The following is a 72,089-nucleotide window of genomic DNA, read 5'->3' as shown; positions in this document are numbered from 1 at the left end:
ATCCTGACCATCCCACTTTCCAGCTCTGCAATCACTGGTAAATAGTTCGACCTCTCCAAGATTTTCTGCACATGAAAGGAGGAGAATGATATTGTAAGCTGGTATGTCTGTAGTAAAGGTAAAAGCAGATATTCCGGTAAAGCATTTGGCAGAGTACCTGAAACATAGTACATACTCAATAAATGCTTTCAGAACCATGATTAGATCACAGAGTGAGTATTATCAATTAGATTGAGGAAACACAGGCAAAAGAATGTGAAGATTTCTTAAGAGGAAAGGGAAACATCTGATCTTAGTACACAGTGGCTGCATTAACAAATTTGCACAAAGTGGCTTAAAAACAACAACAACAAAAAAACCCAGAGACTTATTCTCTCAGTTCTGAAGCTCAGAAGTCCAAAATCAAGATGCCAGCAGGTCCAAGCTCCCCAAAAGGGCTCTCAGGGAGAATACTTCCCCACCTCTTCCAGCCTCTGGAGGCTCCAGGTGTCCCTTAGCTGGTGGCCACATCATGCCAAGTTCTGCCTCTCTGTTCACACAGCACCTTCCACTCTGCATCCATGTCTCCTCTTCTGCCTCCTATAGACACTTGCCTTTGCCAATAATCCAGGTGACCTCACCTCAAATCCTCAAATGAATTACAGCAGCAAAGGCTCTTTTTGCAAATAAGTTCACACTCACACATTTTAAATAAGTGTTAAAATGTCGACATACCTTATTTGGGGTGGGGGGATCACCATTCAACCCATTGCAGGTATGAATGAAGCAATGATTGCTCCATTTAAATTAAATCATAAAATTTAGTTAAGATCTTTTTTAAAAAATATATTTCCAGTAGTATTAATTAAAGTGAGTCAGTCAATCATGGTAGAAAATACCTATCTTAATAGGAACATATTTTCAGAGGATAATAATTATTTAATATAAAACTATGTGCTGCCTCTCTTTTTTTTTTTTTTGCCTTTTAGGGCTGCACCCATGGCATATGGAGTTTCCCAGGCTAGGGCTCCAATTGGAGCTACAGCTGCTGGCCTACGCCACAGGCACAGCAACGCCAGATCCAAGCCGCATCTTCGACCTATACCACAGCTCCTCAACCCACTGAGCAAGGCCAGGGATCAAACCCACAACCTCATGGTTCCTACTTGGATTTGTTTCTGCTGCGCCACGACAGGAACTCTGATGTACTGCCTCTCTTCTTCAGCTGCACACACACGCGTGCCTGTATGACACATAAGAGGTTAATTTAAACATAATGCAGGGAGTTCCCATTGCAGTGCAGCAGAAATGAATCCGACTAGTATCCATGAGGATGTGGGTTTGATCCCCAGCCTCGGGGTCAGTAGGTTGGGGATCCGGCATTGCCATGAACTGTGGTGTGCTGTGGCTGTGGCGTAGGCCAGCAGCTGTAGCTCCAATTCGATCCCTAGGCTTCAAACTTCCATATGTCACAGGTGCTGCCCTAAAAAAATAATAGTAATAATAAATAAACATAATGCAGGATGCTGTTTACTGGTCCCAAAGTAAAATATACTTTTTCTGTAGGGTTCTCCTTATAAATGTTATTCTATTGGCTCTATCAGAGTCCTGGGTCCCTATCAGCTTTGGTCTAACAACTGAGGGTTAGGCCACTGTGATGGAATGAAGGTCCCTGGACTGGTTTGGAATCTGTCTCCCACTAACCTCCATTCATATGTCTAACGATATAACCCCAGTTTCCCCCCCTTTTAAAATGGGAAAAACCCTCTTTATCTTTTGTACTTTCACCATGTCATTTAATTTCCTGATTTGTTCTCCAGAACTGGCCTGAGCAGGGGAGCGGAGCACAACACCAGGAATGTGGAGACAGGAAACCACAGGGACAAACTTTTCCTTTGAACTGCTTTCATTTAAGGACCAGCGACCTCCTGGAGCTGCCTTGTATCAAAGAGTGTACTCACACGTTACAGCGAGCCTGAGACTGAAGCTGGAACTCCAGGAGGACTCCAGGAAGCCCACTGGGTCAGCTCACAGTCCTTCTCCCGGGGGTCACATCTCCCAGCATCACCCCTGACCCCCATCACAGCCATCAGTTTCTGCCTGCATTTCAGCTCCAGTCTTAAACCTCTGAGCATTTCCTTTGCTGACATATGGCTTCCGATTCCTCATAAATTCAAGTCCCACGTGGCTTTGACCAGCCTCTTGAGCCCAAATCTACGTTGTGCTATCTCCCAATATAGCCTTTCCGCTTCTGTTCACATGCTAACTCCTTCCATCTCCACGTTCACCAGCTCCAAGTGTCCCAGAAAATAATCTACCCAGGCTCACCATTTCCTTCCAGGCTAGTGCCTGCCTTATGGAGCACGTGGATGTGCTGCCCTCCAGCAGAGGCACAATCATCTGTAGGTGGCAGATGTGACCACATGGAAAGAGCACAGCCACTGTCCTCAAGGATGATATAGGGATGGGCTTCACCCAGAAGCTGTCTGCTCAGTGGTGTCCAGCCCTTCTTTAAGAAACATCTTCTGGAGTTCTTGTTGTGACTCAGCGATAACAAACCTGACCAGTATCCAAGAGGATGCAGGTTGGATCCCTGGCCTCGCTCAGTGGGTTAAGGATCCGATGTTGCCATCAGCTGTGGTATAGGTCACAGACATGGCTCGGATCCTGTGTTGCTGTGGCTGTGGTGTAGACCTGAAGCTACAGCTTCGATTAGACCTCTACCCTTCTGTATGCCACAGATGCATCCCTAAAAGACCAGAAAAAGAAAGAAAGGAACCATCTTCTTATCCCCATGAGTCTTAGAGTCCATTTGACCTACTGTGTTCTTACCCAACTCCATCTTTTGACTTCTGACCACAGTTGATGTGTTCAGAATGCCAGGTCCGTCAAACCCAGTTGGACCAATGGTTCCCTTCTCTTCAGTCTAGGAGAAAATCCTAGGAGCTTCCCTCTTTCAGAAAAGCCATAAAGCCAGAAGGTTGTAGGTGGACACGTCTTTGGCCACATTTGGAAAACTGATGTCCGGCATGAGAGAAAGATGCCGACGAGCAGCGGGAAAAACTGCAAGCAGGGTGAGGAGGGTCCTGCCAGCATTTCATGCACCAGCTCTGCTTCCCCTGAGGCCCAGATGCCTCCTTAGCCCTCCCACCCTGCCTTGCTATCCACAAGATATCTGGGTCCTTCCATCAGGGAGGCCCACATTGCTTTAGCTAGTTCCTGCTGGGTCTCTGCTGTTTCCACGGAAGCAGCCTTAAGCCTTAGAGGGTCACAGGCAGGAGGAGCCGGGAGACCTGTCCAGAGCATCCCTTTATACCTGGCCTCTAGCTGTAGCCCTGTACTTGTTACTCAGAGTTGGCCAAGGTTTTCATCAGTAGCACCAAGTCACATTTGAATCCAACAAACATACATAATCCCTAAGAGAATTCATTATTTTACTAATATTTATTGAGTGCCTATTATGTGATCAGCCCTGGACTCTGTGCTGGGATTTTTTTTTTTTTAACCTTGCCCACAGCATGTGGAAATTGCAGGGCCAGGGATCAAACCCACGCCAGAGCAGCCAACCAAGCCACTACAGTGACAATGCCAGATCCTAAACCCACCATGCCACAAGGGAATTCCTGTGCTGGGAATTTAACAAAGAATAAAACAAGCTGTGGCCGAACCATGGTATCCTAAACTCATTTTCCTCCTAGAATTCTCTGGAAAAAGCACTCACTTGGAGTGAACTTTCCACCCCTGCCCACATAGCACCCCTGCAGGACAAGAGCATCTGTAAACTCAGAGCGCTCCACCCCACCCCACGTACGCTTCAGTTATACCCACATAGTGAAGCCAAACAGAAAGCACTGGAGGCTGCCAGCTTCGGCGACTGGAAGGAAGGTCCCAGGAACCTCTTTTCTGTTACTACCTTCGGGACTTTCCTTGCCTTTGATTCCCACATGCAATTATAGGAAATAAAATCAAGTCAGGTCAAGTCAAATCATTTCGAACAAGGCACCTGGGAGGACAAGAGTAACTGTATTGCTCTCTGGTCTCCCTGTATCACTGCCCAGCTTCTTGAAGATGGAGGAGTTAACTTGATTTCCTCTACTTTTCACAAACATTTTCTGAGTGGCTTCTAAAGACCCATCACTCTTCTAGGGGCTGGAGATTCAGTGGTGGCAAAACTGGAAACACCCCATTCCAGGGGGAAAACAAGGAGTAAGCAAAGCATAGGGAAGACAAGTCCAGACAATGACCAGGACAAAGAAGGGCCACTGCATGGGTCACAGGAAGAGAGCGGCCAGGCCAGTTGAGAGAAGGCCTCTCTGAGCTGTAGGCTTTGAGCAGGTGCCTGAATAGAGATGGGGAGATGGACATGAAGGTTTGGGAGATTATCCTGCAAGTGCAAATGTCTTGAATCAGAAAAATATTCCATAAGCAATGAGATTTCGCTGTATAGCACAGGGAACTCTATCTAGTCACTTGTGATGGAACATGATGGAGGATAATGTGAGAAAAAGAATATATATATATATGTAGGTATGACTGGGTCAATTTGATGTATGGTAGAAACTTAACAGAACACTGTAAACCAACTAAAATGGAAAAAATAAAAATCATTTTAAAAAGAAGGAAAAGAAAAATATTCTAGGAATAGCAAGGAAGCTGCATTGGCTGTGATAAAATGAGCAGAGAGAATGAAGCTAGAATGGAAGCCAGAGACAGATCACGTAGGTCAATGTCCTCTGCACCTCAGAATCCTAATTGAATTTCTGGCATGATGGACTCAAAGTGGCCACAGATGCTTTGTTCCCTGTCCCAGAAAGAGGAGAGGTGTGTGTCTCTTCCCCTTGGCCCTGAGTTGGCCTGTGACAGCTTTGCCCCATGGACTATGGCACAAGTGACCCTGGGCCAGCTCTGGTCCTGGGCTTAGGAGAATTCCCTTCTCTTATTCTGGTCTCTGGAAGCTACCAGGTAGAGGTCCTGTAGAGCAATGATGTGGAGAGGCCCTGGTGGCCCAGTGGAACCCAGCCTTTTTGTCCTCCTTGCCAAGGTACCAGGCATGACAGTAAAGCCATTCTGGACCCTCTAGTCCAGACCAGCTCAAGCTGAATCCTACTTAGGAACCTCAGCACATGCTATGTAGAAAGGAAGCATTACCTACCTCAGCCTTGCCTGGATTCCTGACCCACAGGATCATGAGACATAAGAAAAATAGGTGCTGCTTGTCTTACCAGATCAGGCTGGGTGGCTTATAAATAATAGAAATGTATTCTTCATAGTCCTGGAGGCTAGAAGTCCAAGATCAAGGTGCTATGTGTTCTGGTTCTGGGGAGAGCCTCCTCTGGACTGCAGGATGAAGACTTTCTCCAGTACCTTCCCACGATGGAGAGCAGGAAGAGGAAGCCAGCACTCTGGTGACTCTTAGAAGGGCACTAATCCCACTGTGACGCCCCATCCTTATGGCCTTATCTAGTCCTCATTGCCAAAGGCCCCTTCCTAATACCAATACATTACAGGGTAGGGTTTTAATACACAAATTTGTATTTGTATATGGAACAAATTATGGGCTGAACAAACATTCAGCCCATAATTCTGCTTTAAGTCACTAGGTTTAGGGATAGTTTGAAGCTTGATCACATAGTGTGATGGAAGCTGTGGGAGGTTTGTTTGCCAAGAATGGGCTGACCACCCACTGAGTAGAGACCAGAGCCCAGGGCAGCGAGTGGCACAGGAGGTTAGATAGGAGGTCGTCACTGTTGGGCAGTGAGGGGTGCTATGGGCTGGGACAGAGGCCAGAGATGGAGAAATGAAAAGTAACCACATCCACGATGTGTTTCAAAGGTGCAGCCTGGATAGTTTGTTGATCATTTGGATGTGGGTTGTGAAAGAGGAATCAAGGATGACGGTATGTTTTGCATTTGAATTCTTGGTTAAATGGGAGAGAAGGAGGTTTAACGAAGGGGCAGGAATCAAGATTTCTGTTTTGTACTTGTTGATTCTCCAATATCTATTCAATATCCAAGTGGAGATGGTTGGACACACCAGTCTGGAGGAAAAGCAAAGAGGACAGGGCTGGAGATGGAAGATGTCTGGGAACAGCTGTTGTTCAAAGCCATGAAGTAGAAGACACAGCTCAGGGAGTACTTTTAGACAGGACGGAGGTGTGGAAACTGAGCCCTGCAGCCTTCCAGTTAAAGAGACGGTGGAAAGCAGGAGAAGCTAGGGAAGGAGTGACTGCTGAGGAGGAGGCAACCAAGAGCACAGTGTCTCTGAAAACAAGTACGAAAGGCTCTCCCAGAAGGACGAGCCAGAGAGCTGGAAGGTGGGGATGAGAAGATGCAATGCGAGACTCCCTTGCCTGAACCATGGTGCTAATGTGTGGAGAGCACAGAATCCTCATCAGGTAGAAATCAGAAGAATTTAGCGGTGAGAAATGGAAGCGTAGAGCACAGATGACCATCTCCAAGAGTGCTGCTCGGAGGAGTGTGGGAGTAAGATGCCAACTGATGGCTGTCGGTTGAGGTGGAGAAGCAGGGGTCCTGAGCAGCCCAGCCGAGGGGATGCTGCACACAGGTGGAGGTGTTGGCTGTAGAAGGGACAGGCACAGCCCCACCACTTGAAGGGGCCAGAAATCAGAGCGTGGGGACAGATGCGGGAACTGTGATGGGCTCAGGGTGCTGGGTTGTTTCGGATGGGCCCTGCTGTCTCAGTGAAATAAAATATAAGTTCTATAACTTTGAGGATGGTGATAAAGATGTGAAGTGGTCATCTAAGTGGGGGAGAGTGGGGTGACTAAGGGAATAGATTGAGTTGGCCAGCAGCGCTTAAGACCCATTGGATATTTCTGGTCTTAGTTTACAGGACCCTCTGTGCAGGAGCCAGGGAGGGGTGTCACTCAGACTCCCTTTTGAGAGAGAACCTCCTGAATGTCAGCTAGAGGAGGGCAGCTACCTGACAGGCTCCCTAATGCCATGCTTCTGGGATCTGACAAAACATCCGAGCCAAAGCCATGCTCTCCCTGGCATGGGGTCTGAACGTGGGGTCTGAACGTTGAATGGTCCCTAATGGGACCGCTGGGCCAGTGCCTTAGCCCCAGGGCTCCTCATTGGGTTGGCCAAGAGGGAACTGAGACATTATCTCAGGCTCTCCTTACTCATCACAGGAAGAAGACACCTTACATTCTGGAAGTATTCCTTGCCTATCCCTGATCCCTCCCCAGCTGCATCCTTGAGAGGGGTCAGCCCTCCTGACCCACCTCAAGCTCCATCCCATCCGGGAATCTGCTTCTAAGTGACTTGAGCTAACATGACGGGATGGGGTTGTGAGTCTTTTTCTCCAGCCACCTGCCCTTGTTCCCACTGTGGTCCACACACACATAAACAGAGGACTGGACTTCTCCGGGTGAGCATGACGAGGGGACACTGGGACCAAGGAATGGCATTCCGACACTCGACACTCACAGACTCAACTCTGCACGTGGAATTATCCTGTTAAGAAGAGCAATTAAGGATGTCTCTGGTGGTCTGGTGGTTAGGGCTCAGCGCATTCACAGTTACAGCCCGGCTTTGGTCCCCCGTCTGGGAACTGAGATCCCACATTAAGCCACTGCACTCCAGGGCCAACAAAACAAAACAAAACACAATGAGACTTGGGAACCAGGCTGGCCTCTAGACATTGGGAGAGTCAGCCATATACCTGGGTCAGCTTGTTTTCGTCTCACAACTGTCCAGCGGATCACCCTCTCTTTCTTTAGAGAACCACACCTGCCAACCACAGAGGCACCTGCCAAACTGCTCTTCATAAGCTTCTCATTTGGGGCCATACTCCTGAGTTGTCAAAAGAACAAACCTATACTGCACAGCTTCCTTATACCAGGCATTGTGCTCAGTACTTTGTATCCACTATTCAACTACCTGGGCCTTAAACAACATAGATGAGGTTAACTCTGTTTTCTCTATTTCTTTCTATTTTTTAGGACTGCACTTGCCACATACGGAGGTTCCCAGGCTAAGGGTAGAATCAGAGCTGCAGTTGCCAGCCTATGCTAGATCTGAGCTTCATCTTGAACCTACACAACAGCTCACGGCAACACCGGATCCTTAACCCACTGGGTGAGGCCAGGGATCGAACCTGTGTTCTCATGGATACTAGTCAGATTTGTTTCTGCTGAGTCACGACAGGAACTCCATTTTCTCTATTTCTACACATGAAGAGATGAGACTCGAGGAAAAGGGGTACAGCTCTTAGGTGGTGGATGTAGGATTTGAACCCGATTCTGCCTCAAAGTCTTCAGAGCCTCACTCAGAGCCTGAGCTCCTTCCCCAAGATCACACTGATGGTGCTTTGAGATACAACTTCCATATCAGAGCGATTAATTAATTTAATCTTATGTACACAGAGTTCCTACAGTATGCAAATGTGTATGTAAATGATTATTTTAATTTGTACAAACAAAGATGCAAATGCATTCTTAGGTTTACAGAAAACTAGTAAGATAATGTTACCTCGGTTGACCCATCCCAAGGGCTCTAGCAAATCAGAATCTTTCTAACATAAATAAAACTCCAGCTTTCCATGTGAGAGCACTCTCTTCAGAATTTAAAACATGGAGTCTCTGGCCCCCCATCAAGGATATATTTTAGACTCCTCATGTTCTTCATAGCTAAGATAAACGTAAAAAAAAAAAAAAAAAACTCCCTGGAATTTTATATCTCCAGATAAGAAAAACAGAATCTATGCATCTATGCCTGAGTTCTATCCTTCGGTTTTCAGGCCTGGACACAGCTCCAGCCTTAAACAGTCTGATTAAAGAAATCACATACTTACCTGAATTCAGAGCACCCAGATTTCATTGTCTCCATTCTCCCCTCCCTGAAGCAGGTGAGTTTGAGGAGCAGGTAGGGTAATCTGAGAGGTGCTGGGAAATTTGACTGCCTCTTTCTGTATCCCACCCAGGCCCCTGAGTTCTGAGGACTGAAATCCAAAGTTTAGGACCGTCCATTGAAATGTAAGTCCCCTTGGGCTCATCAGCTATTGTCACCTAAAACTCAGATGAAGCTGATGCTGGAAATGTGAAGATATGGTGGAGCAGGAATAGGGTAGAGATGGGAGAAAAAGCCCTAAACGGGAAAATGGACCCAGCTGAGAGGCAAATGCACCTGGAGTAGTGACCTCCTCAGGGACATAAGCCTCCTCTGATGGCACCTGGAGGGGTAGGGTTGGCGGCACACCCTCCCCTCGCAGACCCCTATGCTCCAGGGTTCAGCAGTCACTGAAGCATCTCGACCACACACTCTCTTCCTTGCTCTGAGCCTTTGTACACGCAGGTCCCTCACCTGGAACCCATGTCACCCCACATCTGCCTGGCTGCTAGCTACCAGCCACCCTCCATCTAGCACCCTGCCTCCCTTCACCCCCCAGATGATTCTATGCTACACCCTCCCTGCTCTGTGCTCCCCAGGACGCTGTGAAGTCCCAGAGGATACAGATTCTGTTTTATTTCTCTTCATATTTCCAGCATCCGTTTGAGTGTCTTAAATAAATAGCTCTCATTAATATCTGAGTGACCTGATGAAGCTCCACGACTGAATTTAGCACATCGTCCAACAGCTGCCTGTCCCCCAGCCCCCACCAGATTGCTATATGCTGGAGAATTGTGTCTGTCTGTTCCTCAATCCCTAGAAGCTTCGCACAGTGCCTGGTCCCCTAGGGGATGCTCAATAAACAGTTCTGGAGCTAATTCATTAACTTCGGCAAAATGCTGGATTGTTTTAATGGTGGGAATAGCTTTCTCCGGCTCCCTGCCCTGTGGTCTGCAGCCTTTCCTGGAAGATGAAACCAAGCCTCAGGCTGGCTACCTACACCCACACACCCACATGGAGCCACCCCTTGGCTGCCCCTGACCCCAGGGAGCCGCCCAGCCCGGCTCCTGGCTTCATTATCCAAAGGCAGGCTCCGGTCCCCCCAGAGCCTCGTCCCTCCTTTTCCTGCTGCTTTTGGAATTAAGGTGCTGCTGATCTGGCCTCACTCTGACACTCATTACTCTGGTATTGATGGCCTTCCACCTCCCTGTTATTCTGTGAAGATTAGAAAGCAGAGACCTTTCTTGGGCAAGGGAATGGGTTTTGTCAGTATTCCGGGTGTAACAGCAGAAAGTATAATAAATTCTGGCAGTCAATCGAATATGACATGATAATGAATGTTAACATCATGTGCCCCCCCTTTGCCAACAGAGGGGAAAGTCATGTTAGATTACAGCTAAACACGGGCACTGGGTGATTTCTATCCACCTCCCTTTCCCTCTCCTCCTTTTGCAGGTTTGACCTCAGGGCCTGCTCCACCCCCACACCCGGCTTCCCTGGTCCACGTTGCTCAGAAACACCGCTTCAGTCCCCAGAGCTCGGCATCCTGTCCGTGGGAAGCCTGACCTCGGATGGAACGTCCCTCCCCGGAACTTAACAGAATCCTTTGCTTGCCGGCAGCTAGGGCAGCCCCACATCTGAGTCAGACCCAGTAAGATAACAAACCAGGAGGCTGCTGTGAGGGGAATCCCAAGTTCAGAGGCAGCTTCATGCAAGTTAAGAGGTAAGACTCGGCTCCCTCCCAAGACAAAACCACAGCCACACACCTGTTCCTTGCCTGAGTTTTCCCTCAAACTACTTGGTTTCTGATACTTTGCCTGCTATTTAGAAAATTGATAAAAACTCAGAATATAATTTCTGATTCAGCATATGCTCTGTTGCATTATTATGAATAAAGGTAATAGTATCCATTAGGGTTAAAAAAAAATGGAACTTAGTATCCTTGGAGCTGTAGGGCTTTTTAGAGAAACATTCTGCGGCAGCCTCAGGTCCCTCAACTGGCCAGTCTGAACCTGTTCTCCTTGTTTGGCCAAAACATGTTATAATTGGCCTTTTATCATGGAGCTAAGGGGAACTTTCAACCTTCTCTGAGCCTTCTTTCTAGCTCTCCCTCAAGGGAGGAGGAACTGCTCATTCGATGGCTGAAGACTAAGTTCCAAATGGGTAAAACTGTTGCTTTGAAAAGTAATGTGCGTCTATGAAAACACTTCCACTTCCCAGTTCTCCACCTGCCCCTGTGGGACTCATCCAGGAGAGGGGAGTAGAAAAATGCTGATGTTCTAACGTGCTGTGGGAGAAAAAGCAGGACTCAAAGTTATAGACACACAGCAGGGCCTTAATTGTGAGGGTTTTTTAGGTTTTTTTTTGGAGGGGGGTTGTCTTTTTAGAGCCACACCCACGGTATTTGGAGATTCCCAGGCTGGTGGGCCAATAAGAGCTGTAGCTGCTGGCCTACACCACAGCCACAGCAATGCTGGATTCAAGCAGTGTCTGCGACCTACACCACAGCTCACAGCAATGCCAGATCCTTAACCCACTGAGTGAGGCCAGGGATTGAACCCTTGTCCTGATGGATACTAGTTGGGTTCGTTAACTGCTGAGCCACGATGGGAACTCCCGTGTTTTTTTTTTTTTTTTTTTTGGAAACATTTCAATGGCTAGGAGGCTATTTACACTCATGTTACTGCTTGCTAATATCTTCATAGTGATTATGTGTTATTTGCATAATCAGATTAAAGTAATCAATAGGACAGGTAAGCCCAGGCTGACAATGGATTGTATAAACCCAGGGGTGTAGCGGACCGAACCTCAACACAAGGCTTCTAAAGTCACCTGAGTGGTAAGCTGAACAGGTCCAAGTCTATTTGACCTAGGAATCTGCGAGAAAAACCTTCCTACTGAACATGACCATCCTCTAGGGAAAACAGCTCTGTGGACATTATGCCAGGAACACTCTGCCGGGCACATGGTAAGGCTTTAAATGCCAGAATGTATAAGTAATTCATGAAGATGTACTCCAAGATCCTTTGGATAATTGCCTCAAGGTGCAGGAAGAAGAAGCCCCGTTTCCCCAGTTCCTGGCTGCCCTCACCTGCTCTGCTGAAACCCTAAACCCCAGTCATCCCAGTGGTGAGACCTCAGTGCCAGGGGCTGTGGCCAAGGGTTATCATCATGTGGCTGGCATCATCAAGCCGTATGGCTTCCGGCCTCAATGTGCAAACCATGTGGTTTGTACGACTTTCTATGAGTTGAAAGATTCTCTTCCTCCTTGTCCCCATGGTGCTCCTGACCCCATTAGAATTCTCTTTTCCTTAGGCCTCTGCACCCCTGTTAGCCTCCCTCTGTCATCCTCCTCTGAGCCACTTAGTTAGAGCTGGAAGGATGTCGGAGAGCACCCAGCTCTGCCCCTCGTGTTCCAGACCAGAAACTGGTGGCACAGGAAGTGAGGTCACTTGCCCAACGCCAGCCGGGTCTTTGGCAGCAGGGCTCAGCCTTGAGGGCAGACAAGCACTGTGTTCACTGCACCTGGGCACCGGATAACTTACTCTTCCATTCAAAGACGGGGCCAGTACAGAGGACCGTGCCATCGGTCATCGGTTCTAATGTCCCTGTGACCCTGGCCTTGGGCAAATTGCTCTGCACTCTGAGCCCAAGGTTCTGCTTCCATAAAAACCACCCTGGAGTTCCCACGGTGGCTCAGTGGTTAACGAACCTGACTTGTATCCATGAGGATGTAGGTTCAATCCCTGGCCTCGCTCAGGGGCTTAAGGATCCAGGGCTGCTGTGAGCTGTGGTGTAGGTCGCAGACACGGCTTGGATCCCATGTTGCTGTGGCTGTGGTGTAGGCCGGAAGCTATAACTCCAATAAGACCCCTAGCCTGGGAACCTCCATAAGCCATGGGTGCAGCCCTAAAAAAAAAAAAAAAAAAACCCACCCAAGAGGACTTGTGTGTGTGTGTGTGTGTGCGTGTGTGTGGCAGGGGTGTGAGATAAGACAAGTGATAAAAAGCACTTTCTAAACTGCAAAAAATATATACACATTCTAGGCATTGCTGTTTTCACCTGCCCCTTAAACCCCTTTCCAGAAGTATTTGCATTTCAAAAGAGATTTTAACCTGCTAAGAATCCTGGAGGTAAGACCCTCTCAAACACTGCTGGAAGGAGTAGGAATAGCTCCAGTAATCAGGTGAGATGGATTAAAATTCCAAATAAGGACCAACTTTGCCCCATAAATGGCACTTAATGAGCACCTACCCCTAGAAATGGGAGCGTCAAAGAGTGTGTGTACGTGACGGTTACCGCAGCAGAGTTTGTAGTGGCTACAAGTGGCAACAAACTCAATAGGGGAAATGGTTAAATACCCCAGGGAACACTCACACCATAAAATATTCTTCAACTAATAAAAAGAATGTGGTCTGATTCGATCTGTATCTATGGACCCAGAGGGATTTCTGTGAGATATTGTTTAAGCAGAAACAAGTTACAGAGAAATGCTTACGTGATTTCAGTTTTGTACAACTAGGACTAAAACAACCCCTACATTTGTATTGAGAAAGAGCAAGAGGGTGGAGGAGGGAGGGAAGGAGCATGAGCAGAGAGAGAGAAGGAAAAAAGTGAATGGATAAGAGGGAGCTCTCGTGAGCCCAAAGCAATGGGTGTCTGGCGGCAGAATCTCAGGATGTTTAGCCAATGGGAAAATAAATTCAAAATGAAGTCAGGGAAACATCAGATAGGATGAAGGGCAGGAGTTCCTGCTGGGGCAGGTGGCTGCCTCTCCAGGCACTGACTTCTCCATTCAGAGCCCCATGGGACATGGTTCTCACCCTCCAGCCAAGGTGTCTTTAAGTAAGTCATCCCACTGCCCACCTCTGCAGGGACCAGGAGGCAGTGGGTAAAGCTCATCCAATGGTTTTGGATTTACCACTGTCTTGCTCTTAGGTTCTCCACGAATATTTAGGATGGAGCCTAAGGTGCAAGCCAAGGTCGTAAAACCAGAGGCAAGCCATCAAGTGTTCTTGACAATAATGTTGCACCCTTCAGAGCACAGAGCTGATGGCCCTCAGCACATAATTACCAATATAGATTGTTGTTGTAAGGAAAAGTGTTTTGTAATCATAATAAAACACTCCTCTACTGGCAGAGAGCTGCTTTCAGGCACGCCTTGTTGCTTCACTCTTGCCAAACATCCAGACTCAGGTGCAGAAGGAAACACAGACAGAGCAGAGTTGAGCCTACAGCAGAAAAAGCAAATTTCAGGTTTTTTTGTTTTCGTTTTTGTTTTGCTTTTTAGGGCCGCACCCGTGGCATATGCAAGTTCCCAGGCTAGGGGTTCTAACTGGAGCTACAGCTGCCAGCCTACACCACAGCCACAGCAACGCCAGATCCGAGCCGCATCTGAGACCTACACCACAGCTCACGGCGATGCCAGATCCTTAACCCACAAGTGGGGCCAGGGATCAAACCCACAACCTCACGGTTTCTAGTTGGATTCGTTTCTATTGCGCCGTGACGGGAACTCCACAAATTTCAGTTTTAATCAGTCAGGAAGCCCCAATGTCAAGAAAGTGGGCAGCTGGGTAACAAAACTGGAGCAATGCTGAATTATAGAATCTTAGAATTCGGTGTGACCTCTAGGCAACAGTGAGCTGAGCTAAGCATGTTCCAGCAAAGATAGCTGGTTTGGCTTTTTTTTTAAACTACTTTTTAAAAATTGTTTGCTTTTTAGGGCCGCACCTGCAGCATATGGAAGTTTCCAGGCTAAGGGTCAAATCGGAGCTGTGGCTGCCAGCCTACACCACAGCCACTCAGGATCCAAACCTCATCTGTGACCTATACCACAGCCCATGGCAACGCCAGATCCTTAACCCACTGAAGGAGGCCAGGCATTGCACCTGCAACCTCATGGATGCTAGTCGGGTTTGTTTCCTCTGAGCCACGACTGGAACTCCAAGATAGCTGTTCTTAACTCCTCAAATGCCGACTTGTCTGGGAAGCCTTCTCCCCACCCACAAAGTGGACTGTTCTCCCTCTGTGCCTCCCTTGCTTGACCTCTTCTCACTGCTATTAGTTATCTTCATGTCTCACTTTGAGGTCATTTCCATCTTTATGTCACCCCCTTCCCCACTGTGGCTTAGCAGGGGAGCATCTTGATGCAGGCCATGTGTGCTGAATGAATCTGCTCCTTCTGGGTTAGGCTCCTCATAGGCACAGCAAAGGGGAAAAAGCCTGGGCTGGGAATCAGGACAAGTGAATCCCAGTTCTGGCTCTATCTCCAACCTCTCGATGATTTCAGACAAATCACTTCGCTTCCTTTGGATTCATTTACCCACCTGTAAAATGAGCACAGCACGAAATACGGAGACTCGAGAGGGAAAAGGAAGGAACTGTTCAGGAAAATCAGGACCAAGGAGCAATAAGACACAAGCCCTTTTCCTCAAGCCTCCCTACCTTGGGAAACAGCAAACACCTGCCCCTGCAGTGAGAATGGGCTGGGGAACTGCCTCCTCCTGGAAGCCTTCCATGCCCATCCCAGGATACTTAGTACTCACTTACCACTCTGTGGTGACCTACTTAGGACTTTTTTCTATACTATACTGCAAGATCTTTGAGAGAGGATTGAGAGGGTGAAACGGTGAGTTTTTAACTGTGTATCCCCAGGGACACCTGGTCCATAGTCAGCACCCAATAAAAATAGATGAAAAGTAAATGGACGGATGAATGAGGGAGGGAGAGAGAGAGGGAAGAAGAGAGAGAGGGAGGGAGAGAGGACAGAGGGAGATCTTTGTATCTTGGGCTCTGGTTTGGTTAAAATGCCTCTGAACTGATCTTAGGATCGAAATCTCCAGTCTATGTGCTGAGTAACATGGACATTCTGTAAGATTTGGGGACTTGAAATTTAAGTACGATTTCTCTCTTAATCTGCCCTTATTTAAATTAGGCTCACCCACCAGCAATATCAGGATGAAGCCACTATCTACGGGTGGGAAGGGAAATGATTGCCCGCTGTGTGCATTATACACCATCTTCCATTTAATCCCTTACAACAAGCCTCTAAGGTCAATGTTATTAAGCACATTTTACAGGTAAGAGAACTCAGATCTAAGTAGTGAAAGCGTCACCTACGGCCATCCTGCAGGAAGTGACAGAGCCAAGATTTGCCCAGTGGCTTACAAAATATCTAGAAGGAAATTATGTCCTGTCCATTTCCATAGAAAATGACGGAGACGCAATGTACATTGGAAAAGTATAGGAAGGGGGCGTGGCAACGGCTCGCTGGCCACAGCATCTCTGGGCCACCCACCAGATCTGCCCTGCTTGCCGGGCCTAAGTGGGCAGCCATGGACATACCCTCACCCAAGAGCCCACCTGCCCACCTCCCGAGGGAGGGAGCAGCTCTTGTCATTTGGAAACCCACCTGTGGTGGCCTGCTCGGGAGGCGTGAAGGGGCTATGCTGCATAAATGGACTCTTTCACTTAGCAGGAGGCAGGTAATTTCTTTTGTCCCTGCTGATGCATTATTGATTGTGATGAATGTCAGAGTGGGAGCCCATTCCAGGAGCCATTAAACAATAATTTCATCTCCGGTGGGTAATTGATTGTCAGGGGCCCGGAGTGGCCAGTCGTGAAGTGGTGGTAACGTGAATGTTTTTATTTGGGCCAGGGTGTGAAGGGAAGGTGGCATGATTTATTTATCAAATATCAAGCCCAGTTTGCAGGAACAGGAAGCTTAGATGGGAAGCTGACCTTCTCTGAGATGCAGGCTGCCTGCCTGCAGAGGTCAGAGTCCTGCTGATTGGAATCAGGAACAAATCAGGGACGCGCTCCTCTATCTACTTCCAACCACCACCTCTCCCTCACACCAGACTGAAAATCCAAGGCACTGACTTTCAAGAATCAGCACCTCCTCCTCCCCACCCCACCACTGGGCTTCCTAAGCCCTAGGAGCTTGAATACCCACTACCAATCCAGGTGTGCCTTCTCTTCCTACAGGACAGTTTAGATTAGCTGGGCCCCTGGGTTCACACCATGTAGCCCTTCCCCCTGCCTTCCCACCTATCCAGATGTTCCTACTTCTTCCATGAGCCCCGGATGGCTCACCTGCTGAGGGAGCCCAGATCCACCTCCATCCCCAGATAAGAGTGTGAGTGGTTCTGCCTCCGGATTCTATGGTGATTCATTCGCATCTCTACACAGAACCATGACACTATGTTCTGAATATGTGTTTAGATTTCTGTCTTGACTGCAAGGTCAGTGATTCATAACATTTTGGGGATTATAAACTTCTTACAGAATGTGATGAAAACTATGAAATGCCTCCCTAGGGAAAAGTGTGAGCATCTTAAGAGATATACCAGATGTTGGCGACGTGTTTAGAGGGTTTACAGATCCCCCCAAAAATCATTCATGGGCCTCAGGTGAAAAATGTCTACCCTGGAGTTCCTGCTGTGGCTCAGTGGGTTTAGGACTTGACATCTCTGTGACGATTCAGGTCCACTCTCTGGCTCTGCTCAGTGGGTTAAGGATGTGGCGTTGCCATAGCTGTGGTGTAGGCCTGCAGCTGCAGCTCCAACTCAATCCCTGGGCCTGGCCCAGGAGCTTCCATATGCCACAGGTGCAGCCGTAAAAAGAAAAAGAAAACAAAATCTCTACCCTGACTGAGCGGAGGCCAGGGTCTTAGTCACTTTTGCATTTCCAGGCACAATACAATGTGTGGCACATAGTACGAGCTTAGTGTTTGGTGAACGGATGGGGACTGTCTGCCCGGGGCTCATGAAACGGGGCAGGGGTGGGTTTCACAGGAAGCTGCAGGCCTCAAGCACTACTGATCGAAGAGCTTGGAGCCATGCAGGATGGAGCTGTTGTTGCCCTCCTGCACGGGTCCTAGGTCTATGTTTTCATTTCATAACTGGGAAGACAGAACTGGAAAGGGCATGAGTGCCAGCAGAGCTGAACCGGAAACTGTGCAGAGCACCCAACACAGAGACCAAGGCCAAGGAAGCCCAAAGACCTACCCGAATCTCTGGGCCTCACTCTTCTCAGCTTTTTTTTTTAGAATCAGAAGTATTATTGGAGCTCCCTGGTGGATCAGCAAGTAAAGGATCCAGTGTCATCACTGCTGTGGTGCTTTCCATCCCTGGCCTGGGAACTTCAGCATGCTGTGGGCGTGGCCAAAAAAAATAGAAGAGTTATCGTGTCCACAAGGCCTGGACACAATAATCTCACCCATAATAAAACAATCCAACAGCAAAGCAGCTCCTATGATCAGGCTCTCATGACAGGAGCTTTGCCCTCAGCCCCCCACACATGACATTACGTTCCTGGCAACTCCTCTTCTTACAGCAGGAACATTTCTCAGTCTGCAGATTTAAAGGTTTATGCTCCCAAGGATGGGGCTGCTGCAGGAAAAGCTGTATAACTTGGTGTGAAGAATGAAAATTCTGGAATCAGTGCCTTCATCTGAACATTAGCCCTTGTCTGGGCAAGTCACTGAACCTCTCTATGCTTCAGTTACTTGACTGCAAAGTAAAAGCAACATGATTCCTACTCCTTCAGATTGTGAGAAGAACAAATGAGTAATACATGCAGGGCTCAGAACACAGAAACCCTCAGTCAACAACAGCCACGACTATTACTGCAGGAGGGGGCTGTGGATTGATATTGTTATTGCAGTAAAGAGTTTTTGGAGTCTATGTGTGCAGAAGGAAAGGCTTATTTTATTATTTTAGCTCAGACATCAGCTGAGCAATAGTTCCTGTATGGGGATCTCACTCTCCTCCAAAGATAAAAAACCCACCTATCCACCAAGCTCCCATCAAAGAGCCCATACTCGCTCTATACACGATGCAAGCCAGCCCTCAAAGCTGGCCTCCAACACTCCGTCCTGGAACCATCCTTGGTAGCTCCAGCCCACAAGGAAATGCTCATTTCTTTTGATCTCCTTTTTTTTTCTTCTTCTTCTTCTTTTTTTTTTTTTTTGTCTTTTTGTCTTTTTTTCAGAGCCGCACCCATGGCTTATGGAGGTTCCCAGGCTAGGGGTCCATCTGGAGCTGTAGCTGCCAGCCTACGCCACAGCCACAGCAACTCGGGATCTGAGCTGCCTCCGAGACCTACACCACAGGTCACAGCAACGTCAGACCCTCAACCCACTGAGTGAGGCCAGGGATCGAATCCACGTCCTCACAGATCCTAGTTGGTTTCGTTAACTGCTGAGCCAGGACGGGATCTGAGCAATTAGTGTATATAAATGTATATTCTTTTGATATCCATATGCTCTAACATTTATTATGTATTTGATAAGGTAGGCATCTCAAAGGCTGGACTTTGAGCAGCAAACGAAGCTCGTCTTTTGGCTAAGGTTGTGCTAGTACTTGCCGTGTCCTCCTTGGGCTCCACCAGTGTCTTGGCAAGAACACTGGACCTTACATCAAAGACCTAGGTTGAAGTTCTTTCCCACGCTGGTCTGGAACTCTGGGCCAGACACATGTGTGTGAGACTCCCCGTCGCCCATCCCCAAATCTACCATCTACTTCATCCCTAAGTAATAAATCACTTCCAGATAATACACAGCCACTTGGAATAAATCAGTATTTTCCAGCTCCCCTGGAAGGTAGGTGTGGCCAGGTGACTGAGTTTAGCAAGTGAGGTGAAAGGTGTGTGTGTGTGAGATTTTGTCCATTTTTGGCCTGTTTCTCATTCCTGCTTCTTGGAATATACACGCCATAGCTGGAGCTGTTTTTAATGCCACTAAGGACACGTGGATGCAGGCCACACCTCGGAACAGTGGAGGCTGGATCCCCAACAACTTAGTGGAGCTGTCATCCTACCTCTGGACTGTCGACGTCCCAACATTATTTTCAATGCTTTTTGTATAACAGCTATCATTTGGGAGTTGGTGTTAGGTTACTTGCAGCCTGACTCTAATCCTCACTAAATGCTCCAAATCCTAGGTTTCTTGTGGCTACCATGCAGATGACAATGCATATCCAGGTCGCATATAAAAGAAATATTCAAAATGTCAACACCTTGCTATAGAAGTTGAATTAGCAGAACTTACAGAGGCAACGAAAAGAAGGAAAGTACAAGGGAAGGAATCAGACAGGAAGACTAGTGATTTGTAGAGACATTGGGATGGCATTCTAGGACAGGTGCCTTTGGGAGAAGGGCAGGGCCAGGCCTCAGAGACGCTCCCCCCCACGTCCATGTCTCCAAATTCCAATCGGCACAAGCGGTTCTTCCCCCACCTCACACCCCTGACCTTGGACACAAAAATGAGCTGGAGGAAGCCGCCATAGGAAAGGTCAGGAAGTCCAAGGTCAAGGTATCCAAGCAGGAACAAAAACACCAACTTGGCATCATCATCAATGAACTTAAAAAAGTGAAGGGGGAGCTCCCGTCATGGCACAGTGGAAATGATTCCGACTAGGAACCATGAGGCTGCGGGTTTGATCCTTGGCCTCGCTCAGTGGATCAAGGATCCGGTGTTGCCATGAGCAGTGGTGTAGGTCACAGACACGGCTCAGATCTGGCGTGGCGTAGGTCGGCAGCTGTAGGTCCGATTAGACCCCTAGCCTGGGAACCTCCATATGCCGCAGGTGTGGCCCTAAAAAGCAAAAAAAAAAAAAGCAAAGGGGAGAAAAGTAGTCTGTGACTTGGAGGAGGAGAATTTGCCTTCACTGCATGAAAAAGTGGATTTATCATGGTTATTTTGTCAGCTGGCACCACCAGCTCCCCCAGAACCCTCCATCACTTCTCTCCTGCTGTCTACAAGAAGTCCCCAGGAACCTTGGGCCCCTCCTCTCAGATCCAGCTCCCCTCTTGCCATGGCTGATAGGGGGACAGGCAGTGTCTGGTGAGCCCTGGTACCAGGTGCTGGACCTCAGCTAACTAGGTCCTTTCCTTTCTGCCCGGACACCTTCATCCATGCGGTTCTCCTCTGTGCATACAAGAACGTACCCTTCATCCATGCCAGCTTTTCCAGCCCTCACCACACACCTGCCCTGCCCTGCTCTGTGTGCCAGCATTCCACATTTGTCTCACATCATCCCCTAAGAAAGGACAGCCCTGAAGCAGGAACCCATCCCACCTACCATGACCCTTTACAGTGGGTTCATTTGTTGGGCTTCAAAATGATTTCAACTGAAATGTGCTGAGTCTGTGACAGATACTTGAGTGATCCTGTCAGCTACCACCTATGTGGCATTCCCGGGGTATAAGAGGGGAAGGGTTTTTTTTGGAGGGGGGGGGTTGTTTTATTTTGTTTTTTTAGGGGCGCACCTGAGGCATATGGAGATTCCCAGGCTAGAGGTCTAATCAGAGCTACAGCTGCCAGCCTATGCCAGAGCCACAGCAATGTCAGACCCGAGTTGAGTCTGTGACCTACATCACAGCTCATGGCAATGCCAGATCCTTAACCCACTGAGCGAGGCCAGGGACCGAATCTGGGTCCTCATGGATGCTAGTCTGATTTGCATCTGCTGAGCTATGACGGGAACTCCAAAGGGGAAGTTTTAAGATGCCCCCAACCTCACGGCCATTACAGAGTGTAAACAGGATTTGAACCCGCTTCTGAGCCTACCTGTCCACCCCTCTGCAGCCCTTGGGTGGACAGAATGGCCCCACCCTCTCCCCTTGGCTCCATCCCACTGTCTGCAAGAAAACTCTGACTGCCTCCTTCCCTAAGCCTGTGTCTGTGCTCTTTGCCCAGGAAGCCCAATATCTCCCCTTCAGCTCCAGCAGAGACTGTTCTCAGCACATCAGAGTAAGGGAGTGTTTTGTTTTCAGAAATCAATGCAACAGCCAATTTCTCATCACAGCCTCCCTACACCTCTGGGGTGAGGGCGTTTCCTTTCCCTCACTGCTCCCACAAGAGCTTGTGAAGGCAGGCCGAGTCCTAAACAGGGACTTTTAAAGCCACTTGTGTTTGGTTGTTTGAAGGAGCAAGATCCTTTTATTTTTGACAAGAGAAAACAAGAGGAAGAGAGAGTTTGAGGAACTTATCTGAGGACACACAGGCAGTAAGCAACAGCGTCAGGTGTGCAGGCTACATCTGTAGCCCCAGCACACAGAACGGAGCAGAGCCATTCTAATCACAGCCGCAGGAAACCTTGTCCCCTCACTAAAGCTTGTCCCCTTGTCCCAAAAACCCCCCCTTGTCCCCTCGTCCCCTTGTCCCCTCACTAAACCTTGTCCCCTTGTCCCCACACCCCCCCTTATCCCCTTGTCCCCTCACTAAAGCTTGTCCCCTTGTCCCAAAACCCCTCCTCTCCTCACACCCCTCCCCTCCCCCAGGCTCCCACAGCCCCCAGAACCCTGGGAATCCATTAAAACTGCTGAAAAATCAGTGCAGAATTTAAAAGTAACTAACTTGATTCCAAGTTAGCTCTTCCCTCCCATATGGGCACGGGATGATCTCGCTTCCTTCTGAGCACAGTTCCTACAGCAAGAATCCTCCTCTGTTGAAGGATCTTGAGGATCTGGCGAGCCCCTCCCCTCCATGGCTCATTGTGTTCTAGGGTGAGGGCAGGAAAACCCTGGGTCCGAGCAGCCTCATCTACCCCTCGCAGGGCAAGCCCCTAGGGGCCAAGTCCCAGGAAGGAGGGGCAGGCAATTTTCTTGTGGCCACTGCCACTCCCAGGCAAAGCTCAGCAGCAACACAGAGAGAGCTCAAGAAATTCTGCTAAATGGTCCAAGACACTGTATACAAACTTCCGAGGAGTCAAACCATTCTTATATATCTCCCCAGCCTTCTTTTCTCTGGGTTAAAAAAAAAAATCAGGGAGGGAGTTTCTATTGTGGCACAGTGTTAATGAACCGGACTAGTATCCGTGAGGATGCAGGTTCCATTCCTGGCCCCGCTCAGTGGGTTAAGGACCCGGCATAGCTGTTAGCTCTGGTGTAGGCCACAGACACGACTCGGATCTGGTGTTGCTGTGGCTGTGGTGTAGCTGTAGCTGTTGCTCTGATTCGATCCCTAGCCTGGGAATTTCCATATGCCGCTGGTGCAGCCCGAAAAAGAAAAAGAAAACGAAAACAAATTCAGCAAAAAAACTTCTTCCCAACAATTCAAATACTGGGGTTTCCATTAACCATTTTTAAATTATCCAGTGACTTGTCCCCACATTTTCCAATTTTTTGGTAAAATATAGAGCCCATTCTAACCATGTTTATTCTTTTAGCATCTACTATGTCAGGGTGCCATTAAGTGCTAGGAAAGAGCAGTCAGTAAGAGCAGTCAGTGGAGATATGGTTACCACTTGCCAGGACCTCAGGAAAGGGACCCCAGCAATCACATAAGCTGGAGAAATAGCTGCAGCAGGATCCCTGGGGCCTGGGGCTGGACAGTCACCTCCTGGTGGCTTCTATCTAGTGTCTAGCTCCCCTGTGACTTTTCAAAGACCTGGCCTCACTGAGACTGCAGCCCACCATTGAGGGTGTGAAGTCACAGCCTTGCTGCAGATTTTGGCTTCATTGCTCATGGTCTGTGTGTGTTCTGACACGTTCCTTACATTCTCTGTTTTCTCCTCTGCAAAGTGTTTATAGTAAGAAGGTTAGGCAAAATAAGCTCATCATGGCTGAGAACAGTTTAGACTAAATATCTGGAATGGGGAGTGCGAGTTCCCGCTTGTTCCAGGCACCCCAGGACAGTTGGGGGTCCATCATGAGAGAAATGCACATGCTCCCCTGTCCTGTCCCACCACCGTGCACGGGACTGCTTTGTGCCCTTCAGCCCACAAAGTCCTTGGCTCTGTCTTCTGTCACACCCAATCCAAAGACGGCATGGCCTACAATCCCAGCCTCCCCACGTCTAGCCAAAGGGATTTGCATTATGTGAGTCAGTGTCTGCTTTAAGGAGGGTAGTCAGCAGGGTCCTGCACTTAGGGGGTTTTGAGGTCTGTTATGGGATGGAGAGCCTGGTGGTGAGGCTTAATGAGGTACATCCCGACCCTCTACTTTTGAAGCCTCCCTCCCCCTCTACCAATAATTCCTGAGCACACTCTCTGTTCCACAGGAGGCAAGAAATGCCTCTTCAAGTTCCAGATTAACAATAGTTTAATACTGGAAAGCCTTTAGCCGAACAATAATACATCTAATGACCTTGTGGATTTAAAGCTTAGCTTCTTTGGATCATCGTCTTCCTCAAGTGTGACTCAAAGGAACATTCTATGCACACTGATGCCAGACCTCATGGTCCTAAGCTGTCCAGTTAAACCGGGGGCAAAACCACTACCACAGCACAAGCCATTAGCACTGCATGGGGAAGAATGGGGAAGGCTCTTAGAGACCCATCTGGGCCTGTCTTTCTTGCTTTTTAGCTCATAGGGAAACCGAGGCCCAGAAAAGGCAAAGTGACTCCACCAAGGCCACCAGCAGTGTCCAGTCCTTTAACCTTTTCATGACCTGATTAATGATGGGAGTTGGGAGGGACCTGATGATCCATGATGGATCGAAAGCCATGATTTTCATTGTGGAAGGAAAAGAGCTTCCAGATCTGCAAAGTGATGCTAATGAGAGAGAAGCTGTAAGGACTGAATGAGATAGTGTGATTGAACACTAAGAAAAACAATGTCACCTGCTTCAGACCCAAGAGAAGATGCTTTCATGGACATAACCTCACCTTTACTCTCTGTACCATTCCCCTACACACCCTTTCTTTTTGTCTTCCAAGTTAATGGAGAGGCCCTAAAATAGAGGTTCCAGGTTGCTGTGTGTGATGGTCACCAGAATTGCTCCCAAGACCGCAGCCTCCGCATCGTCAGGACACATGACAGGACGGCACACCATCCCCTCCCCCACCCCCATTTCCAACATGAGAGCTGAAGGGACTAATTTCACCAGCATGTGAGCCATCTCTCCTCTACCTCCATCAAGTTGAGCTGCCAAATGTGAGCTGGTGGCACTTCCATCAGCCCGGTCTCCACCGGCAAACAGCATCTCTACAGAAAGGCTTTGTAAACAAGAAATAAAACTTTGCTATTTCAAGCCACGGAGGTTTTGACTTTGTTACCACATCTTTAATCTAACTTATTCTGGTTGATATGATCTGGAATGATGACGACAAGGCAGGAGATAGGTGTGTCCCAGGTTGAGTGACTGGAATCTGTCCCCTGTGGACAGATACTTTTCAAGATGAAGATTATGGCAGGAGCAAGGAGGAGCCGTGTCCTGCTTGGATAGAAGATAAAGGGACCACATATTTCTCATTCTTGACATGGGAAGGAGATCTCCTGAATCTAATATATGGTACAAATGAACCTTTCCACAGAAAAGAAACTCATGGACTTGGAGAACAGACTTGTGGTTGCCAAGGGGGAGGGAGTGGGATGGACTGGGAATCTGGGGTTAATAGATGCAAACTATTGCCTTTGGAGTGGATAAGCAATTAGATCCTGCTGTATAGCACTGGGAACTATATCTAGTCACTTATGATGAAGCATGATGGAGGATAATGTGAGAAAAAGAATGTATATATGTATGTGTGACTGGGTCACTTTGCTGTACAGCAGAAAATTGATAACTTTGCTATATAGTAGAAAACTGACAGACCACTGTAAACTAACTCTAATGGAAAAAATAAAAATCATTAAACAAAAAAAAAAAAGAACAAGAAGAAGACCTCCTGAATCACACATGCCCAGAAAGTTTCCTTGGGGGTCAGAGGAGGGAGGGGCATCAGACCCCAGTACATCCTGTCGACTTCTCAGAGACCCTTGTGCTGGCATCCATCCTGGCTAAAAAATGCTCATGCCCGCTGAGGAGGGCCATGGGTTAGGCCAAATGTGGGCTCAAGGCCAGACAAAGCAAGACAGATGGCCCCACACAAGTGATTTAAACCACCTCCAAGTATGTGTTGCTCTCTTCCTCTCCTGCTCTTTCTCTATCTGTCTCTGTCCCTGTCCCCCCCACCCCCCAGCAGCCTGCCTGTGTCTTCTCCACACCCATCTCCTCCCTCTTCTCTCTCTCTCTCTCTTTTTTTTTTTTGTCTTTTTGCCTTTTCTAGGGCTGCTCCTGCAGCATATGGAGGTTCCCAGGCTAGGGGTCTAATTGGAGCTGTAGCCACTGGCCTACGCCACAGCCACAGCAACTTGGGATCCGAGCCGCATCTGCGACCTACACTACAGCTCACAGCAATGCAGGATCCTCAACCCACTGAGCGAGGCCAGGGATCGGACCCGCAACCCCATGGTTCCTAGTCGGATTCGTTTGTTAACCACTGAGCCACCACGGGAACTCCCCTCGTCTCTCTTAATAAACACTCTATTTGCCTCATTCCTCTGTCCCTTTGCTGAATTCTTTCTCCAAAGGTACAAGGATTGGAGACCTACATCAAGTGGTTAGGGTTCAGCGTTCTCACCCCAGAGCTTCCCGCCCCCATCCCCGGAACAAAGAGAAGAGATTCCCTGGGTATTTTTTGACCCTGAGTATCCCTTTTCTACCATCTCAAGCTGATCTTTTCTAGGCATCACACTAGCCTGTCACTAGCTTTTTCTTCTAATGTTAAAGCATTGCCCAGCCTGAAAACTCTCCTCCCCTCCCCAACGCTTGACCGTCTTAGACTAACAAATGACCCCTGAAAGAAGGGCAAAAAAGCAGTTCAAAGACTCCACACCTCACCCTACACACACACCCTGCCTTCCCCGGTCTCTGCCTAAACTAGCAATAGATGAAGCAATTGTGTTTTAATAAAGAAAATTGATTTACCTTTTCAGCATTTTAACAAATGGCCGTGCACACAGATCTCTAAAGATTTATGCCCACAATTTGCAAAATTATTTCTCTATCGATCAGCATGGGTTTGTTTTTCGTAGGTTCAGTCAATTAAGTAGTAACATTCAGGTAGGTAATTGAGTCAAGCCTGGGAAGTCCCTGCAAAGGTAGACACTTGTGGATTCCAGGACCAGCGAGGGCTGCCAGGTGCCTAGCAGGATGCCTGGGCCCTAGAAGGGCAGGAAAGAAGGTCCCAGGGAGTTTGGGGAAGGAGGTGACCAAGTGCAAGTGCAGAGAAAGGAAGGGCTGGCTCGGAAGCGCCAGACTGTTTGACATTAGAATGCCACGCTGGTGGCAGCTGTGACAGCTGGAGCCCACAAGATCGATGGTCAGCCTGGGCCCTTGGGTCTGACAAGGGAAAGAAATGCCGAGGATGGGGATCAGAGCTGGGCAGCCGACAGCCTCACGGATGCCATCTGACCACCTCGGCCTCTCAGCCCCACCCCCACCCCTTCCCTTGTTTTTTGTGGGTAACCCAGCACAAGGGCCTGCAAAAGGCCTGCATCTTAGAAAAGGAGTTCAAAAGGATAACCGTGAACATACTAACAGATGGTAGAACGGTGTTGATATTTTATTTTATTTTATTTTATTTTATTTTATTTTATTTATTTTATTTTATGTTTTATAAGGCCGCACCCGTGGCATATGGAGGTTCCCAGGCTAGGGGTCCAATGGGAGCTATAGCTGCCAGTCTATACCACAGCCACAGCACCAAAGGATCCGAGCCACATCTGTGACCCACACCACAGCTCATGGCAACACTGGATCTTTAACCCACTGAGTGAGGCCAGGAATCAAACCCGCATCCTCGTGGATACTAGTCGGGTTTGTTAACCACTGAGCCATGATGGGAGCTCCGAACTGTGTTGATTTTTATATCCAGAAGTCTTACCTATATTTTCTACATTGTTATGGTGATCACATGCTACCTGGATAATAAATAAAAACAAAAGCTTTTTTAAAAAATCCAATCATCCGGCTCAGTACACATCCTGCCGTGTGCCCAAGGACTTGTCAGACTGTACACCACGCGCACTCTTATTGACCATCACCCTGCCTAATTAAAAACAAAAGCAAGAAAAGAGGGGGAATGAAGGGAGGAAGGATGAACAGGAAAGAAGGAAAAGGAAGAAAAACGCCATGAGCACTGCATGCAGACACCGTGCTGGGTGCCAAGGACAGGGATGAGTGTCAATGTTCCTGGCACCCCAGAAGCCAGATCTGAAAGGGAGAGGAGTGCAGACTGGGTCCGGGGGCCTTGTCCACAGCCAGGGAAGAGGGGAGCTGTGGGTCCCACAAGAAAGGGAGTCAGGGAGAGGAGTAAAAAGGCATCTTCACCAAGGTGACACGTGAACAGGAGACTTGGTGCAAAGAGGGGGGACAGTGAAAGTAATTTACCCCTCTCAACTGAAAAAATACACAACCCGAAAGTTGAGAGGTAAGTTTTATTTGGGGCAAAATTTGGACTTGAGCCAAGGAGACAGCATCTCAGGGAGCCCTGAGAGACCACAGGGAGGCAGTGAGGGAGGAGCTAGGAGATAGAGGAGTTTTTGCAACAAAGGACAGGGAGCAGGAGCAAAAGAGGCCTAGTGTCCCTGAAATCATGCCTTTGATAGGCACCTCTGCTATCAGGGCCAGTATCCTGAGTTTTCACAGCCTGCAGGACTCACCAGCTCTCACCCTTGGAGGTGACTGCATTCACAGATGACTGTGACATTCTTTATCCTTAAGTACAGGCCAGGCTGAAATAGCACCCAAGGAGGAAAAGGGGGAACATCAGGATATGATAAAGGTGAGGGGGAGGTGCATGCAGCGCACACACGTTGTACAAAAGTTTGTTGCTGATCTCCCGAAGGTGACCACCAGTCACAAGGAGCAGACATCACCATGAAGGATTTTAGTGTGTTTCTAGATATGAGGAGATGCAAGAACTGGGCTCATAAAATCTTCCAAAAATTCTCTAGCTCTCTGAAGGCCTGTTCCAGTTTTCCCAGAGCACAGAGGGCCTCACTCCTGGTCTCCGCCCTGAGCTCCACTCAGAGGGTGCTGCAGGTTGGTAGCTGCAGTGGCTCATGTTTTACTCCATGCAGAGGCTGATAGCCAGGGCCAGACTTCAGTTCACACCCTCCCATCCTGTTTGAAGGGAGACTCTTCAAGGGTGAAGCTGTTTTCAAAGCCCAAGAAAAGGATGGACCAGTGAGGTGGCATCGGCCCTGAGACAGAAGGCATGTGGACACCTGGGCAGGGCCATATTAAGAGTGCCTCAAGCCAAACCCCATGGGAAGCACCTATTCTGTGTCTCCAGAAGAATGGCCTCATTTAGGGGTACTGTCCTTGCCTGTCCATGCAAGGAGAATCATTGCACCCCTAAGGGTAAGGGATCTCCCACTTTCTGTCGCTTGCCTTCTCTTCTTTACCTTTCTTGCTCCTAGCACCATGATCCACCTTCCATCTGGAGGACAAAAGATGAAGCAGCTGACAGCCGATTGCTTTTTCAGTAGGAAGACACCCCCTTCTTCTGAGCAAATATGGACACAGGATGTTATTCTAGGAACTCTTCGTCTCTCTGTAGTTACTTGTGTGATTCAGTGATATTTGTTCTTTCAATCACCCGACAAGTATTTCATGTATTCATTCAACAAATATTTACCCAAAGACATGTTTAATGAATGCTAGGTACGATGTGATCTTCACTACTCAAACCCTGCAAATGCCTTCCCAATTCACGAAGAATAAAAGTCCACAGCGTGGTCCTGGAAGCCTCCGTGATCTGGGCCGCACAACTTCCCCAAAGGCAGCTCTGCCTCTCCGCACGCCTTCCTTCTGGCTGCATCAGTCACCTTGCTCTTCTCCTGTTCCTCGAGCACTTAAATATATTTCCATTTTGCACTCGCTTAGTTTTTTGTTTCTAGCCCGAAGACCTCGCCCAACCCCCCAAACAGAAAGCAAAAGACAGCTGTCTCCCACCTGTCTTCAGATAGCCTTCTTATGCCCCTACAAGGGCTTCAAGCCTCTGTTGAAATGTCACCTTGTCCCAGAGACCTTCCCTGGCCCCCTAAGGGTCAGAGCACCAACTTGCCACCACTGTCCATCTTCTTTATCATGCTGTTTTTTCCATAGTACTTATAACAATTGTCATAATATGTGTCCATCAGTTTAATTGTCTTTGTTTTTTGGTTTGTTTTACCTTTTTAGGGCCACACCTGTAGCATCTGGAGGTTCCCAGTCTAGGGGTTGAATCAGAGCTACAGCTGCTCGCCTATGCCACAGCCACAGCGACACAGGATCCGAGCCACATCTGCGACCTTCACCACAGCTCAGGGCAACACCCAATCCTTAACCCACTAAGCAAGACTAGGGACCAAACCTGCATCCTCATGGATGCTAGTCAGATTCGCTTCCTCTGAGCCACATGGGAACTCCATCCATGATCTTAATTGCTATCACTTGGATCTCCCACCCTTCTTGCAACTGTGAGAGGAGAGATTTTGTCTGCATTGTGAACCCAGGCCTACCATGGCCTGGTGCACAGTAGCTGCTCAATAAACATCTATTCAATGACTTCAAGGATATGAGTACCAAGCCTGGGATTGGGTGGGAGCCACATCGTGGGGCTCTGTGCCACCCACCGTTTCCACGACCGGCTCTATTCCTTCATTGAAAGGAGAGCTTGCTAGTGGGCGTGCAGAATGACGGGAAGAAGCATCTGAGTGAGACTCCCGGGCCTGACGACTGTCAGAGACAAGACACAGAACTAAATGATCCATTGCTGGGTTCCGGTCTGGCAGTTCCCATCTAACCTGCAAGTGCCAGGTAATTGGATTGGTAATGGGATACGGAGACTTTCACCTTGAGGTCACTGCTTCACTTCCAGCCCAAGGGACAGCTGCAGCTGAAAGTCATTGCTCTTGGGGAGCAGGTCTAAGATCATCAGGAAACATCAGAATCTGAGTTTCAGTTGAAGACTGTGCCTCATTTCAAGGAGAGAGCTGGTTTCTACACTGTCTTACAGTGTGAGGTAACGCCTTGGTGTCAGGGCTACCCAGGGCCACAGAGGAACAAGGGAGCCCTGGCTGGGCCCAGCACTTTCTCTGAAGTCACCCCAAACATCAAGGTGCCCCCATTCCAGCCGCCCTCGGGCTGCAATTTTATCTTCTCTATTTGATTTTTCTCATATAACAGCCAAAGGGTAGAAACTCTGGCCTAATGGCCAGATTGTTCCGCCTGATTATAAACAGCAGGGAAGACCAGGGCTCCGATTACTGTAAATGTGGTTTTGCATCCTGGACTGCACGTCCCTGGTTATGGAATCCTGGATTAATTCATTCACTTTTCTGCATGCTCCTTTTCTCATTCATAAATTAGGATAAAAACATGTACCTAGTAGCATTGTTGGAAGGGTTAGAGCCAGTGTCTCTAATTCAAGTAGCGATGTCTCACTCACAGTAGGTGTGCAAGAAACTGTAGCAACTGATCAGTAGGGACCCTCCTCCCAGGAGGAAGAGGAGGAAAAATGTATATTTGTGACCCTGCCCAGGAAGTCCATGTATGTATCATTCATCCACTATTTACTGAGGACCAAAGAAGCAATGGATGCTAATGGATTCAGTGCTGGATGCTAAGAAAAACCTTGAGAGTAAACAATGGTGGGGGGGAGGGCTCAGCACAGAGGTCAGGAAATAGTCATACATCCATAAAAACCACAGGCTAAGGTCCCTCTGCGTGTGAACAGGAAAGGTCCCCAAGGTGGGAGTTTAGTTCTATTTACTCATCTCTACCTGACCATCCTCCAGGCCTATTAAAGGGCTGTATGTGCAGTAGGTGCTCAACATATATTTGACCAGTTTAAAGAAAAGTGAAGGGGATGCAGGCAGAAGGAAAGTCTGTGGCCGTTTTGACTCCCTCCTGTGCAACTAGGACCTGTGTCCAACCGCCCCCCACTCCAACCACCGCAGCCCGTCCTGCAGGATCCTGAAGCCAGGCTGGGCCTGAGTCACCGCACTGTGTGGCTGCACAGCTGACCGTGTTGGCCTGATTTTGGACATGTGACTGCACTGCAGGCTGCAGGAGCAGGAGGCAGGAGGCGTGAGGGAGAAGACTCCCTATTGTATAAGCCAGGCCGTCTGGGGACACGGCCTGGGGAAGGAGAAGGATGGACGGTCCCTCAGAGCAACCCAGGGCACCCAGACACACCTCTGCTTCACTGCACCTAGAGGTGGCAGGCATTTCAAAGAGCTGTCTTGGGTGATAACCAGGATGCAGATTTGTCCTATTCTTATCTGCAAAGGAGGCACAGAGACTTTTCACTTGGCTGAGACAGGAGGACAGGCAGCTCAGCGCCTGAGCCCAAAGGAGGGAAAAGGGACATTAGCAGGAGTTCGGGGTGGAGCCCTGTCCTGGCCCCGCCTCCCTCCCTCCGCTCCCGCCCCTGCAGGATAGTAGCCCCATCCTTCCTCACCCTCCATAGGAACCTTAGGAGGATAAAACAAGGGGCAGCCGGGAGGGCCCCTGGAAGCGCAGGCACAGCTGGTGCCTGTGCTGCCCCAACGGCAGCTGCTCTGGGGTCTGAGAAGGACACCCCGCTCTGGTCAGACATGCAGCAGACAGACCAACACTGGCGGCAGAAACTGGAGGCTTTACTGGAGGCCGGCACCACCAGACCTGTGTGAGCAGAGCTGTGATGTGGGAAAAGCGTGTCTTTGTCCTGCCTTTATCCAAGGATCCTCCATCCAAGCCTCCAGGGCTCGTCCCAGTGACCAGGGATGGATGGGGCCACCCATCCAGGAGACACCCCCCTTTGGAAAGGCCACCTGAGAGGACACAATGCTTAACCCACAGTAGGTAGTCTCTGCACTCGTGGATGTTCAGCTGAGGGACTCCCAGATGGAGGGACCATTTGGGTGGGAAGGTTCTTCCTGTTGACCTTGAACCATCATGGTTCCTAGTGAAGTTGCTAGGCTCCCATCAATGGTCACTATGCAATCTCCCCTTTCCTGCTTTCCTCTTTGCATCTCTGGCTTGGGTTTTCTTCCCACTGATCACAGAGGTGCTGCTGCCTTGAGGTGTGTTCAAAGCACAGACTTCCCAGAGGGCAAAAGGGAGCTCCAGGAAGGGGAGCCAGCAGGGCTCGAGGTGTGACGGGGGTGGAGAATGGCTGCTTTGTAGCCATGTGTTTTGGTAACAGCAAGGACACACCTGAATGCTACGGGTTTTGTGCAAATGAGACCGCTAACCCACGTCCCGTTTTGGCAACACAAGCTACCTCACATCTGTATGCCTTACCTACAATCTGTAAAGCTAATTTGTTCAACAGCTCTCCTCTCCCATGGGAAGCAGGTCATTGGTCACAGAAGATTGATTAAGCTCTTGGAGAATCCACATTAATGAAAATCAACACTGCCTAATGAGTGTTTTTATGGCAGCCTCATAAAAAAGAATTTTGAAAGAAGAAACAAATAAACAAAAACAGCAAGAAAGGCCAGAAGCCTGCTCTCCTGATGTCTCTCAATCCATATGGTGAATGCCATGATCGGGGCATTGACAGAAACCCCCTGGGCTGTGCCAGCCTTCCTCCCCCCACCCAGCCCTGATTCACTGGCATCAGGTTTGAAAAGTGTGTGTATGTGTGTGTGTGCATGTGTGCTTGTGTGTGCTTGTGTGTGCATGTGTGTGTGTGTGTGTGTGCATGTTAGCTCCAAAGACACTTCCCTCTGTTCAGGCCAACTGTTGGGCAGAGAGAAGAGGACTTCAGGTAGGAAACGAGCTATTCAAACGCCAGTACCTTTTACTGTGTGACCTTAGGCAGGGTGTCTGACCTCTCTGACCTGGTTTGCACATCTCTAAAAGGGGGATATTGGTTTCCCCTGTATCTCCCCCGGGTTGTTGCAGGGAAAATTACACAAGCTAGTGTGTAGAGACAGTTTTTAAACCATAAAGCCCTGCGTAAATAGGATTCTTATTGTTTTCAGGCAGGCTGGCCAGTGGGTAATGGGTCACAAGTGGGAGTCACACAAATTGGGTTTGAATCCAGACTCAGGAGCTGGCTCAATAGCTGCATAACCTCAAGCAAGCTGCTTAACCTTCCTCAAGCCATGCTTTCTCCATCTATGAAAACTTTGAACTTTCAGAGTTAGGACAGGAATAAGTGAAGTAATGAATATAGGAGAGGACCTGGCAGGTGATGAACAGTTCAGAGAGAGTTGTTGTGATCAGGGTTCTCATTCCCCCTCCTCTGCCAGTCAGCACCAGCCCACCCACAGGCCCAAGAGGCAAGCCCCTGGATCCATGCATAAGCCCTGCGGAAACAGACAGCTGGGCAACACCTGCTCCCCGTAGGTCCCTGGGCTTGAGAGCAGGCAAAGAGTGACAAGGAATTGATGGTGGCAAGGGGGCATGGGAAAAAACTGGGATCCGCCATCGGTGAAGGGGAGACACTTGAGAAGTCGCCAAATAACTGTGACCTGAGGGATGGTTTAAGGGAGATGATAGGTAACATTTGTCTACTGCTGTACCTGTAACAAGAAAATGGGCTTAAGCTGAAAAAGGAGTGCTTTAGATGAAGATGTGAAGACCCAAGTGGGAAAAAAAGGAAGGAAGGAAAGAAAGAGATAGATGAAGGAGGGAGGGAGAGAGAAAGAATAAAGAAAAAGAAAGGAAGAAAGAAAGAGAATGAAGGAAAGAAGAGAAAGAAAGAAAGAAAGAAAGAAAGAAAGAAAGAAAGAAAGAAAAGAAAGAGAGAGAGAGAGAGAGAGAGAGAGAGAGAGAGAGAGAGAGAGAGGGAGGGAGAGAGAGAGGGAGGGAGGGAGGGAGGGAAAGAAAGGGAGAGAAAGAGAAGAAAGTCAGAAGGAATTTTCCCCCACCCCTGGGGAAGATTTTTGTTAAATAAATATATAAAGAAAATGAATCAGTAAAAAATCTGTTCTCTCCTATTTTTTCCATTTTGTTTTTCCAGTTCTTCACATCTCTAATTTTACCTAAATGATAATTTTATGAGCAAATCAAGTTATACATAATACATTTTATGTTTCTTCTTAGCAAAATGATTTTAGATATGTAAATTGTATTACAAAAATAAATATTGCATGTTATTCTAATTTTTCACCAAATTTACATCCCCCCCCCCCATTCTCTAACCCTCTCTCTCTAAAGGTTTTAACACTTCCAAGACCTTGACATTTACACATTTAGCTTAGGTCTAAGGAAGACGTGATCTCACCTGAGGTTAGGCAGTGTACTCTGTTAATTGGCAAAGTTCTGAAATCTCTTTGGCAGATATCATTATTTCATCTCTGGACTAGTGACGGATATAATTGCATGGAATCAAGTAGAATGGAGCTTGATGGGCCTCCTACGTTTCTGTGGCAAGATTGTCAAACCTCTCCATTATACACAGCATCATCCTCAGACTCAAGCATATTTAAAATCCCACAAAGACCCAGCCTCCTTTCCTTGAGGTGTTTGTCCAGGAAAAATGCGTGTGTGAATTCTCCCCAAGCCTCAGAAGCACGGAGGCACGGCAGCTGCCCCCGTCGTCCTGGCCCTATTTCTAGAAGTTCTCCGTGGTTCATGATGGCATCAAATCCCACAGGGGAATCTAGTGAGCGTGGATAGCTGGAAGCTGTGGCCCCAGATCCCCCAGGCTGAGCTCCAGCTCATCTTCTGGACACCCTGAGTCTTAAAAATTGTTGTTTAACTTACTGTTCAATCCTGTAGCTGCTAGCCTTATGTGGCTATTTAAATTAATAGCACTAAATAAAATTAAAATTTTAGTTCCTCGGTTGCACTGGCAACATTTCAAGTGCCACCCAACCACATGCAGCTGGTAGTTTCCACGCCAGCACAGATATAAAACATTTCCATCATCACAGAACACTCTACCGGATAGCACTGATCTAGAGGAAAAGTGGAAGTGAGGGAACTAGTCATTGTTAAGTGCTTGCCGCTTACCAGGATCTCTGCACTGCAGCGGCTCATCAAGTTATCAGATAATCTACAGTAAATGATATTATCCTCATTTTCCAGATGTAGAATTGGAGGCTTAAAAAGGTTAACCTACCTGGAGCCCCCTAGTTATTGTCAAAGCTGGTGAATCTAAACTAACCCTGAAACTCTGCTACAGTTTTATGATGAGACCAAAGTGATAAGATGGAAGTATACAGTGGGTGTATATGGGTGCAGGAATGGGACATGGTGAAGGATTGGGCCAGGGATGCAATAAGTTTCATAGAAATAGACCCCCTCTCCATGCACCTGTCTCCGTGGACAGGTCAGTCTTATTTACACAGGAGGAGGCACTGAGCGGACCTTGAGACCACATGGCTGAGGACCTGGGGGGTGGGGGGGAGGGTTAAAGTACAAGATGGGCATCAGATAAGATCCTCAACATCAAAGGAGTCCTCCATCAAAGGGGTCCTCCAGATGCTCTCTGCGCTCAGCTCTCTGTCACTGCAGCTGGAGGGGAACTCCTTAATGTTAGAACAATGATAGCGGGTCCATCCAATAGAGCCCATGTGGCTAATGGAGACTCAAGAGTGTAGGTCTCATGCCCAGTGAGGTGTTATTATGAAAACAACTGCTGATAGGGTCCTCCTACCTTGTTGACAGAGAGCTTCAGCAGCGAGTCACATGCTTCCTCTGATGAGGAAAGGATGTTTGTACCACTCTTCAAAGCTGCTGTAGCGCAGGCCAACCTGAAAAGTCTGTAACTGCAATAGCTGCTCTGAGGCTGCTGAGTGGCAGTGGCCGTGGGGTGCTGGCCAGGGCAGCACACATCCATGGTGGCCATGGTCAGGGCCCAAGATCCTTGAGCTGGGGATGGAAACCATGACCCAGGCAAGGAGGCACAGTGGATGGAGTGTTGGAGGGGTCAGGGGTAGAGTGAGAAGACCCTGCTGGCTGATAAGATCACATCCACGGTGTGCTTTACAGCCCATGGTTGGGTCAAAGAACTACATGGGCTTGAGATGTGTGGTTGATGGTTTGTCTCTCCTGCTCCATCCCAAGGCAGGAGAAAGATCCATTAGTTTCCCTTCCTGCCTCACCCCCATTCAAAGAACATGGCAGACACTTGGTAAATGCCCGGTTTCTTAATGCTCATCCAAACCAGAATTCCTCAGAGTTCACTTCATGGAAAACTAGTTCTGAAAGATGCTAATGGGTGTGTTTTAAAAAGAGAAGGAAATAAAGAAAAAGAAAACCTTCCATGGTCAACTTAGTTTGGAAAGCATTGGATTAAACAAGGTTCAACAGGGCAATTTACTGCAGGATTTCTCTGAGCCTTTTAAATGATAATGAGGAGAATACAGAAAGCAGCATTTCCTGAGCCTAATTGACCATGGAATGCTTTTTCTACAGAGCTTCTAGTGGGACTATTGTTCTGTAGAAGCACTGATCAAGACCTCTAACTTCAGCTCACTATTGCAGGTTTTAGATCACGTAAGTACGCCACTCTGGGGCTGATAGGCTAATCGATGAATCACCCATCACATACAACATACTGGAGGCATGCCACCCCCTAATTTTCTTATTCAACTAACGGGTGCCTCACCTGTATTAATGCGGGTCTCAAGAATATAGATTTCTTCTTTCTGTTTCCATACCAATGACACAATGATTACCAGCCTAGTAATCAGCCAAATTCATCACCACATCAACATTGAATTCATTTATCTATTAATATCGTGGAGCATCTGCTGTGTGCAAAGGATTGTGTTATACAACCCGGGAAAATACAAAGTTGTAAAAGATGAAAAGGTTATTCCAGCTCTCCAAGAATCTGCGACCTAATTGGGTCAGTAACAAATAGACATCTTCACCCCCAGGGTATCGTTCCCGCTGCTGCTCACACTCCCGCCCTCAGAAGCCTTCTCTCCGGTCCCTTTACTCAATTATATTTCTCCAAATGCCTTCATTTTCACAATCTCAACTGGAGATAGCTCTGTGTTTTAGGGGCTGTGTACAGTATGTATTATTCATAGGCTCGCTTGTTTCTGAACAACTTATGAAAACCAACTAGAGATTAATTCATAAAAAAATAAGCTTCTTTCCCTCTCCCTTTACAGGACCAAATCTGTTTCCCTGCCACAACTGCACTGGCTGATTGGGTTTCCACTCTCCCTCTGCCCTCATTCTGTAGTATTGCTGCCACACACTCTTTCATGTGCCTGAAATACATACCATTGTGTTCTGACTTTTGTTTTGTGCAGAATCCCTTTCATGCTCTGTCTTCTGCAAGGTCCCTCTGTCTCCGCAGCCAAAGACACTTCTGTTTGCAGCCAGGAGATTTCTATTGTACTTTGCACATCGTAAGTTTTTTGTTCTGTGAGGTGGCCTTTTGTAGTTGAGTTTGCTAATGTTTTTCATGGAAAACAGACACAGCCGCACTTCATCAGGCTCATTCTTCTCTAAGGCGCGGCTGTCAAGCCCCCTAAGGAAATCATGATCGCCCTGCTCATGAGGGATAAGGTGGGCTCAAGCCAGCAGCTAAAGGGACCCATGGGTTCCTCAGCCCAGGGGAAAGGCACAGCGGTTGCTGATCACTGGGAATGTTCATCTTCTGAGTGTCAGACGCCTCCATCTTTTTTCTAATGGGAATGTGCCCACTCCTCTTCCTACTCAGCGTCTCTTCCACCCTCCTGCTCTGGGGCAGCCACCTTAGCTCCCTCTGATTCCAGGAGAGCTTGTGCACAGAGTCTAAAAACAATGAGGGCCCTTCCATGCCCAACCCTCTAAGTGTCACTCTCCATTAGAGACACGAAGAACGTCACTTTCACTGTGGTCACAAACCACATTTGTCCCACTCTCGAGCACCAAAGCTAGGATTTGGGACTCACAAAGTGTCTACTGAATGAATAAGCCCACTTACCTCCTGAGACATCCCAGGATTTGAAGGAAGCTATAAGGCATGCCTGCTGCCTCCCAGCCCATCTCCCAGGGATCACTCCTCTGTCACTTCTTGCTGACACAGTTCTCCAGGAAGCTGGAAGGGCAGTGAATGCGGCTTAGGCTGTGATCTGTGATGTGGAGGGAAGTCATTAAAAGGCAGTGACCCATGGGGACTCAGTGCGTCAATTCAATCATGGAAAGACACTCTTAGAAATCATGACATGATGAGTTCCCGTCTTGGCGCAGCAGAATCGAGTCCAACTAGCAACCATGAGTTTGCGGATTCGATCCCTGGCCTCGCTCAGTGGGTTAAGTATCCAGTTTTGCCATGAGCTGTGGTGTAGGTCAAAGACACGGCTCGGATCTGGCATTGCTGTGGCTGTGGCATAGGCCAGCAACTTTAGCTCTGAGTAGACCCCTAGCCTGGGAACCTCCGTATGCCGCAGGTATGGCCTTAAAAAGACAAAAAGACACACACACAAAAAAAAAGAAGAAGAAATCATGACACGAAAATCACCTAAGTTAACCTGGCCTTGCAAGATGGTCACAAACTGCTTTTCCTCTGGAGATTGTGTGTGTGTGTAATATCCTTCTGGTTTGCTATCTCAAATAACTCTCTCACCTTTAGAACTTCATTATTTTTAAAGAAATACCCTTGTGCAAATGGCTGTCAAAAGTGACATCTCATCTTCCAGTATTTTGGGGGAGGTTAGTTGGGCCTGTAGCATGTGAAAGTTCCCAGGCCAGGGATCAGACCCACTCACGCCACAGCAGTGACAATTGGCAGATCCTTAACCCGCAAGGCCACCAAGGAACTCCATCCTCTTCCATATTTTAATTCATTATCCTATGTCCTTCACCAGTATGTTCTAAAACACTTTTGTATCCATATCGATGTACACTGAAAACTTACTTTCCTTTCTTAGATGCTCCTTCCTTCCTTCTTGTTTTTGTTTTTTTGGTACTCTTGACTCTATCCCCCTCCTTTGACTAATTACAGTTTATTAGTTGTTATGGCAACTCAGATTGCTCTCAGTATCTCTTTCTTGTGATGTGGCTGCAAGTGAAATGTCAGCAAAATAGTGACCAGTGTTACTCTCCCCAGTCTCTTCCCCAAGCCTGTCCCCATCCTCATCATTACCTCTGCTTGAGAGTCCCTGCTGTCCCCCTACACGGAGGTAATAATGGAGTCAAAAATAAGTGAACAAAAGCCTACATCTCCTGGCCTGTACACAGTATAACTTCCTACTATAGCAAACACAGAGCAGTAGAAGGCTTGAGCTGGAGGAGCAGTCATGACTGGTGGGACCTTGGGGTATGTGGTGCCCTCCGAACAGCCTCTCGGTTTTGGAGTCACAATCACTGTCGCAGCCAGAAGTATTAGGGAGGACACGTGGCACATTCAGTTCTAATTCTTTCTGGCTTTAGCTCCTGCCAACCGTGGCCGACCTAAGACCCCTACGGGGTGACACAGATCACTGCTCATCAAAACGACCTCATTCCCCTAACTCTAGCCAAGATCCTGTCTTAATCGGGACCAAACCGCCTATCTACTAAGTTCATAGAAAGATTCCCAAACGCTGCACTAAGTTATTCTAGACCCCACGCTCCACACCCCTTCAGGAATGCACTCCATTTCTATATGTCTTCGTAACAAGTTATTTTGTTGTCACATTTTCTCTGACGTCTGTCACCTTGGTATCTAAGCACTCTGGCAAATTCATGAGGCTAAAAACAAACACTTATGTGGGAAGGGGGAAGAAAGCTCTTCTTTTCTGCTCTCTCATCTCCATAGGGACAGAACAGCACAAAGAGGCTCTGATTCTCCAAGGTCATTCTGTGCAAAGACAGCATCAGAGCCAAGAAAAGACTGCGGAATCCTAACTTCCAGTCCCTGACCTCCACAGTTCAACAATGGAATCAATGTCTCTATAGAAAGTACCAAAAGAAACTCTGGAGCTGCTGGCCATAGCCAGGAAGCAATCTTCAAAGAAATCAAACATGCCTTCTTCCCTTCTGAGCTCTGGATGATGCCTCTTTCTCACTGCTGAGTATTCAAGTCCTCTTTCAACTTTAATATTTAGTGACATTAAGTGAAATCTTCAGAGGTTTCATTCATTTATCAAATCATTCAATCACTGAAGTTCCCTGGTGGCTCAGCAGGTTAAGGATCCAGCGTTGTCACTGCTGTGGCTCTGGTCATTGTGGCTTGGGTTTGATCCCTGGCCGAGGAATTTCTGCATACCGTGGGCATGACCAAAAGAAAAAAATCATTCAATCATTATCAATTGCTCCACAGGCAAACAAATATTAGAGATAGATAAGACTCTACATATCCTCGAGGATTTGTAATCTAGAAAGAAGAGGTGAGATACACATGCAAAAAAAAATGTTTATTAAGAACATACTATTTGCTATTCTAGACTTTGAAGAGAGTGATGTATTAAAGTCACAAGGATTCTGTTCCTACCACTTTAATGCGGAAAACAGATAATAAACACATAGATGAATAAGTAAGATCTATTACATTAAAGTATAATACAAGATGAAATAGGACAAAACATACTAGAAACAAAGTACTCAATATTTTTTTCACATGAGATTTATGTACCTGAATCAAAAATATGATCTAGTTTTGGAACTGGATTTGTAACACCCCAGACTTCTGAGTGTAAAATGTTCTTCTCTAACAAGCAAGTATTATTGCAATGGTTGCATCGGCCCATTAGTGACCTATGTGGAGCAAGAGACTCACCACCTACAATAGGCTAGTTACCAAAAACTTTAGATGAACTGGAGGCAGTTGAAACAAAAATGGCCCCATTCCAGCAGAGAATGAGTAAGAAAAATGGGATCTGTGAGATCTACTGCAGTCCACTGGCCACTTGGTAGACTGTTACCCAAAAGAGAATGGGATTTTCTACTCTAATTATTTAATCAGATTCCCTTGTAGTTGCTGAAAATCAAAGTAACAACCCTAAATTCTTTGTCTTTAAAAGTAAGTGAGATTTAAGTTTTCTCTTAAATAGTAAAATATATGGGTACACACTAGATGGCAATTTCTCTCCCAACATTCATTATCTCATTAATCTACATTATCTGTCCCTCATGATGGAGTCACTTGGACAACACAGAAACTTTAGCTCCTCAAACAAATGACTTCAAAGAAACTGATACACAGGTCCATTGCATACTCTCTGCTGACTGAGAAGCTGCCATTCAATAGTCACCACTCCTTATTTAGAGAAGAAACCAGGAAGATAATGCATGTTAACATTCAGAGGAGGTATTAGGCTGAATTTATTTCAAACAGTGGGAAAATGGGTAAGTTCTGAAACTGGCTCATGTTATAGTCTTGATGGCAGAAGAGGGAAGGAGGAAAGGAAGGAAGGGAGAAGGGAGGAAGAGAGAGGGAAGGGAGAATGGAGAAAGAGAAATAGATGAAAAGAATAAAGAAAAATTTTGTAAATATCCAAAAGAAACTAAAATTTAAAAACAAATTGTGAGATTTTCAATTTTAGCTTACCACTGTACACAAATATCAAACTGAATAAAAGAAACTCTTTATAGGCACTGGACAGCAGGAAGCATAAAACAATAATCCTAGAGAGAAGGAAAATATACAAAGTAAGTTTCATATTTGCATATGTTTTCTGACCAGAGATTCTTTTCAGACAGGGAACTGGAGCTCAAGCAGAGCTCTCTGAGAACAGAGATCAGTGTTCTGGATGTGTGAAGCTCCTCAAATCTGCAGGACAGGATAAAGGAGAGAAGGGAGCTATAGAGAAGAGAGACCTCAAAAGGGGTGAGAAACCATGAGGCCTAACTGAGAATGGATGCTCTGGGACTTAGAGCTGAATAAGATACCAGAAGTTACACAATTCTAGGAGACACAGTAAAGACTGAGACCCTTGAGCATTTAGTGGAGACCTCAGAAAGGCCATCCCTTAGGAGTAAGGACCATGCTCTAAAGTAAGAGCCACCCCTTAGGACTAAAGACAAAGTTGAACTGGATCCACCTTAAAAAAGAAGAGAAACAGTCCTAACAGAGCCAAAAGGACCCACCAATAATTTAATTTTCAGAATAAAATTCAACTTTCTTTTAAAAAAGGACAATATAATCCAGACTCCTTATGATGTATCATCCACGGATCCAGCACACAATGAGAAATTATTAGATATGCAAAGAAGCAGGAAAATGTGACCTATAATCAAGAGAAAAAATAGTCAATAGAAACAGACCTTAAGATGACCCAGTTGCTGAAATTAGTAGACAAGGACTTTAACACAGCTATTAACAAATATATTCAAAGGTAATATAAATATAGCCAATTAAATACATTAAATTTTAAGAAGAAGAAGGACTAAATGGAAATTCTAACACTGAAATGAAATATCCTTAATGGCTTAAAAGGAGACCAGAGATTTCAGAAGAAAGAGTCAGTGAGCTGAGACAGATCCATATTTATTACCCAAACTGAAGGAGAGAAAAAGACTTTTTTAAAAATAAAATAACAAAGAATCTTCATTATGTGAAACAGTCACAGATATTATAATATACATAAGGTTCATTTCCAGAAGAAAAAAAATGGGGAAGACATATGTAAAAAAATTAACAACCAGAGTTCTCTTCATGGCTCAGTGGTTAACAAACCCAACTAGGATCCATAAGGATGTGGGTTTGATCCCTGGCCTTGCTCAGTGGGTTAAGGATTCAGCATTGCCATGAGCTGCAGTGTAGCTTGCAGATGCTGCCTGGATCTTACATTGCTGTGGCTGTATAGGTCAGCAGCTGAAGCTCCAATTCAACCCCTAGCCTTGGAACTTCCATACGCCACAGGTGCACCCCTAAAAAGCAATAATAATAATAATAAAAATGATAACCAAAAATTTCCCAAATAAACCAAGATTTCTGACCTTCAAATTCAACTCTGGTGAACACATATTGAATTTAAAAACAAAACAAAGACATGAGTATATATATTTAAATTTCTGAAGCCCGAATATCAATAGAAAAATCCTTAAAAAGTCAGTGAAAAATACATAACAGACAGAAGAAAAATGATATAAATGATGACTGATTTCTTATCAGAAGCACATTTTTTTTTCTTTGCCATTTCTTGGGCTGCTCCCACGGCATATGGTGGCTTCCAGGCTATGGGTCGAATCGGAGCTATAGCTGATGGTCTACACCAGAGCCACAGCAACGTGGAATCTGAGCCACATCTGTGACCTACACCACAGCTCATGGTAATGCCAGATCCTTAACCCACTGAGCAAGACCAGGGATCGAACCCACAACCTCATGGTTTCTAGTTGGATTTGTTAACCACTGAGCCAAGATGGGAACTCCAAGAAACACATTTTTAGATAAGTAGAAAAAGCATTCATGCTCAGCAGATCTTTACTACCAGATGTTATGGAAGAAGTTCTTCAGACCAAAGAATGAAACTTCTTATATGCAAGAAGGAATGAAGAACCCAAGAATAGATAAACGTCTAAATAAATATGAACAACATTAGTTTTTCTTCTCTTGATTGCTTTAAAAAACAGCTGACTTTTTAAAGTGAAATTAAAATAATTATTTTCTGGTGTTAATACATGTAAAAGTGAAATCCACGAAAACAATAGCACAAACGATGAGGGTAAGTGGAATTATACTCTTCTAGAATTTTTACATTTCATGTGATGGAATGCAATATTAACTTTAGATGGATGGAGAAGTTAATGATCATACATTAATTCCTAGACCAACCCTGAAAAAAATACAAGAGGCATGGCTAAGCAGCCAATAAAATAAATGAAGTTGAACTCTAAAATATCTGATGAATTCAAAAGAAGGCAGAAAAGAAGACACTGAGAAAGCAAAAAAAAAGGAAAGATGAAACAAGTGGAAAATAAATATTGCGATGGTAGATTAAATCCAAAATTATCAATAATTACATTAAAAGCAAGTGGACTATATACTTTAATTATGGGAAGAGATTTTCAGACTGGGTAAAAAACAAGATTCAATTCTCCATTGTCTATAACAGATACACTGTAAATCTAAAGACCCCAGCAGGTTGAAGGAAAAGAATAGAACAAAATAAATCATATAAACAATAACCACAAGAAGCCTTGCATGGCTGTACTGATAACAGACAAAACAGACTTCTTCACAAGGAATATTACCAGAGTCAAAGAGAGACTATCACAATGATAAAAAGAAATCAATTCTGCAGAAGATATAATAATCCTTTCAGTGCTTGTAATAATAAAGCATCAAAATACATGAAGCAGGAAATGACAGAAATAAAGAAAGAAATAGAAATACACAGTTAGAGATTTTAAAATCCCTCAATCAGAAATTGTTAGAATAACTAGAGGAAAAAAGCTAATAATGAAATATAAAGATTTGTATGACACTACAAACTGCATTGATCTAATTAAAACTTTTAGAACACTATAAGCCTAATACTTCAGAATACATCTTTCAGGTGTACATGATCTAACATATGTGCATATAGTCAATAGCAATTACACATTGGACCATATAACACATTTAAGCACATTTCAGAAGGCTAAAATCTTGCATATATATTCTCTGACAACAAAGGATTAAATCGAAAATAATAAAAATAAAACATGTGGAAATCCTCAAATACTTGGAATTAAGCAGCATGCTTTATTTTATTTTATTTTTTAATTTTTACTTATTTTTTTGCTTTTTAGGGCAGCACCTGCAACATATGGAGGTTCCCAGCCTAGGGGTCGAATCAGGACTACAGCAGCCGGCCTACGCCATAGCCACAGCAACGCAGGATTCAAACCACATCTGCAACGTATACAACAGCTCATGCCAATGCCACTGAACAAGGCCAGGGATCGAACTTGCATCCTCATGGATGCTAGTCAGATTCATTAACTACCGAGCCATGAAAGGAAATCCTAAGCAGTATGCTTCTAAATAATCCACGATCAAAGTGAAACTCACAAGAGAAATTAGAAAATACTTCGAACTGAATGATAATAAAAACCAACATGTCTAATTTTACGTGAGGCCTCTAAAACAGCACAAGGAGGGAAATTTATTACTTTAAATCCTTACACTAAAAGTAAAATAAATATTGAAAATAAGTGATCTAAGCTTCCATAATAAAAAGCTAGAAAAAAGAGAGAAAATATTAAACCCAAAATAATCAGGAAAAAAAAAAGAACAAAAAAATAACCTTTCAAAGGTTGATAAAATTGAGAAAATCTGACCAAGACCAATTAAGAGAAATAAAGAGGGGTTGGTAGATGCAAACTATTACATTTAGAAAGGATAAGCAATGAGGTCATACTGGAACTATGTGCAGTCTCTTGGGTTAGAACATGATGGAGATAGCACAAAAAAAAAAAAGCATATATATGTGTGTGTGTGTGTATGGCAGGGTCACTTTGCTGTACAGCAGAAATTGAAGGAACATTGCAAATCAACTAGACTTTCTTAAAAAAATTTTAAAAAGAGAGAATAGTCTAATTACCACTATCAGAAATAGAAAGAGGGCTATCACTACAGCTCCTACAGACTTTTAAACAGGATAATAAGGAACATTATAACAACTTATGCCAATAAATTTAACAACTTAGATGAACTGAACAACTTCCTTGGTAACACAATTTTGTAAAACACAAAAATATAGAAAATACAAACAGCCCATATTAATGTGGAATTCATGACCAAAAAGAAAATTTACAGTCCAGATGGTTTACCAACAACTATATGACATACTTAAGAAATAATGAAATCACTTGCAAACTCCCTCCAATAATTAAAAAAAGAAAAAGGACCAGGTTGCATTTGGCTCATGAAGCCAGCAAAATCCTGTTTTAAAAACTTTACCAAGACATTTCAATTAAGGAAAATGGTGATCAAATATCCCCCCTGAACAAAGACACAAAAATCTTTCACAAAATATTAGTAAATCAAACCCATTACTATACAAGAATTCCAAATTATGACTATGTAGAGTTTATACCAGGAAAGCAAAGTAGTTGTAACAGTCAAAAACCAATTGATATAATTCACCATATTAACAAAGCAAGGAAGAAAATATATAACATATATCAACAGATGACCACTTAAATTTCAAAATTTTTTGGCAAAACTCAACACCCACTCATGGGTAAACCTGAACAAAGGAGGAAGACAAGACATATAGCACTTTAGGAATAAAATTAACAAAGGAGATGTTGAAGACCCGCATTGAAAACTACAAAATATTGCCAAGAGATTAAAGAAAATATAAATAGGTGAAGAGATATATGCTATTCATGAGTTAGAAGAGTCAATATTGTTAGTGTCAATTCTCCCCAAATATTCCGTAGAACCTGTGCAATCCAAGTAAAAATTCCTACCAGATATTTTAAAGATATAAAGAAGAGGATTCTAAAATGCGTACAATTGGGAACTCCTTGGTTGTCCAGTGGTCAAGGATCTAGCATTGTCACTGCCATGGCTCAGGTTCAATTTCTGGCCTGGGAACTTTTGTGGGCACAGCCGAAAAGAAATAAGTAAATAAAATAAAATGCATATAAAAAAAACAAAGGGCTAGAATAGCCTTTACAATCTTAAAACAAATACATCGGGAGAGATCACAAGACCTGGTTCCTAAGCTGAAATGTTTCACCGGGGTGTTGATTACACAGGGTGTATCCATTTTTCAAAATATGTTGAATCACACACCAGAGCTAGGCAGTAACTGTATGTATATTTCACCACGATAAAGAAAAACTAAGTAATTACAATTTCCTGTTGGTAGATTACATCACAAAAGGGAAGAGGACTTAGCAGCGAGGGCAGGTGAGAGGAGGTGAGGGTATATGCCTTTGCTTTGTCTCCTTCAGTAAATGACTCTGACCCATGGCTTTAAACCTGGTTAAACTGCAACAGCTTACTCCAGCATCTCCTCTCTCTATATTTCCAAGTTGGAACTGGCCAGACCAAGAATTTGCACAAGATCTGGAAGGCAGAAGTGAAACCATAACTAATAGTCTTTGCAAGTTGCCATAATCAGATGTGTAACGGACACACACAGAATCACCCAGTGGGTATCATCTTTTCTCACTCTCGTCTGCTCCTCATCCAGGCTTTCTTCTCAGCTATTGTCCCTGCTGAGTGACCACAGGCTTGGGCTCAGCCCCAGACACCTGCTGAGGACCCATAGAGGTGACTGCGGCACAGAGTAACAATTCGCACAGCCCACCCCGTTCTCCCACATCCAAGGCTGGCCATGGTTCCAGACTGTCCAGGAAGCATGGGGCATTGTTTTTCACAGCAAGTCTTCAACTAAAATGTTGAGTTTTGGAGTTCCCATCATGGCTTAGCGGTTAACGAACCCGACCAGCATCCATGAGGACTCGGGTTTGGTCCCTGGCCTTACTCAGTGGGTTAAGGATCCAGTGTTGCCATGAGCTATGGTTCAGGATCCCACGTTGCTGTGGCTCTGGTGTAGGCTGGCGGCTACAGCTCCGATTGGACCCTTAGCCTGGGAACCTCCATATGCTGCAGGTGTGGCCCTAAAAAGACAAACAACAAAAAAGCTAAAAAGTTAAGAGTTTTGTTCGGATTATTTTAAATGTATATATGTGTGTGTGTGTAGTCACACAAACACCCATATGTATCTATACATAGATATATATACAAACTTTATATATTGATAAACAGATGTATCTAACACCTCCTTCCTCTGCATTTGCTCATGTACATGCTGTATCCACTGTGACTTTTCTGTTGTAGAGGGAACAGCTGCATTGGAAAGAGAGCTGAACAATACAGCCTTTAAGGTCTTTCTAGCGCTGAGATTCTCTGTTACATAGTTTATGTTTGTTTTTAAAAAAAATCACTTTATTACATTATGGTCACACCTCATAAAGAGCACTATGCAAACTGAAGGTGGTCCTTTGTTATGAATAATAATGCTATGATTGTCCTCTTAGTAGAAGCTCTAATTGCTGAATTAATTCCACCAACTTTCACAGTGAGGTCAAATAGGTTCTGGTTGGGTGCTGCGACAGCACCCAGATCTTTTTTACTTTGCAGGAATCACACTTGCTTGTTTGGCATCCAAATTTTCCTCCAAGTCTTTAAGTTCCTTAATGCCTAAGGCATACTTGTTCAGCACTGTTAGACTGGAATCAAAGGGAAATGTAATAAGTATTTTTAAATGAACAATAAATGTTTGATGAATGACAAAACTGTAGCTTGTGGAATCAACCTGCCAACTTCCCTGCCCTATCATTCCTGTGGAAATAATGTATGCGGCATTTACGAAAGCCCCCTGCCGCTGCCACCATGTGAAAGGCAGGCAGCGAGTCCCCTGGGGGATGGGGAGCTCTCACAGGCAGGGAGTACGCAGCTTAGCAGAAAAGCCCAGGGTGCATCCTACCCAGCTCTAAGTAAGTGAGATCCCGAATGGCACACACTTTAGAGGCATTTGTTCCAGCTAGGGTGAAGGGAGAGGTCAAATAACCATGGGAGAAAGGAAGTATTTCTGGTCCAAACAAAAAGAAAACCATGAGTAAAGACACCAAAGCAGAAATGTGCAAAACTTTCTGAACACAGCTGAGTCCAGCTCAGTCCAGTAGGTGTATGCTCCGTGATGGGAAATCAGATGTTGACATCGGTCAGTAAGGAGCCTTCATTGCCACGTGCGGGTAGGCAGAAAGACAGCCCCAAAGATGCTGAAATCCTAATCCCTGGACTCTGATTGTCACTTTAATGCAAATGTGACTGCAGGTGTGGTACCACTGTCTTGGATTATGCCAGTGGACTCTAAGCGTTTTTTCAAGTGTCCTTCTAAGAGGAAGACGGAGGGAGGTTTGAGGGTATGAGAAGAAGCAATGTGAAGAAGGAAGGGAGGGAGAACTGGAGATGCTATGCTGCTGGCCTTGAAGACCCAGCGGAAGAGGCCATGAGCCAAGAGATGAAGGGGATGCAAGCCTGAGAGTGGCGGAGGGCAGGGAAGTGATCTCCTCTGGAGCCTCCGAGGGAGCTCTGCTGGCCAACACTTTGGTTTCCCTCCAAGGAAATGCATCGGGATTTCAGACCCCAGAACCTTAGGGGAACAAACATGCATTGTTATAAGCAACCATGTTGGTGCTAATTTGTCACAGCCACCCTAGGAAATGCACACAATCAGATTAAGACATTTGATGGTTATATGTTAGCAATGAAGGGTCATAAATACTCAGGGGGCAATGGATGGAGAGGAGGCCAGTAGAAGGGGTGGGGTGGAAAACGTAAAAGAAAAGTAAAATTAGCTGGATTTTAGAAATGGGTAACCATCTCCATGGGTATTTTGTTAGCAAAGCCTTTGGGGACCCTCTGGGATGGAAGGTGCAGGAGAAAATGTAATAACGCTAATAAATATTCTATGATGTGCCTGGAACATGTCCTCAGCTGAACTACAAGGCAGCTCTAAATGTTACGATAAGAGATGTGGGAGGCTCCGCAGTTTGGGGTCTCCAGGGTGCCATAGAAACCATGACTGCATTTGTCTCAGTTCCCCGGGGACCAGCATCCTCACAGGCCATGATTCATAGGCGCTCAGGGGAGCAGCAGCAAAGGACAGAGGCAAGAGCCACTGGAGGCAACAACAGCAAGGAAAGAGTATGGTGAATTATTTAGCATTTAACCAAAGCAGCTTAAGACCCACTCCAAATACTGAGCAAGCAACAACTGGGTTAGTCGACATGGATCTGTCATGAGTGGCCAGCCTAGACCCCTAAAGTTTATATTGGGGACACTTATCCACACTGGGGCCCAAGACCTGTTGCTTCACCTCCCTCACAGGTTATAAACTGTGTATTGAGGTGCCTACGCCCAAAAGCTGATTTTTAAGTGAGATATTCAAGGTTCCCAACACTTCTGACTCTTCATCATCTCCTGAGAGTCCTTAGAGACTCGACAGAGGCTGTGACCTTGAAGGTAAAAGAGCCCCACATGCCCAAACAGGGGGAATTCATTCTGTCCTCGAGCTGAAGGGAACCTTGGAGATAGTGTCACACTAGCCTCTATTTCCACAACCAAGAAAACCTACAGTCAGGGACATCAAATGACCCCATAGCAAAGCCCCTGCTTTCCCAGCAGGGATGCCCTTCCTGGACTTTCAATCCATTTCTCTTGGGAACAGGAGACTCCTGCATCACCTGGAGCTAAAGTGTTGGAGAAATAGGGAGCAAATATCCTTGCCTTTTGGAGAAGAAGGTCCTTCTTCACAGGGACCTGGCTCTTCCTTCTCCATTAGGGTCCTCTTTGGAGCTGAGACTACTTATAAGCAGAATTACTGGAAGAGAAGCCATGAGCAGGGAGTCAAATGGACCCGCATTTAAATTCCAGCCCAGTCACTTACGTGCTGTGTGATTACAGGTGATGCATTTGATCTCTCTGATCCCCATTTCCTTAGATATAAATATGGGATAATAATTCCTAACTCCCAGTTTCGGCAAAGATCTGTCGTGTGATACAATGAATGCAAGAGAGCTTAATAGAACGCTTAGACTATCTTAATGCCAGATGAGCACTTGCTGGCTCTGAATCTGAATGAGTTTTTAGGAACACAAGTATGAATGCGAAGTCTTCCAAAAATACCTTCACTCAGAGCCTGTTGTAAAGATCTAAAATTCTGCCATTAGCAAGATAGATCTTAGACTCTAGAAGAACTGCCAGTCTTTGAGAATTCACATTAAAATAAAATAAAAAAAAAATACCCCAGAACTCAAGCCGATTATTAACACCTCAGCAGGTGGTAATCGCTAGGGGGAAACAATCAAACCTGCAGAAATAAGAGAAAAAAGGTTAAAGAGAGGGAGACAGAGAAGTGAGGCATGCTGAACAGAACCAAGTGCCCGTCAAATTCTGTTTTCTTTGGACCAAAGGAACATGGGAGCCAGAAATCCAATGGGATTTCTAAATTCGAAAACAATACTAGAAGCAATGTTTGTTTGATTTTTCTATGCTTTGCCACCCTCAAGATTCTTGACAGGGAGAAAAAGCAAGGCCCACCCACCTCCCCTAGATCTGTCCACTCCTTTGGGGCTTGTGTTCTGAAAGTGGGAATCTGCCCTGCCCATTTCTGTCATTTCTTCATTCCCACATCTGGCCTTTTGCAAAGTGACACACACTTACTGAACTCCTGGAGAGAGAAAGAGTAATGAAGCAACATCCTTCACTTTAAGAGTCCACCTTCCAGCAGAAGACACAGATCAGAAGCAAGTAATTGTAATACAAAGTGATCGCTGCTTCATAGAAGCAAGAATGCTGGAGGAGAACAGATATGGAAAGGCATTTTTTTCTGGCTTGGAACAGACCTGGAAGGCTGCTCAGAGAGGAGACATTTGAGGGATGTGGACCAATCTGTGAGGGGGAAGAAAATTCCAACGAGATAGGACAGCATGAACCCCATATGAGAAGCAAGGGAGCATTCCAGCCTCAGGCCAGGTCTCCAGCTGTCATCTCTCAGCATGGAAGCAGCATCCTTTCTCAGCTACTTGGGGCTGGGGAGCTGCCCATGACCTGTTTCCTCGGTCAGCTGGCTCCCTGTTAGGCCCCACAAACAGGGGCCACTGGGGTGAGGCTGAAAGGCAGGGAGATGCATGGGACTTGTCCCTTCCTGCAGGCTTGAGCTAATGGCTCATCACCTGACAGCAGCAACCAGTTCCAACCTCTAGGGTCCTTTGATTCCTGGCCTTATTGTGCCCCTCAGAGGTACAAGCCTCCGTCATCAGAGAGGTAAGCTGGGGAGTAGGAGGGCCTTTCTTCCAACTCCTGAGATATAGCAGAAGCCAAGAAAGCCCCATCCCCAGTGGTGTGAGGATCGCCTTGGAAGGACCCCCCCTCTGAGACCCCGAGATACCAGCTGCTGCAGGGTAGCTGCCTCTCGTCAGAGACCCAAGCCTCATCTCCACTTAGCTCCTCTGAGCTTCCAGGTGCTCATCATCCCATTCCCTCTGCTTTGACCTTCCAGCTATAGGACTGCCGCTGTGTCTGGTTGTAATAACCCTCTGTCATACCTCAATGTCCATTTTTTGGTTTTTCATTCTTCCAACACCTATCTGGTCCATTCCCTTTTAGAAATTGTCTCTGTTCAAATACTTGGAAAGGCTTCTGCTTTCCAACCTGGAGACAGCCAGATACATCATCCCTGAGCCGCAAGATGAAGGCTGGAGATACACAGGGGACCAGGGTGGCCAAGAGCTTCCTACCCCATCACCCCATTTCATAGAGGAGGAAGGAGGAGTCCCTGCAGGTTTCCAGGAAAAAGAGTGGCGTGATGAAGGCTGTGTTGGCAGAGGTCACAGGACTAGAGGAAGGCATGAGACAGTAGAACATTTCAATCACCCAGGCATGGCATGTTGGGAACCTGGCCAGCACATAAGAAAGGAGCAGACCCAGATCCTGCTGTGTAGCACTGGGAACTATGTCTAGTCACTTATGATGGAGCATGATAATATAAGAAAAAAGAATCTATACATGCATGTGTGACTGGGTCACCATGCTGTACAGTATAAAATTGACAGAACACTGTAAACCAGCTATAATGGAAAAAACATAAAAATCATTATATATAAAAATAAATAAATAAATACTAGGCAAATTAAAAAAAAAAAAAAGGAGCATACCTGAAAACAATTCAGAGGCTTCACTCTGTTGGCAGGTGACACGATGCCTTTGGTGGGGGCAAGGCTAGGATTCTACACTTCATCAGATACACCATGCCCTACCCTCTCCCTTGAAGTTCAAGTGATGTGACCTCTAAAAGAGAAAGAGATTTTGGAAGAGGCAGTTGGACACAGAGGTAAAGAGATGGGCACTGCCCAGAACTCTGCCTCCACCATGATCTATGAGAAATATTGCAGAAAGCACTTCACATATCAAGACTCAGTTTCCTTACCTTTAGAATGAAGCAAATTATATCTACATTAAAGGAGTTTTTTTAAGCGCCATGTTTCCCAAACAGACTGATCATTAAAATTATCTGGAGATCCTTGGGAAAATGTCCTAGACCTTGTCCTAGACATACCAAATTGAAATTTCCCAAATACAGGTCCTGGGAAGGGGTTGTTTTTACAGTCTTCCAGGTGATTCTATCTGCTTGGGGACCACAGACTTAGGCTATAATATGGATAATGCAGGTGACTATCTAGCTCAGAGCTGGCCACGGCCACCACGGTATGCTTGCTCCTGCCATCTACTCTAGCACATGCAGGTGGCCTCCTCGGGCAGATCTGAGATGCTGCCTGGGAGCTTCCTCTGGCTGCAGGAGCATGCTTAGCCCTCAGGGACCGCAGCTCAGGGGCATGTTCTGCACTGTGGGACCGAGCCTGAGATGCTCATAGGAGCAATTCCTCACCGTCACACACTGTGTGGGCTCCTGTGCCCCCCAAACACTCACCTGCCTCCTGGCATCACCCCCAGGTGAACCACTCACACTCAGACACACTCAACAAACAATTCATTTCACCAGGAAGCGAACTTGGTAGCATATTATATGCAGACTGACCTTTCTGCAGGTCAGCTGTGGATGAGCCAAATCATGTGCGGACGTGGTTCCTGTTAGCATCTCAGCCTTGCCACAGCCTCCAACCTCAGATTCACAGGTAGGAATGATCATCCATCCCAGGCTGATTAGGGGCCGTGGAGAGAGCATTCCTCCACAAACAGTATTTATCTCATGTGATTACTGCAACTCATGGGTATTATAAGGTACTAGTGTTCTGTTTCCATATGAGAAACAGACCCCAACTGTGCCATGATTGGCAGGAGACCACGAAGAAAGGAGAAAGGAGCAATACCAAGGCTTAAAATTCAAAAGTTTTGTTTTTTATTTTGTTTCCATAATAGCAATGGTTCTGAGAACCTGATGAAATGTGTATATCCTCCTTTTACTCTTTTCCTAGAAAAAATGCAGACACTGACCTACTCATAAATTTTCATACATTTCAGGCTATTCACAGACTTCAAATGCATCCACAGACCCTCATGGGAAGGGGACATGAAGGTTCAGAGATGCATAGTAAGAAGCCCTGTGTCTCTGGCAGGTCCTCAGTTCATCTTCCCCTAAGACTGCACTTGAGGCCACACAGCCCACCATAAGCTTCCCTCTGTTGCTTGGAGTTAGAAATTTAGCAATCAGCAGTGCTTATCAACATCTGGTCAGTGATGCAAACACAGAGAAGAAAAGGGAAGGCTCTGCTAGCTGTGAGCATCCATCAACAGACAACTGACAACCAATAATCAAACTACCAGAGCAAAAATAAACAAACCACATCTATGAATAGATTCACGTTCAGAACCCAGGCTGTCATGACCATGGATACTTTCAATGCAAAGGGTGTTAAAGGAGTTTCCTTTCAGAAATACATAACATCCTTCTTTATTCGGGGGGGGGGGGAGGGAGAGACTTTCTAAAGTGTTTCAAATATCTACAGCCCATGTGATATTTGAAACACCAAAGTCTTAGCAGATGCTCTGAAGGTGGTCCATCTTCAACAGGCAAGAGCACCAATTCGGGAGCCAGAATGGTCAGCCTAAATCCAGTTCTTAAGTTTAGTAGCAAGGGGGCCATGAGCAAGGCACCTGAATGGTGTGTTTCACTTTCTTCTTCTGTACAATGAAGATGAAAATAGCATCCACTCCGTCTTATAGAAGAAGGGAGTTGATATCTACACAGTACTAAGGAGGGGATTCGGCTTTCACCAAGAACTCAGTCAGTGTGAGCTATCTGTCTTAGCCCGAATTTTCTGGGAAACAGAACTTGGGGCAAAGATCACATGATAATCCTTCGTGGGGGAGGGGCAGGGAACATGCCAAGAGAAAAAGAATGAAGGGGAAAGGAAGAGCAATGGAGAAGGAGGAAAAGCAAAGAGAAGGTCCAAGGTCAGGCGTTCACAAGATGAACACAGGTTCACAAGGAAACACTGCTGGCTTTTCATCCCAACAGTCACCTCCAGAGAGGCCACCGAGAACCACCACATCTCAGAATAAGCCACTGGAAGAAAAAGGCTGGACAATTTACCTTCTGTCTCCTCCTCATCACTCATCTTTCCCGGGTCATAGCTCACCTCACGGAGAATGACTTCTCTGTCCTGAGCTGTGTGACCAGGTCCCTGAGGTCCCCTCTGGAGAAGCCAGGGCCTCTGAGCACCTGGTCAGTTCATCTCTGGGCCCAGAAAAAGCAGCCAAGGCCAGGAGAGAGGAAGGCAGAAGCGGTCAAACGGATCTAAGACTTCACGCTAACTGGGTCTGCTACGCTTATTACTGCTGTTCTCTCGAAGCTGTGGTTCTCAAACATGTACATTTAGCCTTTTCTGATAAGTTGTTATGTTTTTATTCACCGGGTCTTGAACCTGGTTTCGCTCCCTTTTTCTGTTCCAGTCACAGAAAAAGCTAGATTAAAGCTTCCCTCGCTGAACTGAATCTTAATTCCACAAAAGAACTACCGTGACTCTCTGAGAAGAAATGGATTTGTGGCCAAGAATCAGATGTGCGGCCAAGATTAATGGAGGATGTTCGAATTCACACTCACGAGAGATTGTTTTCCACTCAGGCTTTCTCTACACGGAGTTTCAGAACTGAGCAGGAGCTGGAAACACCAACCAGGATGCATGTGGGCCACAGAACCACAGCACTGATGAACTGAAGCCCAGTGGGAGATGCCAGAGCCAGTGACAGAAGGGCTTTACCACCAGGGTTCTCTGGGGGGAGACGGTGAATGAAGCACAGGGTGGGATGCAAGATGTCCACGGGGATCAGGGACTGTGAAGAAAAGAGGAGGAAGCAGGATGGCAGAGGAAACATGAGTCGGCCCATTAGGGGTACTTGGTGTTGGGTGTCTGCCCCCTTGCTCAGGCTCAGACACCTGCTGCCTCAGGTAACCTCAGGGGAGGCCATTGCTTCAGCAGAGGTCGACCTAGAGAAGCCGAGAGCAGAGAGAAGCCTGTCGCACGTCTGGGCAGCAAGTTTCCCCCTGAAGGGCATCTGGGTGGTGTGGCCTCATGTCTTCCACTGCCAGAATCCCCAGAGCTACCAACCTGGGCCCTGCCCCTGGTGTTACAGACCTGCCTTCCATGTAGTAACTGAAGCTCAACTGGTCTGCCAGAGCGCCTAGCCTTGGTCCTCAGCCCATCCACTTGAGCTTCTGTGTGCAACCGAAGATGCCCTCTGGCCTTCAACCTGGCTTTCAGGTGCCTGCTCCTCTCAGGTGTTTCCTTTCATTCCACAGAGCATCCATAACCCCTGGCAAGAGCCACCCAATCCTGTCCCCTTAATGGTTTCTCCACACCCTTCAAACACCTAATAGACAGCACCCACCCGTGGGTTCCCTCCTGCCAGCACGCCCTCAGGGACATCTAGCCCCTGGACTCCACTTTGTGCCAGAGACTCAGGGACTCCTCGTGCTGGGCCGAAAGTGAGTGAGCCAGCTCCATAGTCCCTCCATTGGCTGCTTCTGAGGACCACCCTAGGTCACCAGCATCCTAAGTTAGAGTCTCTAAAACTGACTAAGATGAAGTTTGGGCACTACACATCGATCAGGGTTCAACATCTGTGAAAAAGTAGAAGAAACAGGATTAGGAGAAGGGGAGTCCGACTGGGATGCAGACCTGACAAAACCTCAGTCAACCCTCGGGAGCCCTGCAGTGACAGCTGCCCCTCATTGCGTCCCTTGTCAGGCTGGGGTGGCTGGGCCTCCATTCCTGTGCCTGGGGTGGTCGCCCGATGGGGCTGCTTGGGGAAGGGTTGACTGTACCGAGGCAGTAAGGAGACCCAGAAGGGGCCAGAGGTCAGAGGCTGAGCACCCAGGGCCTCCCCCGGGCTGGGCGGCAGGTTCCAGGGGCCTGAGCAACACTAAATAGATTCTCCGCATCCTGCATACTCAGGAAGTACCACAGCCACACTCCGGGCTTCCCTCTGACCATTTCAAAGCTAAAACAGGCCTGCGGTAGCATCTTCCTCTCCCCATCCCTCTCTGTGCTTCTGCATCCCTGATTAGAACTCACAACAAGGGGACCATCTTGGGTCTGTCCAGAATCCAGGGCCTTGATGACTCATCCCTGATTAATAGCCCTTTGCCTACCCAGGTGTCTCTTTATCCATCGTTCTCCTCACCTCCAGGGCACGTGTGTGCTGTGTAGACATCTGTATACTCTGTGAATATTTCACTTTGTAGGTAGCCTCCCCCAGGCTGCCAGCAAAATGCCGTGTGCCCTGCGGGGTCTTCATTTAGATAATAATTAACTAAAAGGAAGAGACTGAGGGCCTGCTGTGAGCCTGGGAATCCCCTCAACCCCGCCGCTCTCTCTCTCTGATACACACACACAAATACACACACATACACACCCTACACTACAATGCAGAGCAAGTCCTGGCTTCAGCTCATCCGCTAAGCATGCAGCGGGTGACCATTAGGTGTTGGGTGCAGGGTGGAACGGACATCTCTGCCTCGTGGACCTTGTCGCCTTTGGCGGGAGACAGACAAGGGCAGGAAGACTGCAGTGGCCTGCCACGAGGGATCTGATGAAAACATGTAAATACCTACCCTTGTGGGGACAGGTGAGGCTAAGCTGAGGGAGGAAAATGGGTCACTCTAGGCCAGGACAGAGAGGGTGTCTCTGCAGAATGGCCTCAAGGAGCTGCAGGTTGGGCAAGGCTGGAGCATGTAGTGTGGGGGGAGTCTCAGCAGATGAGGGGGACAGAGCTCAGGAAAGGTCTGATGCGATGGGCTTGGGGGTCTGCCGGGGCTTTGAGGCAGCCGAGGGGTGTGGGTGCCTGGTGAGTGAGGCAGATCAGCCTGGTGGTGGTGTGGATGGAGGGTGCTGGGTGACACTGGGAGATCACCGGGAGATGGTGGCTGTGCTCTAGGCCAGAATGGGAGAGTTGGGTTCAGGCAACAGCAGGGAGAACAGGGTATTCTGGGCAGGTAGAGAGACAGGAGTGCATCAGACCTGAAGAGAGAAACCCGGAGCGAGGGGGCGTGACGACTCCAGGATGCTTGGGTTCTGCCCTGGACAAGACGAGATAAAGGGGGAGAACAGGTTTGGGGCTAGGGTCTGGGGTGCAATTTTGCCCATGTTGACTCGGCACTGCCCGTGTGCTGTTAGGTGGAGATGCCCAGCAAGCAAGTGTATTCCACATGGGTGTGGAACGTGGGCATAAGATCAATGTTAGAAATACAGAGCTGGGAGTCAGCACCTGTGTTGATGAGACAGCTGAAGTGGTAGATACTACCTGCCAGGTGGTAACAACCACCCACCCCTGGGCAGGGTGGCCTAGGAAGGCGATGTGGACGGGAGCAGGAAGGCACACTGGGGACTAGATCCAAGACAAGACCTGGATTCTGAAGCTGGAGGGAGGAGTCCAGAAGGAAAACTTACCATTCACACCAATTTGCAAATCAGATCCCTCCCTTGGCCCTCAACAGAGAGGAGGAGGCAGAGAACAAAGAATGGCAGGGGGGTTTTTAAATAAATCATAATTAGTAACACATACATAGGCTCAGTATGAGTGAGCAATTAGACGGATAATTACATTGAAGCTGTGTGTTCATGAAGCCAGAGAGGCTCACCCTAAAACAGGGAGCTTCAGGCTACAGAAGAGCTGCCTGGAGGGACTGAGGCTGCCAGTGGGGACTCGTTCAGATCTCCAGGAAATAACTGGTAAAGGTGGGAGTGTGCGAGTGTGTGTGTGTGTGTGTACACAAGGATACTATGAATGAATCCACATGCTGAAAATTCTCGAGCACCTGCAAGAGCAGCTGGGCTTTGGGCCTAACTGGAAGAGAAATGGATTCTCTTAACCAAGTACCACTCGAAAAATGCTGCCCTCCAGCTAAAGGCTTCCTGTTACCCCAGGGCCCTAGAGGCTGGACTTGTGCATAGCAAGGGCGCCATCTAGTGATGGGCACTGGGATCACTCGTCGTGTCTACTGCCGCGTGGACCTTGGGGGATCCGTCCTGGTGGTCCACACCCCAAGTTCTGGGGTGGTGGGGTCTGTGTGGCAATAGGGGTCTGATGCCTGGTTAGCTGTGTCCTGAGCTGCTGCTGCAAAGAGACTGCATGTTCATCCAAATGGAATTGTAGAGCAGGCTAAACACAGAGGAAATTATGGGGCGTTTTCCCCTCTTTCTCTTTCACAATTTATTTGCACAAGGCTTTTTGTCTTCAGCAACTTCAGGCTCTGTGTGGGTCTTGCAGCTTAATTGGGGTTTTCTCTCCTTTTTTTCTTTTCCTTCACAGACAGGAGGAAGAAAGGCTTCCTCACAAACAAAAGAGTTTGGGATTTCATCAGTCTGTGTGCCTGGAGCAAGTCTCCACCTGGAAATCAGTGATCAAGAAACCCTCGAAGGGGAAGGAGGGAGGGGATGGGGGAGGCCCTGCTCACGGGCAGCCCACTGCCTCAGTTTCTCCCTTGGCCTCAGCCAATGACTCTCCCCATGACTCCTGAACCCACAGACAGGCTGCTCCACGCCAAGGACACACTGAAGCAAGAGGCTAGACAGAGGCCAGAAAAATGATGAGAAGACTAGTGATCGGTGCTGTGGTGGGAGGGACAAGTGGGGTGGTGAAAAACAGAATTCAGCAGAGTATACATTAAAGCTCTGATCGTCTTTATTCATGAATCAGGCAGCGTCCCATCCAGCAGAAAGGAGCTCTGAAGAGCTGTACAAAATGGGAGATTTTTAGAGGCACAAAGGGATTGGACAAGGAAGTTACCAGCAAGGAGTGGCTAGTTTCAGGCAAGGTCACCTTCCTTTTGGGGGGGGCAGCAGGGGTCTCCCGCACTAGTGCTGACCAAGCCATTCCAGATCGCCTGGTTTAAGAGCCCACTCCCGGGAGAGGCTGAAACTGCAATTAAGTCGCGGTCTGGTGACTTAGCACAAGTGACTCCATCTGGGGCCTGTTATCTCTTCTTTACCAGGGGCAAACTTTTCTACCGTTTGTGGAGAAAGGAATTTGGGATTGAGTGCTGAGGAGAGAGGGCCACCTTAAGAAGTAGAGGGCAGAGGGCACTTCTGAGCAGAGAAACCAGCAATTAGGAATGCTGTAGGGTCCTGAGATGGGGACTGCCGGCGGGCCTGGGGGGCAGAAACAATTCAGCAAGGCCATGAGGCTTTAAGAGATCTCCCTTTGGGAGAAGCGATCACAATTTCCAGCGAACTAACGCCCGAATACCGAGCAAGGTGGCTGTCAACCCAGCTGAAGGTGATTCAAGGATAAAGAAGGAACCCCTCCACTGTACATACCATCCACTCTGAAATCAGAGGTAAACACGCAAAAAAGGAAGGGGAGCTGAGATGAACCCCCCGCCCGGCGTGCCTGTCACCTTCCTGGCGTGTCTGCTGCCGCCGACACAGACCACATCCCTCAAGAACAGGACTACACTCTGAATTCAAATGCGCTGTCTCTTTTGCACATATATGCAGAAACAAGGTTGTTGCCAACACTTCTAATGGAAAGATGGTTGTCTGAATACAAAGGGAAAGCAGACTCTTTCACTCTGAACTCGTCTACATGAAATCCGAAATAAAACTGCAAGAGAAGCAAGAAAAGCTTGAGCAGAAACTCATCCCTGGGCATAAAAATGAGTTGAACGGAGCAAAATCATAAATGCAAACCATCCACATCACCTTTGCCACAGGGGACGATGCCCCAGAATAGAATTTAATGCCAAATTAAATGTTCCATCCACCTCTTCTAGCAACAGAGCTGTAAAGGGGGAAAACAAATCAAGGTTGCTGCTACTCTCGCTGAAGGATATTGGCTGATGGCACATAAATAAGCACACAGGAAACCAGCTAATCTGGGCGTGGGATGCCTTGGACCCGGGGGGGTCGGAGAATGGGGGGCAGTCCCATTAATTCTCTTCTGGCACCTCAAAGGGCGCTCGCCCTTTCTCTGCAGAGGTTTTAGAATTTCCCAGGCTTTCCCTGATGCACGGGATGAGGATTGATTGGGATGAGGATTGATTACAATCAGAACAGGGGGCAGGGAGGGCGCGGGGGAAGGATGGTGGGGTGGGGTGGGGCATTTATATAGCAGGGACTTAGTGCCAGAGACACAAAGGTGCCTCATGCTCACTTCAGCAAAAACGGCGCAATAGTAAGGAGGTTTGTGAATAGCACGGACAGCCCAGGGCTTGAATTCAGATCTGAATTCATTGTGGCTTTGACCAGCTCTATGGCCCAGGGCAAGTCCCTCCCAGAAGCACTGGACCTCAGGGTTCTGTTTGTGCAGGGTTGGAATTGCACAAAATGTTCTCAAAAATTCCTTTGTGGTGTGTTGATGTGGGAATCCTTGCTGAAGGTTAGAGGGAAACGAGGCTCTAAATTCACTGAAGAGAAACACAGGTCCTGTCCACGGAGCCATCAAGCATCCCTTTTACTCCTGGGGGTTAATGGGGGTTCAACTGGGAAGAACTATCAACTTTATCCTCAGAAAACAAATAAACAACAACAGCCACTTGCCTCTGGTGAAAATGCACTGTTGCCTCATTTTGCAACTGCCTTCCTAGAAATCTCATACTAAAGTGGACTGTTATGTACCAAATACCATTTCCCTATAGGAAGATTGCCATAATTGGGAATTGTGTTCCATATCAAGAATTTGGCATCAAAAAAATCATAGACCTCGCTAACAATATGATATAAGGGGGGGGATATAACTATAAACTTCTATAATCATTTAAAATAGTAAAATTGTGCTCCAACTCACATAAAATGGGCTTACGTGTATTGTACATGTTGATTATGCAAGAGACCCCAATGTGCTATAAAGTAGAGACGGAACACATAAAACTCTAACATTAGTGTATCATAAATTCAACCTGAAACCAGCACACCCGCTATAATAAATTTAATTAAACATTAAATGAACAATAATTTGGTTTTCCTTCTGAGAACTTGGAAGGGCTGATTGGTGAACCTGAATCTCTTAAAAACAGCAACAGTAAGAGTTAGCTTAAGTCAAGTGTCATTTTTCCTTTCGGTCGTTTTCTGTAACAAGCAGAAGAATGGGATCTCTTGCACTACCTATGTGGCCATCTCCAAGTAAGGAAGTAGATACCCATCACTGATGACAGCATTTTTTTCCCAAAATAAACATCACTTAAGTAAAAGCTAATCTAACATATTTCCCCTCTCCCCTTGTTCAAAAGTTGTTCCCTGTATGGGATCAAATAAAGGCCAACCAATAAGAGAAGAGTGAGTACCATTTAAATCATTCCAGGACACTTTGTTGACAGCTATTAGAGACCTTCACACCTTATCAGGAAAAGGAAAACAATTACAAGTCATTCAAATGGCCTTTAAAAAGAGTGTTAAAACATTTCTCTCCGACATAAGGCACGTTGTCGGGCCACAGCTTTTGTGGAAAACAAAATAAATCAGCTCTTATATTTTCACGTACGTTACAGTTTAATACTAGGACACAGTTTGATTATCATAGCTATCCGGTTAGGAGACTATGTCAGGCACTAGGATTTCCTATTTTATGACTGAAGAAACAAAAGTTTACATAGCCGAAGGGACTTATTTGGGATTACAAAATTAGAGAATGGCATTAAGAGCTAAGGAATTATAATCAAATTATGGAGAGATGGTGTCCACAAGTATTTCATCAATAGAAGCGCGTGAATCCTAAAACAAGAATAATAATGGAAGGCCAGCCATGTAGAGGTATGACCCCACGCTTGAGTCCCCTAGTTCATTTCAAATCATCCCATGGTAACTGGCTCTGTTCTACCAGGACACTCCAAAGTGGGGTTAATTTTCCCACAAGGCAGAACACTCCATTTTTTGACACTTTTATTAGAAAAGTCTTCCTTCATTTAGATTCATGCTGCTTTCTAGAATCTCGAAGACTATGCCTAATCCTTCTTCCACATAATGTTCCAAATATCTGAAGATAGATATTGTGTTTCTCATTCATAAAGCATGGCTTCTAGACTCTCTGTCCTCCTGGTGGCCATTCTTTGATTTATCTATGCCACCCTTAAAACCAGGTGCCCAGAATTGACCATACAACTCCGAGCGCACTCTGACTAGTATAGAGAGGATGGAAATTTCCATTAATACAGCTTAAGATAACAGCAATTTGTGGCAGATACTTCATGATGTTGGCTCTTATTAAGCTCGCATCCAACTAAAATCCTTCTTTTTGGCCCACAGTCTGCTACTGAGCCACTTCTCTCCTGCTATAATCATATTAGGTTGTGATATTAGCAAATATAGGACTCTTATCTTTATGTATTCAGCACTTCTCAACATTATTTTGGACAGGATAATTCTTCGTTGTATGGGACTGGCTCATATATTGCAGGATACAATTAAACATTAATGACATCTGATTGCCCTTGTGACAACCAAAAATAGCCCTATACACCTCCAAAACTCCCTTAGGAAAAAGATTCCACTCCAGAGGAGAATCTTGATGAAATTATCCATGGAAAAGTTAGAATATGAAGAAGGAGCCCTTGGTCAAGCCAGTATATATTTCCTTTAAGGTTGACTTATAGTTTAGGGTGAATGTCCTCTATCAGTGATTTTCATGCAGCTACACATCCACCTAAATGTATAGTAACCCTCATTTCTCCTTCTTACTAAAGAGGACAGGATGAAAATGTTTGAAAAGTATACTTCTGGAACAACAGCAGAGACACTTAACATAGGTAGAACATGACAATAGCTGGTTACCATTCAGGGGGCTAATCTCCAAAGTTGGCTCCTCAGTGAGCCTTGTTACCTGGTGCTCATGACCTTCTAGTATCCTCTTCTTGGACACGAGCTCTCTCTGTGCATGCTGAGCCACTGAATGCTGGGTCAGCAAAGGTTAGGTCAGAAGTCCTGAAGGTTCTGCCTTGCTCCTTTGGAACACTCTCTGGAAGCCCTTAGCTGCCATCCAAGAAGTCTGACTTACTTCTGTCCTGGGGAGGCCACACGTTGGTCCTCCCAACTGAGCCTGGTCCCTTTTAGCCATGGCTAGCAAGGTGCCAGTCACTGAAGCAAAGCCTTCTTTACCTTTCCAGACAAGCTTATCCACAAGCTGAATACTGCTGAGTGACTTCATCAATGCCATGTGCAGCAGAGGAATTGCCAAGAGGAGCTTTCCCATGTTCCTGACCCAGAAAATTGTGAGATGTAATAAAATTTGATAGAAGGGCTTGAATTCCTTCCTCTCCAAAAATCATATTCTACAGCAAACTGTGCATTCATTTATTCACTCATTCACCACACATTTATTAAAACTCCTATTGTGTCCCAGCATTTTGAGTGACATTGGGAATAAAGTGGGTGATTACCCAAAAAAATGCACCATCTCTGAACTCAGAAACATCACAATAGAATGTAGGAGATTCATAAATGAATTATTATAATAGGATTTAAAGGAGCATGATAGAGGTAAATGTGGGGTGCTATAAAAGCACAGAGAAAGACCTGGAGTTGGGGGGAAAAGAGGCCATGGAGGCCTTTGGCAATACAGAGCCATAAAAGGCCAGACAAAATTCAGGCAAAATAAAGAGAGTTAAAAGGATTTTTCAAGCAGAGGGAACAGCATGTAAGGCAAAAATTTTTGAAAGACACAATGCATCGGAAGCTAAAGGGCAGAGTATGAGGAAGCAGTTAATGGCGATGAGGGAGATGGATGGAGTACAATAAGAAAATAAGCAGGAAAAGTAAGCAAAAGCAAGATCATTAAAAGTTGCGGAATGCCTTATACAGTAGACAGCCTCCAAATGGCCCCACCAGGAACCTGACATTCTAGCATCCAGACATTTGTGTAGTCCCTTCCTGCATCCCACCAAGGTTGGTCTGTATGACCCAGAGCACAAAGCAGAACTGATGGCATGTCACATCTGAAATTGGGCTATAAAAGACTAGAGAGAGGTGCTCCCTGTCTTTGGGGGAAGCATGTCCCAACAGAGAGACTCAGGTGGTAAAAAACTGAAGATTCCTGCCTATAGTCATGTGAGCGAGCTTGGGAGTAGAACCCCAGCCCTAGGCACATCTTCAGAGACTGAAGCACAAGCCAACAGCTTGGCCACAATCTCATGAGAGACTCTGAGCCAGCACCCCAGCCAAGGCATGCTTGCATTCCTGTTTTTCAGAAGCTGTATAACAAAGTAAATGTTTTGCTGCTTGAAGCCACTAACTTTGGGAATTATTTGTCATGCAGCAAAAATAACTAATACACCACACTGAAAGGTTCGAACATTATCCTGAAATTGATAGGAAGACTTTAGAGGATTTTAAAGGGTGAGGCAACGATATGAACATTAGAAAGGCCATTAGGTTACAATGTGGAGGGTAAAGTGAAAAAAAAAAAAAAGAAAAAAGGGACCTGAGAAGAGACCACCATAAAGTCCAGTTTTGAATGGATAAAGAACTATACCAAAACTATAGAAAAGGAAGAAGAAAAAGATAGGGATTCAGGCTATACTAAGAATCCCAGGTTTCCAGTTTAGACAATTGGGTAAGCAGAGGCACAATTGCTGAGGCAGAATACAGGGTAGGACATGGAATTTGCAGCAATGATGTACTTAGATTTGAACATGTTAAGATTAAGAAGCCCATGAGACATCCAAGAGGAGATGAAAAGACATGCTGGATGTATGCATTGGGGACTCACACTAGTCTGAGCCATGATAGTCACCATCATGACATGGCGATAGAAGCCATGGATTAGGTCACCTGCCCCTGAGGAGAGTGTGTGGAGTAGGAATAGCAGGGAACCAGCCTGCTTCTCAGCTGTACCCTATCTCTTCTAAACTCTGGACTAGACATATCGGGGATTTAGCCCCTTCTCTAGAGCCATGGATAATAACAATTGTATTGTCAGATGAGAAAATCACTTCCCCAAGTACATGGGGAAGAAAACAAATATATGAGTATTCTACAGTCACTTTTATTTTGCTTATTACTTTGCTTAAGTCCAAGATGATTCCTGCAAGTCTGGGTGCTCCCTGCAGAAATCCAAGGCTGCTGTTAAAGATATGTATTAATTTATCCACCAAGTCCCCAGAGAGCAATGCTGCCATGGGAGAATCTGACCACAGACAACTTCCCCCAGGGGAAACATGCCCTAAAAGTGACTAATCAGGTGAAAGAGAAAGGTATAAAATATCTTGGCTCGTCAAGGTTCTCCAGAGAAATGGAGTCAATTGGGTGTGTGTGTAGAAAAAGATTTCTGTTAAGGGATTGTCTCATGTGATTGAGGAGGTTGGCAAACCCAACATATGCAGGATGGGTTAGCAGACTGGAGACCCAGGGGAGATTCAATGTTGCAGCCCCAGTTGGGAATTCATCTGCTGGAAGAATTTCCTCTTGTTCTTGGGGAGGTCAGACTTTGTTCCATCCAGGCCTTCAACTGATTAGATGAGGCCCACCCATGTTACAGAGGGCAATCTGCTTTACTCACAGTCTACCAGTTTAAATGTTAATCTCATCCCCCCCCCCAAAAAAATCTTCATAGGAATATCCAGAGCAATGTTTGACCATGTGTCTGGCACCATGGCCTGGGCACACTGACACATAAAATTAACCATCCCAATATCTGCCGTGGGAGGGGATGGGGAAGCAAAACTGATGTTGACAGTTGTTTATCATTGAATTTTTCTTTGCAGCCAATACAGCACTCGTACAGGGCCATGCACATAGTAGACACTCAGTTAAACGGCCATGTACGGTCCCTGATATATCCAAATACAGCTAATTTGACAAAGACATCCAAGTCACAGAGGAGGCTTTTTCTCCAATGTTTGTTGGGAAGGTCAACAAAAAGCCCACCCGGACAACCACGTGCTTCTCTGACTGCGCTCCTTTGCCTGGGTCTCCACAGCAGCAGGCAATGGGTGAGCATGCTGACAGCTGCAGTGACCCTCCCCCTACCTCCAAAGAACCAACCTCGGGGGTTGCTGATCAGTCCACTACTGCTGTCAAAAGCTAAGTGAAAATGTCCCAGAAAGAGATGAATTTGTCTGCATCTGGAAAGATACCCATCATTTTTCCTGTGTTTGTTTTGCTTTTCCTTCAGGACAGAGTGAGCAGAAATTAAATGAGCTTCTCTCACTTAGAGACAATGAGAAATTCAGAATGGGACAGGTGGTGGGAGGTGGCTCCAGGCATGGTGAGCTGGTGAAGAGAACAAAAAATTCAGGGCAGATCTGGAGCAAAGCAAGGTTAGGTGGAGGTATCTGGGGCAGAAAGATACACTCCCCTCCATTATTGACTTTAAACTTTTGTGGAGACACATCTGGAGGGGCATTCCCTAAAAAACTCTGGTTGATGTTTTTCTTGCTCATTTAGTTTCTTCCTAAAGAAGGATGACTTATTCTGGTGCACAGACCCCTTGGGGAATCCAGGATAGAATTCAGGGGTCCATGATGAATTTGGATGGCAAAAGACATATATAGTTTTCACCACTCTCTAGCTGAATTGAACATTTCCCAATAATCTGAATGTATGTAAGGAACCCAGAAATATTAGCAGTACCTATTACAGATATCTGAAAATGTCTTTTATGTTCATCTCTTCTCCATCCTGGGGCAAATTGGTGGCCCATGCCCATGCCGGGATTCTGCGGGTCCCCAAATTGAAGGTAACTGAGTTTTCCTATTTTCTCCAATCTTGATGTACCAGTGAAAAAGTAAATGCTGTCTTTTGATCTCCATGTAGATCCTTGGATCCACCTTTAATGGGTTAGAAGCCAGAGAGCAGGAGGAATGAGTAAGTTCTCTTGCCAAAAAAACTTCCCAGAGCAGGTGGGGCTTATCAGTCATTTGGATACCGAATTATAGAACCAAATTACTATGCTGAGCCCCCATGTGAATCACTGCAAGTACTCCTTTCGCCAAGTGGGAGTACTTAAACCTTGCACAAATCTGTCTTCAAGCTGTTCATCAGCTTTCTCTCCAACTCACTGCCTCAGGTTTTTCTGCCCATTACATCGGATTTCTCAAGGCTGCTTCTCAGCACTGCCCCAACCCTCCTGCACCTCCATTCCCCCAAAGTAGAGACCTAAATACCTCATTACAGCTCTAAGCACAGCTCACCCGGAACTTTAATAGTTTAAATACGTGACTCAAGTTTAGGGGGGAAAAGGAACTACAAGAATTAAAACGGAAAATTAAAATTAAACGATGATGTATAACTCTCCCCAGTCTGCTGACAAGTCTCTCCACAGGGGTCGTGAATGGTCATCTTTCTTTCTCAACCTCTTGCCGTGTGACTGGGGCCCACTGACCACCCAGGCTGGGTGTCCCTTCAACTTGTGCACCTTCCTTCAAGGTCAGACTGCCCTTCCCAACTCCCGGGCTCCAACTAGAGGAATCGAAAACCATGGACTTCATGATATTCTCTCCAAATGCACATATGAAGACAGCCTTATTTAGTTTGTGAACAGAATATCGAAGTCTGAAGTATGGGGCTTGAGATCATTTCTCCCAGTTCAAGGTCCCCTAAGAACCACAGGTGATATCTGCCTCAAAGCCACTGAAAAGAGTTGAATACAATGCTTGAAGAAGTGACCTCTTCTAGTACAAGGGAAGCTTGGCAGGACACACCTGAAATGAACCCCTAAGGGAAGCTTATGTAGCTTCTACAACGTTCTCCACTGTTCCAAGGTAAAACTGAACATGATTCCCCAAATGGTTAAGTTTCAATGATTTTAATTTCCATTTTCTACCTCCAGAGTAAAGAGCAACTATTGGTAGCATTCACACAACATTTTAGGGCAGAGGGAAGATGGAGCATCTCATTAATCCAGGCTCTTAAGGGAGATTAGACAAGGCTCTGTGGAGGAGGTGCCACTTGAGTTAAGATGAAGGATGGATGTACATATCCGTAGATACCACAGAATGGCCGGCCAGCTCACTGTGTGGGTGACAAAGAGTGGTGAGGATCGAACCTAAGTGCTCCGTTGGCCTCCTCTCACCTCCATGACTTTTATTGAACCTTGAAATGGCTTCCGAAGTTCACAATCACTCCAGAGGATACAACGGTAGACACGTAAAAGACACGAAAGTTTTGCAAGTCCCCTAGTTAATCCAACAACGCATTTCAGTCCTTGGTGGCCGTGTATAAACTCTATCAAGGGCATCTTAGGTTGCCTAGGAAACATCTATAGCCCGACAAACTGATAACGCTTAATAGAGATAAAGAGAGTCTAGGGAAAGCTATGGAATCATCTTTTCAGACCAGGTATGTTTCATTTAAAGCACATAATTTTTTGTAAAATCCTCTTGGTGTTGAGAAAGAAAGTGTCAGCAGACAAGTTAGAACAGGGTGGGGTGGGGGTGGGGGGGTGGGGTTGCCTCTACCTGTTTGAGCAGAGGCAGACCTGTCCGATTTGCATCTAAATTTGTCTTTGCTCAGGGTACCCAGCTTCTCATCCCAGACTTCACCGAGCCAGCAAAGAAGCCTAGAAGTAGACTTATTTCCTTTCAAAGCACAGTTAAAAACAAACAAACAAACAGAAAAATGCTAAGGTGGCAGCTATGTGACTCCCTGAAGGATACAGCACAGCATTCAGACAGCCTAACAAACCTCTGGAAAAGAACAGGGTCTGAGGACATTGGAGTTTGAGTTCTGTATGCTTTAGGAGAAAAAAAGTTTAATTATGTGATGGCTAATGAACTATTAAAGCACCCCCCTTTGCTAATTAAAGGAATAAATGGAACTTGCTGGACCTTTCAGCTGCTTAGAAACCCTCAGCTTCTGAAGTTTCCTAGCTGAAAAGAAGGCTTCCAGCCCAAGATGAGTCAAGGAGTTAAAGAAAAGTGGCATCGAGGCCGGTTGAGGTCTCCCCAAATAGTAGCCAGATGTGGCCGTGGACGTGGTCCTCAGCTCGCTGTGAATGGTTGATGCCTGTGTGTCGCTACTGTATATACCCAAGCATCTGAATAGTTCTGGTGCTAGCAGAGGCTAAAAAAGAAAAAAAAAGAAAGAGAAAGAAATATGCGTGTGTGTTAAATGAATAAAATAAATGAATGACTGCTTACCTGGCCAAGAGCCCGTTCATTTTCAGTCTTTCTTAGGGGGGTGGAATCAAGAGTGAGTCAACCAGTGTCAGTAAGTGAAGTGATCAATGTTAACCTAGCAAAAGGGTGTTAAGAGACTTGGTCTGTGTCAGAAGCTAACACGCACACCACCGCCTGGTCCACATCTGCCCTCTCTGAAGATCCTACTAAGAAAATGTCTGAAAAGCAGGTCCTCATTTCTGTCCATTTTCCACCAAGGGAAGGTACTTGGTGTGACTGTCGATGCTTTGCAAGGACTCAGCATCTCTGCTAGAAGTCATCAACAAAGCTGTTTGTTGCCTCCTGTAATTCTGGACTCAGTGCATTTGTCTCAGGCTCCTGGTGATCTGGGACAGCACATTATGTGATGTCGTCCAGGGCCATGCCACTTAGGAAGTTTTGCTTATGTCAACATTATGCACTATACACATTTTTTTTCTTTTGCTGGGGGCAGCTGAAAGTAAGTGACACTAATTTCTATTCTGCAGTTATCCAAATATTGCACTCACAACACAATCCATAAACATAATGACTACTCATCAATAAAGCAGAGGAATGTCTGAGAAACCGTAATTGTCACCCCCCAAAAATTTAAAAAATAAAAAGAAACAACACGAACGCTGCCAAATGGTAGGTCCCTTATCTTAATTACAGGCTTATTTGCATTTAAATGAAGGTTATTCTATAATTACTACTGAATGTTTTGTGTTGGGGTTGAAATACCACTCTGCAGGCTGTCTGCCCATTTCCTTTCCATTTTCTCCTGTCATTCTTCTTCTCTATAATCGTCTGACACAGGCAGGCACAGAGAGGTGCGGGCTCTTAATTCCCTTTCCAAAAGCATCACCATCTGAGGGCACCTTGCAGTTTCTGGGGCATCTCACTACTGTCTTTCTGCAGGACGGCGCCAAGGGAAATAAAGAAACCTCCCTCACTAACAGTAAACTGCCTCAAGATCTGCCAGCTTGAGAGCAGAATTAACTTGACCTGACTATGCACTGGCTGTGATGCTGAGAATCCCCACTGCCCTCTGTGTCCCCACCACGCCCTGCACAAAGTGTACCATTCATCAGCAAATACAGTCCATTCTTGCTTTTTTTGGAAGCGATGTTATATGAAGTCACCACAAACATACATTAGAGAACACACTGGACCATCGCTCCCAGGGGAAGTACAGGGTTAGGCTCCTGCAAGGCTTTGGGCACAAGATACCTATCAACCTATCAGTACAAAACCTTGTTTGCTGACTGATTCACTTTGCTGTACACCTGAAACTAATGCAACATTGTGAGTCAACTATACTCCAATACAATTAAAAAACAATCTGTAAATCTCCAAAATACCCAACAACAACAAAACCTTGTTTTATGCTTAGAGATACCGTATTTTAAATATACATTATTGATTCATTAAAGTTGAATTCACGGCCAAGTTTAACACTCTAACTCACACCTGAACAAAGCTCATCCAACACACGTCTTTCTCCATAAGGTACATTGCAGCCTCCTTGCACTTAGGACACTAGACCTCACCTTAGAACTGTGCTCAGGGCCATTTTAAGCAGCAACATCACCAACAG

This window comes from Phacochoerus africanus, chromosome 11, assembly GCF_016906955.1.
Source record: "Phacochoerus africanus isolate WHEZ1 chromosome 11, ROS_Pafr_v1, whole genome shotgun sequence".
NCBI lineage: Eukaryota > Metazoa > Chordata > Mammalia > Artiodactyla > Suidae > Phacochoerus > Phacochoerus africanus.
This window is presented reverse-complemented; position numbering follows the sequence as displayed.